This window comes from Oenanthe melanoleuca, chromosome 6 (genome assembly GCF_029582105.1).
Source record: "Oenanthe melanoleuca isolate GR-GAL-2019-014 chromosome 6, OMel1.0, whole genome shotgun sequence".
NCBI lineage: Eukaryota > Metazoa > Chordata > Aves > Passeriformes > Muscicapidae > Oenanthe > Oenanthe melanoleuca.
In genome coordinates, this window is record NC_079340.1 from 20491056 (window position 1) to 20552003 (window position 60948).

The 60948-nt window shown below is 36.3% G+C and overlaps 1 protein-coding gene across 1 annotated transcript; it reads left to right on the forward strand.

The window, feature by feature from the left end:
• The first annotated feature begins 8710 nt into the window (after positions 1-8710).
• On the forward strand, positions 8711-52395 carry LOC130254867 (heparan sulfate glucosamine 3-O-sulfotransferase 1-like). The gene is made up of 2 exons (XM_056494914.1): positions 8711-9359; positions 49934-52395. The coding sequence occupies exon 2, from the start codon at positions 50053-50055 to the stop codon at positions 50980-50982; it is 930 nt and encodes a 309-aa protein (XP_056350889.1). The 5' UTR covers positions 8711-9359; positions 49934-50052; the 3' UTR covers positions 50983-52395.
• Positions 52396-60948: the final 8553 nt, after the last annotated feature.

A 60948-nucleotide genomic window follows, 5' to 3' on the forward strand; every position in this document is an offset into this window, starting at 1 on the left:
AGCTGGGTTTTGAAGTACAAACTACTCTGAAAAATCAGGTCTACATTTTGCATAGGTTGGACATGTCAAAATTGAAGGCATATATTTAAATCTTTGCAATTATCTCCTCATGTAGAGTTAATAAGCAATTAAGCCTGTCTGGAAAAAAAAAAAAAAAACAACAAAAAAACTGAGGCAAAGAGATCCATTATTTTCTGTGTTAACCTGCATGGTAGCCTTTGCCTATGAAATATTATTAGTGGAGGGTTTATTTTCTCCTATGCCTTTAGTGTGTTCAGAACACTATGTGGTACCTAAAAACCTGGGAATGCAATTATTCTTTATGGTTTTTGGAGGGGAGTCTAATTAAGCAGGTCTCCATTGTTACAGGCACAGCTGTGAAAGAATTGACTGTGACATGAGTTATGTATTCCAAACTGAAGGTCTGGTTGCTCTACAGAGGATTGTGTTTATTATTTGAGAGTAGAATCAACAACAAAGCATATAATTAATGTCAGAAGAATACAGATACCATTATTTTCTCGTTTCAAGTGATTTCTTTTTTTGACAAGTACAGTAAGTTGTTCTTTTAAGGTTAACCTGTTCTTTTAAAGATTAAAATTATCACTGAGTAAACTTCTTGGGTGGTTTAAAGTTCAAGAGACATGGATTCTATTTAGTTAAAATATTCCATAGTGCTCTGAAGTGTTCAAATGACCCAATTACTGTATAAACTTGCCAAGGAAAAAATCAAACTGAAATATCAAAAACTACATAAAAAACTCTTGCAAAGAGACCAAATATCAAAACCTAATTGAAGTCAAGGGCCACACTTCTTTAAGAACTGTATTTCCTCTATATAAAATGTGTATACTTCCTTGTTCACCTTCAGAGTCCAATGGTTTCAATGAAAAAGTCTCCTTTGACTTCTACAAATGCAGACAGAGATGTGATATACATGTGAACAAATGAAAATGTTTTGAATGGGAAAGCAGGACTTCAAGAGTTCAGAACTCTTAACTTTGAAGTCTGCAGTGTGTTTAAGGAGATGTGGCAGATTCAGTCCCCAGGTTACATAAAATGGACTAAGCCTATGAAGTTTGAGAGCTGAACAAAATGTAAGTACCTCACTTAGAAGTACTGCAAGTATTATTTTTTCATAATTTTATGTTTAGAACCTTCTACATTGATTTAGATTTATTTAATCCATAATGATTACAGCTACATGTGAAAATGAAGGTCAAAATTATTTTCTACATTAAATAATTGGCTATTTAGGGAAATTTCTTTATTTTAACCATGAGCATTTTATTTTAAATGGTTTTCCCCTGAAACTTATCTGCTACAGAGACATTTTTTTCAGCCAAGGACGTCATTTAAGGCCATGAAGCAAAACCAGTGATTTTTAAAAAATCTAATTAAAGAACTACTAACCCATCCATATGGATAAAGGAACTTTACATGGTCTGAACTTTACAAATATGGAGAAGTAAGAGAAAACACATAAAAGATGGAGTGAATAAGATAAAAGTATGATTCTATGATTTTTCTTAATGTAATAATTTCTCAGTCTCTGTTTCATATGGCTGATTGGGTAAGACTGCACCCTTAAAAACTGTAGATTTACCCAGTTCTTTGTATTAGTCTCTTCTGTATCTTTTACTGTCTAAAGTTATAGTCAGTTTTTATCCTGATAAGAAGATACCAACCATTCCATAATGTTTGGATAAATAAAATCCCCATGAGATGTTTCTTGTGCACCTACAGGAAGATAGCTGAATTTAAAGCAACTTTCAGAAAAACAAACACACTAAATTGGTAAGGAACTTCTTATTTCTTAATAGACTACTATGTTCTCATTTTTCTGTCTATCAAAAAGACACAAAATCATCTGCCAAAAAAACTAACCTGGCATTATGACTATCATCTTTTCACAGTCCTTATGAAGTGCAAAGTACAGTCCTTCAGCTCTGATCCCATAAGTTTATGGGTTAACCTTTGCTGTTCCCTGTATTCAGAGCTTCTCCACAAGGTCATACATTTGGAGTTATGTGCTTGTTTCTGATCCTACACACCCATATGTCAAGAAAATTTTACATTGATCCATGGAGTCTGATTCCCCATTGCAGTGTTTGCATTTGCCTCTGGTTTTAGGAGCCCTGAGAAAGGGTCCATCTCCTTTCCTTCAAAGTTTCCTGTGGTGTCACACAGTGCTTACACTGATGGCACTGTGATATCCAGGCAAAGGTGGCCCTGTAAATTATTTTGATGTGGGTGTATTTCTTCATATTTGCTGTAATGCCCTTTTAGCAGAAAAATCTTCTGGAATAACAGTAGCAGGGATAGTAACTTTTTAACCGTGCTGCCTGAACTCTTCAGAGCAGATCTAAGAACAAACTAAAAATTTGAAATGGACTAATGACTAATCTAAGTGATTATTACTGCTATTGTCAAAGAACTGAAACAGAAAAAATTCTATCATGGATGGATTTAATGAGCCAGCTCAGGTTATTCACTATTACCACAGCAATCAGGCTGACTGTATATAAAACACATTTCCATGAATATTTTTGAGCCTCAAGAATAATCAGTTATGCATCAATGTAGACTAACCATCCCATATATCTTGCATTACAGACTAAACAGATGGTTTTAAATCCCTCCCTTTGAAATCATTATGGCTCTGGAGTTCAGCAGTGTAGAAGATGATAACAAATCCCAGGAATGAGAGGGATGAAACTCTGTAGCTGTTGCTTCAAAATACAGGAGTTTAATATATGATGAATGACTGTTTATGGTTTGTATAATGCCATCTGTGTGAATAGCAATTTGTGCCATAAAAACTAACAGGTTTATAACTATCCTGATTTTCCAACACAATACTGAATACTCAGTAGTCAGGGTTAGTTTTCTTCTTGCCTTTACAACATTTGTAGAATCACTGTAAAAAAATTATTGTCAAGAATGAACTAAAAGGAAACAAATTCATTGAGGAATTGTGTTGACACATTGCATTACAGGAGAGCTGTCTATACAGAGTGAAAAACAGACTACCCTGAAGTCAATTGGAATTTTGCTACTGGATTCCACATTGCCAAAATTTCACTGACAGTGAGAGTTCAGCTATTTTTAGAGTTTGGCTATTTTTATCTTTAATTGATGCACTATTCATCTGTTTTCCTACCCTTTCCCATTTATTTTCTCCTCTTCCTACTCTCCCTCTCTCCTTATGTCTCTTTGGTCCCTGTCCTATATCTGCTGCATCTGCTAGGCAGTTAAATTTTAAAATAGCTTTTCCCTTTGAAGTGCTAATACCAGCACTGCTATTTCTACAGCAAGTAACTTCACTGACTGTTGTGGTTTGCTTTTACTCCTTGTTTTGTGTGTTTGTAAGTGCATATGTGGATATAATGTGATTTTAAGAGTGAAGAAGTGGGGAAAAAATGGATAGAAAGACAAAGGTCTTCCAATTAGGTTTTATAAATGAAAGTTAAATCCCAGCTGCTCCACATCAGGCTGTGATATTGTCAGCTCTCATGAGGGAAGCAGATTGAACTTGGTGAGTAATTAGATAGGAGACCTCCCAGGAAAGCCCAGGGTGCTGTATGTGGTGCACAGAAGATTCAGGAGCTGTGATGGCTCCTCTTCAGAAAGGGCAAATCATTGCTTGTGCTGTTCTTCTTTCATTGAATCCATGAGTGGCTATGAAACATGACAGGTCTGTGCAGAAATTCTGTTCCAGAAAATAATACTTTCAGTACTTTAATACTGCCAGAAGGTAGGAGGATATTCTGAAAGGACCACTTTGTACACACACTCATTTACAGCCTTTAACCATCTGGCCAAGGATAGGAAAGTAGATGAACTGTAGACCAGAGAAAGAGTCCTGGACCTGTGATCAGTTCCAGCATGAGTAGTATTCCATTTTTGTGTACTGAGCACTTGAGCAATCACTGTTGTCTTCTGCAAGATGTCTCTTTTTGCTGTTGCATATGATATGTATGAGTGTATTTATTTTAAACTGTCCTTATGTGACCATTTTACAGTGTGCTGTGCATTTATTTAGCAAAGTGAAAAAATGCATTCCATTCTTGGATGTTAACCTTAAGGATTTTGTGAGTCCTGACTGATACTTGAGATTTAGAAAGCTCAGAGGTGGATGGATATTTTAAATATTTTTGCTTCATTAATTAGTGTGTTGCATCTTCCACAAAAGTTTTTTCATTGACTTACAGGTATAGGAAAAAAGCCACCAATTATTAATGAAGTCAGCAGTTGTGTGTGTACTGAGAAAATTAATGACTTGCACTATCTGGATTACTCTCAGAGTTTTCTTTGGGAAAGATAATTTTGTTTATGGTCTGTATAAGTCAGGAATGTACTTTGAGGAGTTTAACAGTGGGTCAAAGCTTGATGGCTTTTGTCAAGCTAGGTCCTCTTGTATGGTTGTTTCTTTGAGAGGTTTCTGTTTGTTTACAAGAAACTACAGAATCCTATTTCCTTGAACAAGGCACTGGAGTATTTCTTCACTCCTTGCTTCAAGCCACTTTCAGCCCAAAAAAACTCTCTTCTTTTCTAAGCTTCTTTCAGGGCACCTGGGGGCAAAGTCAAAAGATAACTGCCTACATTCCCTTTACTTTTTTCCTGGACTTGCTGGAGAGGGCATGCAGGTGTGTTGGGGAGGTTACAGAGGGAGGTTACAGGCATCTAAATCTTTATGTGAAAGTTGAGAATTAAAATCTCTTTCTCCTGTGTAGGAATGTATTTTTGATTAGCAGGTCCTTGGGTGTTTGAAAGATAGCTAGATACAGCAGCTCCAGCTTCCAAAAAGTAAATGATCCTTAGGGAATTTAAGGGAAGGCACACCTCTGAAAATATGGAGTGGGAATTCTGTAAATCAATTAATAATGATATGTATATTTCTAGCTGAGATTTATATCTTTAATAACAACATGTATATTTATATCTGAGATCTATCACTCTGTCACACAGCTTTGTTACTGTGCCCAAAGGCTGCTCAAAATTTGGAGATTTGTTGATTATTCCCCCATTAGATGAGGGAGCTGTTAATAAAGATTGATCTTTAATCAGTGCAGTCCTATTTCTAAGAAGCAACATTTAAAAAATCTTCTTTCTTTGAGCATAGCAGAAATTGTACATATTGAAAAAGCTTTTTATTTTTCAGAGATCAACCGGTGTCAGTTTGGCCCAGCAGCCCAAAATCTGTCTAGGTTTACTTCTTTGTACCTGTTCTTTGTCATTAACTGGACATGAGCTTCTGTGTATTTCCTCTTTCTCCATATTTATGCACATCCCACATGCATAGCCTACATACATTGTGTCACTTTTATTTGTATCCTTCTTAAAAACCAGCAAAACCACTCCAGCTACTTCATTCAGATTCTGACCTGGCTTTTTCAAGCTTTTGTTTTGTACAGAGATGTGTAATTGTGTTTGGGGTTTAGAGACTAAAGTCATTTCAGTTACTTGTTTCAGCAAAAGAGCATAATGACTTCTTACATCTGTCTTAAATGAAGAGGGACAGTTGTACCCAAGAGATGCAATGAGGTTTACCTGACCCATAATTTTACAGCATTATAAACCACATTTCAGCTGAAACATCAGGGCTAGCAAAATAATAATGGTCTTGGTTCAGTATTGTGGTGTAGTGAGTTTTCCTTCCAGTGATCTCATGTCTGTTCCTCCAGAAGCAGGAAATGCACTGAGGCTCTGAAGGGCAAACCTGCAACCTGCTCTGCTCTTTAGCAAAAAGCACAGGATGCTCAGAGTCTGCATACTGCAGACACCAGCCTTGTCTGCAACTTGCCCTAGCTTTGTATAGATCATTTTGGGCTGTTTTCAGGGTGAGAGAACTACAAAAGCAACTGCACTTTAGTTACACTCTGCTCTGAGTCTGCAGAAGGTACAACTCAGCTGGACTAGCAATTTGGAGTAATATGTCTTTTTGGATCGTCTTTTTTCTTGCTGTGATTTTTCAGACACCCTTCCTATTTTCTCTCCTCCTTCAGTTCACTGCCTCTGGTGACACAATTTAAGGTAACACAATTGACATATGAGGGAGGGTATTTAAAACTGAGGGCAGTTTTAAAAATCAGAAATAATGTATATAGCAAAGTGTTTCAGTTTCAAAAATTATCTACACTTGTTTGGAATGCCTCAGTAACGCTTCAGGAATGACAGAATTTCCCCCCTTTTGGAAAATAAGTCTGTCATCTTTCAACATCATTGATGTCCTATCAGTATTTTGTGTTTAATTCTTTACTGTTAATAAGGATTTCTAACAATTTTTCTGGCTTCAGTAAGAAACAGTCATGTAATGAAAATTAAGATGTCAGAAATTACAATACTCAATTATCAGATAAACATGAGAGAAGATGCACTTCTCTGGAATATTTCAGAGGTTGTTACTGTATTGAATAATATAAATTACTTATGTCAAGCCCTGAGCTTTTATATTATATAGTCCCATAAGTTTTATACAGATTGAAATACACTTTTGTCTAGATAATCTGACTTTTATAAAGCTGAAAAGAAAAGTTCTTTGGAGAATGAGGTAAGTTAAGTCAAACTCACTCTTAATTAACACTAGTGCTTTGAATACCAAAAGGTAGACCTGCACAGATTTGTCAGATTTTTAATTCACTGAAAATTAATTGGAAATCAAGGCAAAATACACTCTTTATGCCTTGAGTTTCAGTCTGTGCCTCAGACTGAAAAAAATAATCATAATTCATCTGAAACCACAGTTTCCATGTAGTAGCCAGAATTAGTTATAAATCAAACCAACTTCATGAACCTTAACAGATGAATAACTGTGGCCAAGTTTTGAATATTAAGCCTTCAATCAAGAAAATGTCATATGGCCTTCAGGCCAGGAAGATTTCATATAGATGTACTATTATCATTGCTTTTAGTTTCACTAAATCAAGATTGATTCTATTGTGCAGTATTCTTCCTTCAATATAATTTATTTTCTAGAAATAAACCTAGACACATGTGTATTTATATTTAATATAAGCTACTGTAAAGAGGGATTTCACATCAAATGCAGTGAGCCCTCAGAGAAAATCCAGTGAATGCAATCCTAGCTCTGATTAATTAACTAGCAGAACTTCTTTTATTTTTGTCTGATTGAGATATCATCCCAAGTCTTAGACAGAGATACACCAAGACCAAATGTCTAGATGTGGCAGCACTGAAACTTGATTCACAACATTAAAAAATTATTATTTGAAATATTTTTAATGAATCTGTGTCCATATAACTTCACATGTTTTGGTAGTGGAACTATGCAGCTATCTTTACAAGTCAAGAAAGAAACTGAGGCAAAGCCAAACTTTTTTTTAAATGGGGGTGAAGAGACCATTCTGGGCATTACTAGTAAGAGTTTGCTGGAATGTCCTGTGTAAATGTGTCGTGTAAACAAATTTTTCCCACAAAACTTCTCTATTTTTTCATTCATTTTCTTCCTCCTTATACAGCTTTAAACCTCTTTGCCTATGATTACCTACCTTAGGGCTTGTGAGGATCTCTCAATTTGAGGATCTGTCTATGTAAAGCTTGTGAACTGTGTCTGGTACTTGGAAATCTCTATACATAGCTGTGTCAGCTTGAAGATTCTTTGCTAATCTAAAATCCACAAAGGTGATTTCTGCTCCTGGCACATGATCAATAAGGAAATGTTAAACCATGATAATAACCTATTCAAATATATTCCCTTGGAGTATGACAATAGGTAGGTAAATCTGGTTTTATAGATGTAGTGAGGCTGCAATAAGTAGGTGATAAATCATCTGTTCTACAGAAATTTCATCACCTGACTAGGGACCTACCTGACTAAGAAGGTAAGGAGACGTCTTGTTTGGTGTTGCAAAGTACATCTTGCATTAAGTATTGGAGGGGGGTGGTGGGCTTAGAGGACTTCTACCTGCATCTGGAGCGGAAAATAAGGGCAGAGAAATGCAAAGCGTTTCCGCGTTTAACAGCTGTTCTGAAACCCTTAAAGGCACTGTGGTCTTTTGCCCCTTCTGTGAATTAGCTCAAAGTCCAGCGTACCGCTGGTTTACCAAATGGTGTTTGGAGAAACCGGAGCTGCCCTGGGCAGAGAGGGCAGCACAGCTCTGTGCCGGGGCACTGGGGAAGGAGCCGCAAGCCCACATGGACACCGGTGGAAAAACCCGGCTCCAGCAACTGGTGCGTGGCCGAGCAGCCGTTTTCACCAAGGCTGAGGAGGGGGTTTGGACACATTAGAGCAAATGAGCTTAGTCCTGCTGAGGCCGCACGGATGCTGGATGCTCGGCAGCTCGGGGCTCCGGGGCCCCGCTGCACAGCCGAGAGACACCGGGGGCTGCCGCTCCCGTCCTGGCGGTGCTGCAGCCCGCTCCGTGCCGCGGAGCCTGCCCAGCTTCCCGCGGCTCCCTCGCTGCTCCCAGCCCGGCTCCTAGCGCGGTGCTGCCGCCGGGACCTGTCCGGGGTGACCCAGCCCTGCCTCCGGCCGGGCAGCGCCCGGGCTCTGGGGCGGCATCCCCGGCTGCGAGCATCCCTCCATCCCTGCCCGGAGCTCCGGGAGCAGGGACCGTCCCGTGCCGCTCCGCTCCCCAGCCCTGCCTGCCTCCTCCCTGGTCACTGGGGCTGGTGAATTAATCACGCTGTGGCTGCTGTCGGTGCGTTTACGTGCAGCGGGCTGTGCCGGCGGCTCCCGGCGGCGGGCGGGGGAGCGGGGCTCTCCATGGCTCCGGAGGAGGTAAATGGGATCGGGGCGCTCCCCGCTCCACAGCCAGGGCAGGGGCAGGGCGGAGGGGCTCGGAGGGACAGGGCAGCTCCAACCTGCGGCCGGGGACAGCGAGGCGAGGCTGCCGCCGGAGGTGTGCGAGGTGCGCTCGCTTCGCGTCCCCCAGGCTCCCCCAAATCCTGCCCGTGGTTTAAAAATCGCTCTCTTGGCGTAAGTGCGAAGGGGCCAGGCTGACTCCACCGGCGCTGACGCTGTCAAAACCGCTGTGGCTCCAGCAGTAACAGCAGCGAGCCCCCTCCCTGCCTCCCGCCCTCCTCCCTCCCTCCCTCCGCCGGGCCACCCGCTCCTCGTGAGAAGCCAAAAGCTGCTTTTCCATCAGCTTCATCTTCCCCGCTTCCGCGACACTGAGGAAGACTTGCTAATTAATTTACATACGAGGGAATGATGTCTGAAGGAAGGAAAAAATACCCCGTTGCACCTGCTCCGCCGAGACTTGTCATCTGAATCTGGAGGAGAGCTATAAATCATGTAAAGTGCTCGCGGTGGAGTCGGCTTCTTCTGAGAGCTGTAGGATTATGTATCCAAATGCTGAATTTATATTTCCCACTAGGAAAAGACTGAAACTCAGGTCAGATATAAACTACATCATTTCATTTAAAAGAAAACTGTAGTTATTTATTGTAATTCTAGAGGGGATTTTTCTTTTCTCCTTGATTAAATAGAAAGTACTATTTAGAGCATGTAGTAATGATTTACACATTGCAGCCTGAAATCTCTTGCAGAGTTAGACGTGGTGGAGTGTAAGGATGGTGCTTTAGAATCACATATGTCCTCTTATTTTTGTCTCACATGAAAAGACTGAGAAAAAACAGGCTGTTTTACCTTCTGTTTTTAGTGTGTACAAACCCATATTTTCTGAGATACAGGACGGGGAGAACTTGGACAAGGGATAGCACAACTTCCATTGAAAATGTTGACTTTCTCAACTACAGCAACTAAAATCTGTGTGATGTCTGCTTTGATTATTTCCACCTTTGAAAAAAAGCTTAAAGAAATGTCATAAGCTACTTCCAAGAATTTCACTTACTGCCTCTAAGGCAATACTGTAATAGTTCTTGACACTTGCCTGCTAAATGAGCTGAACTGGGGAGACCTACTGTTCAGTAAGATGTTTGTGTTATTCATGTGCCAGGTATTTAATCATCAAATACAAAATGACAGCTTTAGTCTGATGAAATAATGGTTTCATATTGTAGAAATTATTAATATTTTAGTTTTGTGAAATTTCATTCATTTCACTAGGTTTGTTGCTGGTAAAACTAGACTGAGGTTCTGTCATTTCAAATGGAACTAATTTAGATTGGTGTTAATTGCTTTAGTAGCCTACCGTGTTTTTGGCAAAACTGTAAGTGGCAAATATTATTAAGTTCTTTTATTCCACTTATGTAAAAATGCTGCTTTTTGATTAAAAAGATGTTATGTGTTATACATGGTTTCTGTACATTGCATCAGAATGAGGGAATTAAGGAGTTTGTGTGCTTTGACAGCACGTGTGATTTGCAAGTTTCATAAGTTGTGAGCTTATTGTAAAAGTGTGTGTGTGTGTGTGTGTGTGTGTGTGGCAAAGGACTGCTATGCTAGTAGAAGAAACTAATAATAACACAGAAATCTGTGAGGTAAGCAAGAACATATGAGCCAGGCTAACCACTCAATATGCTTGCTTTGAAAGCAAGCCTGGATGCAGTAGTTTTCATATCGCTGTTCTACAGCAACAAAATAAGGGAGACAAAAATAAGCACAAGCCAGAAATAAAAAGACAAAAACTTTAAAGGAGACTAGTCAGGTGGGGAAAAACATTTGGAAATCAAGTCTTTCTGTCAAATCCTCGACTGTGGGTCATTGTTAAATGAAATCATACACACAGCATTTTTATAGCATTTGGTCTATACTATACTATACTACCTTGGTCTAGACTATAACCAACCAATTAATAGAGATTCAGTTGCTGAGAATTTGGTTTGTCACCAAGTAAGAGATGATAGACAGTCAATAAAAGTGGAGTTCAAACAATAACTTGGAACAGGAGAAAAGTTTGTTTTGTTTTCCAAATCTTCTGTCTCTAACTGGAAATGCTGTCATGGACACCAGTCCACAAAGTGGCCAAATTTATTAACTGGTGAACATTTATTGTTTTGAGATACTGTTATAATAGAGATACTATTTTCTGTGTAACTGGCATTCTTCTGGCCTTTGCTTTGGCTTTGTAAGTCATTAATGAAACATGGGAGTTCTGATTTGGGGTTTGAACAATACATGTCACTGCAGAAATTTCAGTCCAGTGTACATTTTTGTTCAAGTGTTGGACTGACTTATATTGGAAAAGCATTTTCTTCTTTTCTAGAACAAAATGAAAAAAAATCATTTTTCAGCCAGAGGGAGATGGGGAAATATGTTCACACTCACCAGACTTTCTTGGCCCTACAATAACGACTTGTGTTTGATACGAGGGATTGTGGGGCTGGTGAATGACAGACACGCCCACCTTTTCAACATTTGCAACAGGCTGAGCACACTGTTTGGGTGAAGAAACCACAGTGCTGCTTGTTATTGATGGACTTTGAAAGGAGCTGAATGGAGAAGAGCTGGCTGTCTGCAACATTGCTCAGTGTTCACTTACTGCCATACAAAAACTACGTGACAACTGGCCAGTAGCTGTAGTCATGTGAATATGCCCTCTCTGTTTTCTGTAGCTGTTTCTGCTTTGCTCACTGCCATGGAAAACTTCTGAATGGGTTGTTCAATGATTAACAGAAAAGTACCATGTTATGAAGGGTGGGGATAGTTGTCTGTCTTAACAGAAAGGTTAAATTACATGATTCTAAATAGTGACAGTGTTTGAGATGTATTTGCTTTGAGTACAATCAGATTCCCTCTTTGACTGTTTATATAGTAAGCAGGAATCCATTAAACTGGCAAGGAGGACAAATATTTAATGAAGACCCAAAGAGGCAATATCATTTCAGTGTGTTTGCAGTGCACTGCTCTGTTTAGCTGCTGCTTAAATCTTCTGATCTCAAGGAGATCTTCTAGTCATCTGCTTTGATGCAATGTTCTATAAAACCATTTAAGCTAGAGGGGAAGGAGTTTAAGTCTTAAGATTGTTTTATCTTAAGGTTAAAAAATTGCAAGAAGTCCTCTCATAGCCCTAGTTGAACTAGGGAATAGTGTGAGCAAAAAGTCTGGGAAGGAGGGGAGCAGAACAGGGAGTAGTTGAATCACCATAGTAATTGAGGGCTGAAGAAAAGACCTTCCTGAGCTAGAAGCAATCTTAATTTCAGTCATAAATTCATTACAGTCTATCTTTTAAGTACATTGCCCTGTTGGTCTTTCTAGAAAGAGGTTTCAAAACCTCTCTCTTAATGCTTAGAGCTTTCTTTGAACTTTCAGCCTAAATATATTCTTTGATTCCTAATTTTTAATCTCTCAATATTGTTGTTTAAAACCAACTCCTTCCTCAGTGTGTAGCCCTCAATAAATTATAAACATCGATCATGTGTCTTCCTCAGCTTTTATGTGCTAGGATCAAAAAGCAGAGCAAGCACCTTTTAGTCCACCTAGCAAAACAGAATAAATAGGAAGATACAGAAGCTAGTAGCTTGATTTTCCTGAATTCTGAACCTTATACCTGAAGGGCTTGCTCAAAGTCTTGAGTAAGAGTGCTTATGCTCCACTTGGTCTTCTGAAAATACCTTGTCAGACAATGGTGAATATCAAGTTTGTTTTGCAGATAGGCCAGGTTGGTTTCATCTGTTAAAAGTGAACATGGGTATGTGATTTATCTTCTTGTGTTCCTCTCGAATGATAAGAGACCATCACAGAAATAATCACAGAAATTGTGCTATTTGTAATCATGTGGCTTTGAAGAGTTGCTAAAGGTTTTGCCATTTCTAATATGCCTGTGCAAGTGCTCCTCCAATTTCTTCTGTAAGTTAACAAGAACCCCCCCTGTATCAAGAAGGCTTCCAATAACCAGTTTTTATCCAGGCACCTCTGCTTTTCACTATGTTTAGAGACGTGTAATAAGATGAGTGTGAAGACTGATTTCAAAGTCCATTCAATATGTTACCATTAATCACCTTTATGTCAACTTTATTTTTGTGTTATGCTTATAATTCCAACTCAGTAAATAATTGCTGGATGATGCCATATCAGATTCTTTACTGAAATCTGGAGAGAGTGGATTCTGAATTTCCTCTCCCAAAATATTTGCTTTTAAAGGGACTGGCTTCTCCCTCCCACCAAGCATTTATAAATGCTGATTAAGATCCCTCCTGAGCCTTCTCCAGGATAAAGTAACTCAGCTCTTCCTGCCTTTCTTTGTATGACAGATGCTCCAAGACCCACATCTTCTCTGCGTCCTGGATGTACATACTAGATGTACACCAGTCTGTCCATGTCCTCTCTGTACTGGGGAGCCCAGAACAGCAGCCAATATTCACTGGTGCTGAGAGGAGGATCAGCTCTCTCAACCTGCTGGCACTGTTTCTCCTGACAGAAATGTTGACTTTCATTGATACATGGGCACTTTGCTGACTCATGTTCAACTTCTTGACCACCAGGACCTTCCCCATCCTTTAGGGCCCAGTTCTTTCCACCTGGTTGATCCCAAAACTTTTACCAGTGCACACAGCTACTTCTCTCTGGGTGAAGAATGTATATTTCCTTTTGCTGAGTTTCGTTTCTCCAGCCTGTCAAGGTCCCACTTAATGGCAGCACAACTACTCCTTATTTCATATGCTCTGACTCACTGAGGGTGCCCTCAGTCCCATTATTCTGGTCTTTAAGGAAAATGGCCCCAATTCCAACAGGAGTGCACAATTAGTTATGTTCAGCTGAATTTTGTGGCACTGATCACAATCCTCCAAGCCCAGCAATTCCACTTTCTGTTTCACCTCACTTTCATGCTTCATTAATAATAATGTAATTGTTAGTAATAATAGTTAGTAGCATCAGTAATAATTTTACTGCTGCTGTGTGACCAGGAAAATTAAAAGATAAAAATGTCTCTGCACCATCTTTCCTTGCTCTGTTTAATGGCACTGGCACGTGTGTATACACACGTGCACCAAGTGACAGTTGTCTTTTTGTCTATGTCTGAGTGCATGACTGTAAATTACTCACACCATATGTTTGACACGGGGAAGATACTATATTTCACATGTCATACAGGCACTGCATTCTTTTTTTGCAATAAGTTTATTTCCCCACCTCATTTTATAGGGTGAATGAACCTCTGGACTTGTTATAGTCAAGGAGAATTTGAAATACATAATCTTTAAATTGATTGCAAAACAGAGGTGAATTAATTTCTCTGTAGCTGAAGTTTTTGAAGTCAAATTGTCTTTTCTTCAGATAAAGCAATTGTGTACCTTATGTTAAAAAATGCAAGGACTTGTTTTATGCTTCCTTCAAATAGCAAAAAAAAATTTTTATAAAAATTGCTTCTGCATTCCATCTTTTCTCTTGCTATTCACACTCATCTGCTTTGCCAGCAGCAGTGAGAAAAGACACTGCACTGCCCTCATTGCAAGCAATGCTTATGATTTCTAGGGTGAGACTCAGTGCTCCGTGTTTAAGCTCAAATTATTTGAGTTTGGTCTAGGGATAAAGCTGCTTTGCTGCAGGAAAATTCATTCAATATTGCTTGAAAGGCAGTTTTCTGTTTGTTTAGCAAGTTACTGATACTTTTGCTTTTAACTAAAAAACATATTTTGTTTACGTGAGTGCACATGGAAGAGTGATGAAGAACTTCTTAATCAAATGGCTTTCCATTTTCAGATGGCACTTAAAATGCAGAAAATGATGATTCTTTTTTTTTCTCCACCTTGAAATGAGGATATAGTAATTGTACCCTCAACTTAACACCTTGACACTGATTTTGAGAAGCAATCTTCGTGGTTTGATTCTGAATTCACATTCTGTAGTAACTCCATCAGAAAAATGGGAGAATTTTGCTTCTCTGTGTGATGCTAAGGCCTCTCAGGATGCCTCCAGAATTTGGAGAGAAATGACTCTTGGCATCTAAGCTGCAGTGAACAGGTGGGAATTCAAAAATTGGGAATGGGCACCTGTGCAAGTATGCAGCTCTAGCCTTTACTTTTAGTTCCAAAATCTATATAAATGCATATATGCTCTTCATCTGAATTTCAGAAGAATGATTACTTTGTTTTTTCTTCTTTTTGTTGTTTTCTTAAATTTCCTGTTAACACTGTACACCTGTTTAACTTGGAAAGGCAGAAATTATAAAAGGTGCAGATATAGTTATTAAGTAAAATGTTACCCATCACCTGCAGAACAACAGAGAAAATTATTTAATATTTTTTTTACTCCTACAATTCTCCAGATTGCTATCCAACCATTTTGTATCATTTAAGTTTCTTCAAGTAAAGCTGTTTAGGAAAGTACAAAAGGTGTTGAATTTAACTTTTTGTAAACTGCCAGCAGTTGACTTTTTTCCCAAGAACTCGACAACAGAAAAATATGTTCTGATATTGTATTTATTTATAATGGAATCTTAGTGGATATATGGGAAAAAAATTAAATGAGATATTAGGGATGTAGGTTATTTTGATAAATGGCAAATGGTTAGTAGGGATACTGGGTTTTAGACATGAATTAACCACGTAATTCAAATACAAGCTTCTGGATGGAGATAAACTGGACTACTTCTGTCCTTGTCATAATTTAGCATTTATATAGTGTTTACAAGGCTTAAAACTCTTTATAGATACTAATGATCTTCATTACACCTTCTGAAGGCAGGTAGGTGTTCTGCAAATTAATGGTATAGGACCAATATATTTTAGACCTAGAAATGTGCTAAAAGTTTGAGTTTTGGTAGAAATGTGTTTGAAGTTTATAAAGGGCAGACTATATCCCTCAGAGTCCAGAATCAGCTCTTACAAGATATGCTTTCATTTTCAAGGAACAAAGGTACAGGGTTTCATTCAGAATGCTTGAATAACATCATGCCTCTTTGATAACAAAGTCTAGTCAGACACAGTTTTTCCTGAGTAAAAGTGTTGGATACTATAAATAACATTTTTTAAAGGTTCACACATAATAGATCTTTAATTTACAAAAATTCTATAAGATTTAGTTTCCATTTTCTGTAAAAAGGTATTTACACATGGAAAGAGGGAGCTTGTCTCTCCTGTCTCCACCCTCCTTGGTTGACAGACTTTCCCTCCAGCAAGCAGTTGACAGCAATCAGTTTGTGGATTATTTCTGGAAGGAAAAAGTTTACAGCTTTTCTCCAACAGTAAGATTAAAAATAAAGTAGCTGTCATCTATTTCCATGGCTTAACTAGTTAAAATCATAGCCACAAAAATGCCATATTACTCAACTAAGCTGTTCACTGCATTTTGTACAGTAAGCAGACCTTATTAAAGAAAGGCAGCCAAGCCTTGCAAACAGTAGTTTGTAAAAAAAAAAATAAAATAAAATAAATTAAATTTTTACTGGAACTTCAGAGTTTGTTATTTTGTTTCTAGATACACTAATTCTTTAAGATGATCTTTACAAAGATATTACAATGAAACATTTAATTTTGTGATCTTGTCATATATGAAGGACATGTAGGTAATTCTCAGGATGAAAGAAGTTTGTATCTTATAACAATCAGATTCTTGAGCATCTTCCAGACTTGGCTCACATTAATTTTCACAGCACTGTGTTTTTCATTGCACCATTTCTAAAGGTAAATACCATCAGGTTGAAGATGGAAAATAATTTGCAATTGCCAGCTTTGACACTTTCTAGTACTAGATTTTTGAGATATAATATGAAAATAAACATTTAAGGTGTTTCTTTATCTTGCTTGCCACAGTTAGAAATCTTTAGACCTAATCCCCACACATTAGGCTGTTTCAGTCTCACAAGTCATGACTCTGTTTCCTTTGCACCAGAAGCTACCTTTAGTTCATTCTGTAATAGTTCAGTTTGCTTAAATGGTCTTTTATTGGGATTTTAAAATCTGCTTAATTTACAGAACTTCATTTTATGGCTTTGATTTTGTTTTGTACTCTACAATGTGAAATCTTCCAGTAGTTTTGACAACCTTTGTATCACTGATTTCCTGGCCATTAGTAGAGATTAGATGCTGTCCTGTAGTAGAGTAATGAAATACCCTTACCATGAGTAGACTTTTTTGTGCTTTTAGGGTTTTCTAAATTCAAGCTCTGATATGTGCACTGGAGAATGAAGAAGAACAAAAGACTCTTCATTTTCATACTCTGCTGCATTCTTATCTTAGCTCCAAGTTTCTGGACCCTGAAGATTCAATCCTGTACTGCAAACACTCCTGAGAGCTTAGGCCTCTTTAGAAATTGGAGAGCTGAACACTTGTGTTGTTTTCACTCTTATTTTAATCCTCCCTCTGCAAAATTCTGGAGTTTAATTCTGAAGTTTAAGACAGTTGTTTAAATGGTTAATTACTGGCTTTTAAAGCTTGCACTTTATCTTCTGTTTCCTGAGAGTATAAATAGTGCCAGTGATAGAAAACCAAAGTTTCAAAATTAATTTTATCTTGAAAAGAGAACTGTTATGATAATTATGCACAGAGCTTTAGAAAATGGAAATAATATAAATTTCCACTAAATAGTCATTACTCAAAGTTAGATAATCTGCTATTCTGAAAAGAACACTGTATCACTCTTCCTTTGAATCCTTGTGTGGTCACACACAGAACATTGTGCTGTAATACTCCAAGGAATTGTTCTGCTTTGCTTCTCTAGTGAAGCATTTTCCTTTAATCAAATGGAAGCCAGTAGAAATACACAAGCATTGAACAGGGCTCTCTGCTGCCTGCTGGGAGATATTTAAATTTGTGCTGGCTTGCACTAGAAAGAAATGCTGTTAAAGCATTTTGTCTTGTGTCTGTAAAAACTCTAATATTAAGTGTGTAAAATTAAAAAAAAACCAGCCAGATAATATCATATGTACTGGTTAAGGCAATTAGCTATTCAACCAATTGTGGTATAACAACATAGATTTTTTAACATGTTTATGCCTGTACAAGCTGATCACATTATTTTATACTACAAATAAAAAGTATGGACTACTCTTTTGTTTCTGCTTCACTTTTTGTGATGCAGGGGTATTCTCATTTATTAAATGGAAATAATAACTTATAAATATATATGGAAATAAATAATTAGATAGGTCTTAAATTGCAACAATTGATTTTTGAAATTGAAATTGTTTTCAATTGAAAAACAATTGAAGGTATTGTTTCAGTCAAGATGATTTTCATTTATCTATAAATGATTCCTTGCTAAGAAGGATCAGAAAAAGAAGAATGTTAAAATTACAGAGTAATTTTTAAAAATTATGAATTAAAAAATATCAGTTGTCTCTGCATATGGTGTATAATATGTGCATTAATATTTTGAAACACTCTCTGTCTGTTCAGCCATGTGCTGTTGATCCTGGTCCCACAAAATGTGTTAATTGTACAGTTATTAATAGCAATAGTTACTTTATAATTTTTCTTTTGTTGATGTTTTTTCTTGCTGATAATAAGATTACATTTATTTTTTCAATCTTTTTATAATCTTAATTTTTTTAAACAGATGGAGCAGCCAAGCATATACTGTGAGTTGTTATACAGGAAGCTTAAGGTAAGGTTCAGGGTTGAGTTTTGGGTTTGTAGTTATTGAATGAGACACAAGGATGTGCCTCATGTGCAGTGGTTTAAATGTCTTGTAGTGTGTAATTGAGGTGAATTTGTTCTTAGCACTTTAAAATGTACTTATGAAGGCATGAAGGTATTTTAGGTATCTGCATAGGTTGGTAAGAAACTTTTGGAGTGAATGGACCTGTCCACCCACTATTTCAGCATAATGCTACCTGAGAAAGTGTTGATTATATTTACTAGAATTACTGTATTCCTACTCCTAATTAACTTTAAGAGAACCACAGGTTTCAGGAATCTGATTTGTAAGGCAGAACTTACCATGCTGGCAGCAGGAAATCTGTCTAAGTAGTGGAGTTTGTTTCACCTAACTTAATGGTGTTCTTTGGTTTTGTTTTGTTTTGTTTTGTGTTTTGTTTTTTTTACCAAAGTGCAAGGGGAAAACTTCTTTCCCCTTCTACAAATTATCTAAGGAATTTTACTTCTTAAGTGAAATAATTTATTGTACTGAAGCTGTACTGGAGCTTTAGGATTCCTCAAAATACAAATTCTGCCTTCCAGTTAGTTAGATAAGTATCCAAGTATGAAATAATTTCATCTTGACCTTTTAATAACTTATTTGAATTTTGCTTCTGAGTAAATACATACTTAGCTTTAATACATTCCTCTTTAATCTGGAATGGCTCTGAAAAGTGAATATTACCATCTAATTGTTAAGGTAATAAGGAAAACATTTTCCCTATTTGAAGTTTTATACATTAGTTTATTCATATTTAATGTCAAGAAAATGAATTTAGGAAGTCTGAGTAAAATGGGAGGGGCCATAAAAGGTTTTGCTCCAAGGTAACTAGATGATCCTTTCAAAGTTAAACTGAACTAATCATTTTTACTTAAATCTTACTAATTCTATACATATATAGCACTTCTCTCTCCGTTCGGTGTATTTCACTGAATGGCCATTATATTTCTTAAAAAAATATCTGTACACATAGTTCAATATTTTAATTTGGCATAATATTCCCTAGTTTTGTGGTATTGATGTGACTTCAGATCCTAGCTGGCAAAGTAAGGTGTACTCTGTGTGATTGCCTGAGAGTAGCTACTTCATGTGCTCAAGTCATAGATCCACATTATCTCCCAGTGAAAATCCAGGCAAGTTAAAAAGACTGTTGTACCTTCTTGCCAAATAGATTTGATCTGCTGCATGTGAAAATTCTAGAGAAGCTAGTAGAGAGTAAATATAACATAATAAAAAAATTCATATACTAGTCTTTCTTGGGGGGAGCAAAGAATATGAAACACATTGAACAGTAGGTGGAAAGAGAGATGCTCCTGTTTTGCTGCAGTCTAGGTAAGAGGTATGCCTGGGATTAATCTAGTGATAAATTACTTTCTATCCTACACTCATAATCTGTGTTTATTGGACTTGTTATTGGGTAGTAATCCAATTTCTCCATATGACACCAGTGTAAAAGGGAGCTGTCTTTGCCTGCAGAGACCAGTGCCATCTATTTTCCTGCTCATCTCTTTCACAGAGCAGAAAGTGATTGTACACTGCACTGCATTTCTAAGTACAGCTTTCTTTGCCCTTCCTTGGATTCTTCATCTGGCACAGAAAACTGAAGAACTGGGTCTGTTTTGATCTACTGGGCTTGACTTTATAGATGGGGCTCAGATTGGCTGTCTGGAAAAGCTGAGCTTTCTGCTGTGAATAATCAACAGTTGGCCAGCAGCTGTATGTGGGAAGGGCTCAACTGCAGAGCCTTGCTGTGAAAAGCCAGTGTTTTATCATCCATATAATTGGTGTCTGAAATCCATCTGCAGCCATGTGTTAACAGATCACTCAGGGTAGAAATTAACAATCTCTAGCAGTGATAGCCAATTCCTGGAGAAAACCATGGATGCTACAGGAATGTGATAATGCTGAAGTGTTGATGCAGAACCAGGAAGGACAGAGCCTTAAGCCAAGGTTTTATTCTCAGAACCCTGGCCAAATGGGAGTTTAAATAGATGTTGTCTACCTACCCTGGCTGTCTTGTTTTGAGAACAGTGTAGTCTGAAGAAAAGAAGTTGAAAAATGTCCACAGTGCAGAGGAGAAATTCTATCTCTGGCATTATGAGATATAAGATACCTGAAATTAACCTTTGAAGTTAATTTTGCATGCTTATTATACTCAGTTCTTTAACTTTAGGAAGTAGAGGGTCTTCACTGTGGCAAATGCTTATCTTCATTTGTGATCCTCTGATATGAATTCTGTGTTCAGTCATTTCTGAGGCTGCAGTTAAGAAATAACATTTGTTCAGTTTGAATTTCATGCTCTTTGCTTTTGTAAGTAACAGTTCACTTCTATCCCTCTCTTTCTCCTTTTGCTTTGATTTTTTTCTCCCCAAGCATTGTGAATGTTCTTTCAAGGAAGACAATCTGTAAGCCTTAAATATCACCCTACCATTATAATTCTTAAATTGAAACCTTTGGTTTCATGTTTTTCTATATAATCTTGGTGTATATGCTGTCTTTCCCCTCTATCTGTCAGAAAGATTAATGTGAGAGTATTAACATAGCACAGCACAGGATTGTGTGAGCTAGTTCTTGTCACACTGGAAAGGACATCTATTCCTTTATTATATAGTGTGTTTGAATTTGACATGAGAGTAGGGTCCCACTGGAGGATAAATTTATCTCTTTGGAAAGCTAACAAAGGAACAATTTCATGTAACAGAAGCATCACAGAAGAGTGGTCATAGTTTTCATTGCTTACACCTTCAGAGTAAAAAGTAGAAATGGATCCAGTCATTTAGTGCAATTCTTGGATACTACAGTCACAGTAGTTGAGAGTAGTTGGATAAGTGGACAGACAAGAAAATAGGGAAAGCACGTTTAGTATTTAATTTATTTTTTAAGTATTCACTGAAGAAGCATGGGGTCACTATTTTTCACACTTCAGCCGGATTACAGAATAATTTAAACTCTATAACAATGCTAACAAGATGGGTAGCTGCTGTCTTTCATTTAAGAAGCATCAGAACAAAGGTATGTCACTCAGCAAAATAGCAATACATGTAGCTGAGGGGTTTTGCTGAAATAAATCTTAGAAGAAATGAGAAAATGGCACAAAAGTGAAAAATGAAACAAATGACCTTCTGTAAATGAGTACTTGAAGGGAGAATTCAGACACTTGTGCAAGCTTTTAGATGCCATGGTAGCTGAAGGAGAATAGCAAGGAGCAGAAGACTTGCTTGCTTGTGATTTGTTGTGCTTAGAAAAGCAGAAATTTAACTCTGTTCATAAGCAAGATTGCACCAGACACCAAGTTCCATCATCTGTTTCTTTTCTTAATCAGAAAAAACTTGGACAACTCTGTAATTTTATGTAGCTGTCTAGGTCAGCTATAGTTGAGCTGATTCCACCTTTAGCAAGAACCAACTATTTTCATGCTAAAATAAAATAAGAATGGAAAAGACAGGTCCTTCATGCTTTGAATCATTCCATCTCTGATCTGTGTAATTGGCCCAAGAGATTGCTAGAGAACTTCAGTTTTCTCATTTATTTTCCCTAGAGGACTTTAGTCTTCTAGCTGGGGGAGCAGTTATTAAATCTGCACAGGGCACTCTAACTCACTTTTGAAAGACTTGCCCTGTTCCCACTGAAATGTCTCAGAAGCCAGAGGAGGTGTTGGATGAGGAGAAGTCTGAGCACAGTTTTTGCCCCTGACTTGTTGCAAAGTATTCTGACTCACTGTATAGCAACAAAAAAAAAGGTTTTGATTTTTATTACCTCACACTTCATAAAGCAAGTAACATTAATAGAAATTTGTTCTGCTAAGTGCACAAACCAGAACAAGCTTGTTGTTTAAGATAACTGTTTAATATAAGTCTGAGTTAAATTTTCCAGAGGACAAACTTGAAAATTTGTAGAGGCATTTTAAGATTTATGACTTGTAACTGGAGATATTCAGAATTACAGATTATTAGCTAAATTGAAAAATAATGTATATTGGGGGACTGCCAAACATTTCTGAGATGGTATTTAAGACCTTTATGTGCAGATAATTATGTGTATCAGCATCCTTTGCTTATTAGGGCAAGTAAACCTGGGGAGTTGTATCTCATGCAATAATCTCTTGTATCTCTTCAGAATCATTTGGAGCTGATGGTGCCAAGGGCTGTATTTAGGTAATGCTGCCCCATAAAGAGTGCCAGATAAAGTTGTTTGCATCATGTGATTACTCACACCTCCCTCTTCATGCCCTACAATTTTGGCACCTAATAAAGCTAAAATTAAGATTCCAGGCTGTCCAAAGTCAGTGGTGGATTCAGAGACTAATTCAGCTGTCTAAGTCAGGAACACAATCTACTTTGGTTTCACAAAGCATCCTCATTTCCTGCAAACCTGAAGAAGAACTATTTAATTAAATTATGTCCTTAGGGGACAGGGAATGTTCAGACTATCTCCATCTTTACCTGACTCCTCCCTGACATAACTTGGAAAGGAAAATAATTTTCAGTAGACCATGCTCCTTGCTGTGGTGTTTGATTGAGGTTTTTTTAACATGATCTTTTTTTTATCTCACAGATCAGCTGTTCCTGCCTCTTGTACCAGTAGAGAGAATATCTGAGTGTAAGGCTGAAAATTGTTTCATTGAAAATTGATCCCTGTGCCACCCAAAGTGGTGTTCTCTAGCTGTCATCTAAGAAGCCTAAACAGAGAATCTATGTGAATATTTAAAGTTTTTTTCTGCAGCTATTCCATATTATTGTCTAATTAAAATATATAGAAAATATATTGCATGTCACTAGCAATTTTGTCACAAGGCAAACATTAAATACTCCTTGAGACCAGCTTCCTCTGCTTGGAGATCACTTCCCCACCTGTGAAGTAGTCCTAGGGAAACTCAGTAATTCAATATAAATGCTTCACAACAGAGAGAAAACCACACACTGAGATTTTCCTATCATTTCATGTCTGTCATGGAAGTTTTCAAGCAAAGATTGTCAGGCTTCTATTGTTACATTAGAAAATATATCTCCAGTAGATTGGCTGGCAGGGTTTTATGAGGACTTTATTTTGAGAATACTGAAAACTGGAAACAAATTTTCTTTCAAAAGCTGAACCTCTAATCCTCCCAAAGTGGCAGTTAAACCACTAGTACCATTAAGAATTATATCTCTGTTCTGTTTTCCTCCTTGGGTAATAAAACCCTAAGAATTCAGTGTGTTTATCCTGTAGCATCCCCTGCCAGAGCAGCAGTTACAGAATGGGTTGGGTGGAGGGACAGGGACACCTTTCACCAGACCAGGCTGCTCAAAGCTCCATCCACTGCCAGGGGTGGCATCCACAGCTCCTCTGGGCAGCCCTGTCAGAGGAGGCATTTCTTCCAAATGTCCAATATAAATCCACCCTCTGTCAGTGAAATCCATCCCCTTGTCCTGTCACTGCAAGTCCTGGTGACAAAGAGCTCCAGCTCTCCCACAGGCCCCTTTAGGCACAGGAAGGGGCAAATGTCTCCCCAAAGTCTTCTTCAACTCTCAGCCTGGATGTACAAGTCTAGCACTTGGTGATATCAGGATGAACTTCACACTGTCTCCACAATTGCTGATGCAAATTTACTATATAACTCTTCAGGATTTTAAAATTTTCTTCAGTTTTACTGAAAGTTCTGAAAATGAGGCACTACATGTTTCAATAGCCTACATCATATTTTAGCTATGAAACTCATGGTTAGAAGGAGCTGAGATTTGGGGATTTAGACACTTAAAGAGGGATCAGAATCTGTACCTGGAGTGATCTGATAAAGGTGTTTTGGGGTTTTTTTTTAAGTATAAACAACCTTTGAATAAGGACAAGTCATGCTCAGAAGCATTTCTGGTACTATCAAGTTTTCTCTTTCAACCATGAAAGTGATAATCCATTCTCTCAAATAGAAGATTGCCTTCAGATTTTAAAAGCATTCTTTTAGGTGAAAATGTATTTTCATTTTTGTTCTCTTATCGATCTGTGGTGACTGTTTTAGGAGAGGTTTTTCCTGTATTGATAAATTTTGCTAAGAAATCCCTTGCTAATCATTTCACTTACTAAGTTTTAAAGCTTTGTTGTTTGGGGCATTAAATGTAAATTGAAATGAAGTTTTGTTGAGGCTTCTTGGTTTTGATCCATTTATCAGAAACTTAACTGCAAAGTCAAATGAGGTTTTAGAGATAGATATACCTAGAGGTAGATTTCTAGAGGAAATTTCTTTAACCCAAATTTGAATTGCTGCATTTCTAAAATGCTTTTGTTGATATGTGATTATTGCAATAGTTTTTTCAAAGAGAGAAGAAAATTTCCACTGCTGTGGAAACACTGTTTCTAGCAAAGAAAAAAAGTCCATGAAAAGGAAAAAATCATTAGTTCAGTTTTCCCTGTATCTTATCATCTGGCTTAATTATCATTATACCTGCAACTAGGTCTAAAGAATGCTTTAATTCTATCTCATCTATCATTTTAAAAATATCAAATTTAAAGTCTCTCCTGGAGTCATCATTTTTTCTTTTAAATTCTAGGATTTGTTTTCAGGAAAACTGAAGAAAAATACATGTATAAACTCATATTACAGATTTATCTTCCTTCTTATTAACACTGTGTAAAATTTTGTCATATTGCCTTCTGTTTCAAATATTTTATAAAAAATGTTTTTTTATAATTTATCCTCATTTTAGTTCACCCTCTGTTCCTCAGATTATCTTTTTGGGACACTGGATACAGCTTCAGGCAACACCTTTTGCCATTTGATTATTGGTAGCAGAGCAATGAAACTGAGAATGGATTTCTAAAAATGAAAATCAGGAAGGACAGTGTAGGGCACAGATATAAGGTACTACAGAGCCCCTGGTAGATGCTGCTGTTTCTGTGCTTGAGCACTGACACAGCACACTGAGATTTATCAGATTGAGTCCCACAGACACACTGTGGGCAAACAGAGACAAGTAAACTCTTGTCAGGAGTGATGGTGTAATTGTGACAGACAGTGATCCCTGCCACTTCTACATAAATAAATACATAAACTTCCTATAATCAACCTTTTAAACAGCCTAAATGTAATGTACTTAGGCTCTTTTTCATTGTCTGATAAATAGAAATTTTAAAATATTCTGAAATGTTGGGGTTTCTTCTTTATTCTTCAGAAAAATGACCTACATTAAAGGAGTCATGAGTGCATCAGTTTCCTGAGCTGCTTCACTAAGTGATCTGTTTTGTAACATTGCACTTAGAGAAAGCCAACCATTTATAACTTCAGGCATGTGGCTAATTTTGGATAAAAACATTGCTGCTAAGAAGATTTAATATCAATGGTGTTAAGGAGCAGAGCTTATTGTTTCAATAAACAAGGCTACCCTTTAGACACTACACAGCAATATTTATTTATATTTATATTTATATTTATATTTATATTTATATTTATATTTATATTTATATTTATATTTATATTTATTTATATATTTTTCTATTTCTATTTCTATTTCTATTTCTATTTCTATTTCTATTTATATTTATATTTATATTTATATTTATATTTATATTTACACCTTCAACTTTCAAATTAAAATTACTTGATAGAACTTGATGAATACATCAGTTTCACTACAGACTGAAGTGTTTTGCAGTGCCTCAGAGCAGGCCTAGCAAAAAGGTTTCAATGTGATTTATTTGCACATTCTTCAACCCCAATCTCCAAATTTTCTCTTTCTGAGTTTCCTTCCACTTACTGTGACTGCACAGATACTACTGTGGCACTAAAGGTAGTTATTATAGATTATAATAAATGTATAAAGTAACAATTATTAAAAATATTAACTCTTGTTATTATAAAGCAACAAGAGTCAATATTTTTAATTATTAACCTCTTCACTCATACCCATACCTCTTGTTTGTTGTTTTGAACCCCTGAATATGTGCCACAGAATAGATTATATGCTATAACTATTTTTACTGGAGTTATCCATATTATGCATTGTTGGAGCTCTAGAGTATTGTACTTTTAATGAGTCAGATGTAGAAGTTTTTCTGTTGTTCTGAGAAACTTCTGATGCTTTTACCTACTCTCATAACTTGATCTCTGATTAAATAATACCAACAATTGTTTTCTGAAATTCTTGCTGCTTTATCATTGTTTCTAAGAACATCAAAGGCTAGAATGAAATTTGTATTCTTACAACTTAATTAAAATGTTTTACTGCAGAGTGCTAAGGATAACCTTCATGATCAGAGTGTGCATATGAAACAACTCATCATTAAAGTGCAGGAAAGACCCTGCACACACAGATTCCTGTGCAGGATGCATGGAGGTGATGCTGGGGCACTTTGCAGCTCGTTGTGAGAAGACATGGCATCTTAATGTCTATCTGCCTGTGTTGCTGTGATTGTAGCTCTAACTCTTGGAGGGCTGTTTTGTTTATAAACTGTATTTACTCCAGCAGAAGATGTCAGATTTCAGCAAGCCAAGATGTAGAAGGGCAGTGTAATCCCAAGCTCTCCCCAGAGGCACTGCTGTCTGACAGCTGTACAAAAATAAGCTCTTGAATAACTGAGGTGTTTTGTATCTTTTAAAAATATATTTGTTTTTGTGCTCATTATTAATACCTTTTGTCTTTTGGATTTGGTTTTGTTTGGAGTTTTTTGAGGGAGTTGATTTGGGTTTTCTTAATGCTGCAGAAAATCTCATATTTAATCAAATAGAAGAAATGCCATGTCTTCAGGGCAGACACAGAGCCAGGTGAGACCTAAGCCCAACCTGTGTTTAACTCTATGCTAATGAATAAGAATATAATAATTTATAACTACCTGTAAAGACCTTTTCTGTTTAATTATATCAATTTCTTGAGAATGCTTTTAGTGACTATTAGCAGTGTCCAAGTTCATGTTGAGCATCTGGCTCTTCTTTGTGATTCAAGTGTCTGATATATTAATTTTTGGATTGAATCTTAGGTGGATTAGATGATCCAACCTTTCTAAAACTTCCTTTCTACTTCTTTCAGGGAAAGAAACAGTGATGCTTTGATATCTGTTTCTTCTTCCTTTTCTTTTTCTTAATTATGTTTCTGCAACCATCTGTTCTTTTTGATCTAGTTTGATGCCAGAATGTTCTTATTCAGGGCAAAACTAGCTTCACAGACAATACTGTGTCATCCCTGCATCATCATAAACAGAACTGGATTTTTGCACAGGAGTAACATTTGCACAAAGTCTCCAGCTGGAAAAAAAAAATGTTACTGGTGACTTTCTTGTGACCTTTTTTCCATTGAAGTATTTCTTAAAAGCATGCTTAGTAAAATCCTGATATTTAATAAGTAGCAGTTGATATTGAAAGAAGCTCAAAGACTTTTTATTCTTTGTTGTCCAATGCAGAATTTCATGTGTGAGGCTACTCATGCCCTGACAGCACTACCTGCTGTGGCATTTTCTGATTATTAGTGATTATTGGCAGCATTTTGCAAGTATTCCACAGCAGAAAATATTTCATTATTGGTGCAGCCAAAATCTCAGTCAAGAGCTGCATTTCAAAGAATATGTACCAATGAAGTGATAAAAAAAACCACAAAAAACCAAAACTAAACAAAACAAAAAACCAAACAAACAAAAACAAAAAACAAACAAAAACCAAACAAACAAAAAAAACAACAGCAAAAAGAAAGCAAGGAAAATTATCAGGACCAGGGGATGACTTTTCAGTACAACATTATGAAAGTGAAATTTAAAGGCTTTCTAACTCTTTGGAATACTTTATTTTAAAATGTTGGTAGTTTGTTTTTCTGATGTATTTTTCACTGTGCATCAATTTTGATTCTTTATTTAGCTCCTCTGTGAATTATCTCCAGAGAGTTTAATACCACAACCTTATTTGCTATTAAGAAACTAAAAGAAAAATGGCCAAAGGTCTGGGAAAGAATATAAATTTTTAAAATGAAATTTTATATATATATGTGTTCCTGAAGTCTTTCTTTTTTTCTACTATCTATCCAGAGGATCTTTAGGTTGTCTCTAATAAAATTGAAAAGGGCTTCAAAATAAAGTCTGTGTAGTTTTCAAAGAATTTTCTTCAAAAGCAGGTTTGCAATAACACTAGCTGATGTTTTTCCTTGCAGAAGTTTATTACAGAACTTGTGCTGAGCAGGGCAGGCTTGAAGATCACTGCAGTGTCCAGGCAGGAGAGCTGCTGTCCCCCTGCAATACCCACAGGGACATCTCTGCTCACAGTGCCAGTGATCACCCAAAAACTCCCTGCTCCAGCCTGGGGCTTCTCTGCCTGCATTGGCTCCTCACCAGGAACACTCCTTTTGGAACACAACTAAATTGCACTATTTTCTTCTCAATTACATCAAATGTCCATTTTTAGAGAAGAGGAATATAAAGCATAGGTGGACAAGAACTGATGAGTTGCAATTTGAAACTAGATATAAATAGACGTGTATTGTATTTTATTTATATAATTAAAGCATGGCTTGAAAAATGCTCAAAAATATGCTTGGATGTGATAGTGTTCCTTGTGGAGTGGGTCTTTGCTCTGTGGGAAGAGCCTTTTCAGTCACTCTGGTAGTTGTTCTAATGCTTTTGCCATCTTTAGGCTTCTCTCAGAAAAGATTCACTTTCACTGGTGTGTTCTATTTCACTACAAGATTGGTCACCAGCCCCTCCAGATTTGTCCTGCACACAAGAGACACAACAAAATAGTGAGATCTCAAGGCAACTAATATTTTAGGGATTATTTTATTTACTGTATTGCAATGTGTCTTGGAATTCAAGCCTGGGACCACTGGGTGGGGCTGTACAAATGTCAAAGGCTTCTGCCTGTGAGTGCAATAGGAGCATGCACTGAGACAGCACATGGACACAAACCAAGGAGCAGGAGTGATGTAAGGCAGCAGTGAGATGTTAGATGATAATCATTCAGCAAAGAAATAACTGGCTTTTCAAGGCCAAGGAAGCAAAGAATTTGAAACAGGGCAGTGAAGTGGCTTTGCTGATACTTTCTAGGATGTTTTGTGTGCAGAAGAGCACCAGCTTTGAAATCCTTCTGCAGGTAAAGCAATGGACAACAGACAGAGTGCAGCTACAGAAAAGGATAGATTATGAAGAAAATGAGGGGAAGGAGAAGACTATACAGATTTTTGGCCTATATTGGGATAGCTTCAAATCCTTTTAACTTTCCTTCTCTTAAAGAGTTGTGCTGTAGAACATCAGAGTTAAAGCATTCATCCTACATACAGTATGTTGTAGTTTATCAGAGTTACATGTTAATCAGACAAAGTAATTTCTGTCATCTTTCAGTTCCAGTAACTACAGGATCCAAATGATTTAAAGATTGAAGTCTTCTGAGAATACATCTGATTCTTTCCTTCTGTGTGTCAGGTTGCTGAAAATTTCACTCTGAATGGCTGCTGCAATGCTTAATTAGCAAGCAGATCATAAGTGAAACTGCTTCTTCACCAACTGTGACCAGCAGGTATTGACAAGAAAGCCATGTAAACTCTACAAATGACTGCTGGTGTGCTTAAACCAGCAGAAAAATATGTTCACTTCAATGTCCCTGGGGCATTTAGCTTTGTGTTAGACAGCAGCTTTTGCTGGAAATGTGAGCACAGGGCTTGTGAACTTGCAAAAATCTATAATGTTCCAGCTGTTTGAAAAGGTCCCCACACACTTATTGGTAGAATGTTGCCAATATTTAACTCAGTAAGTTCAAAACTTTTCTTCTAGGAGATATAAAATCAAAAAAGGGATTGTCCATTTTTCCACTTTTCAAAATTGTTTTTGATCTATTTTTGTTACTCTTTTTCTTCCAGATATTGGGACTAAAGCCTTAAAGCTGTCCTTTTTCTACAGCTGCAAGAACTTTTGCTCTCTACCACCATGAAAATTTTAATTTGTCTAGTAAAAATATTGTCATAAAGGGGGAAAAAAATACAAAGATGGAGGGAAAAAAGTAAGAAGCCTTAGATAATGTGTATTAAATTCTGGAAAGAGTTGTTGCCTTTGCAGGTGAAGTCCTGCTGGGTTTTATGTTGTTAGGGGGGAATTAATTCTTCATCCTTATTGCAACCAACAGGGATTCCCAGCTCCTGCTTGTGAATAAACTGTAATATTGAACCTTCAGTGCAAGTCAGGATGCAGACAGGTGTCCAGAGCCATCTGGCTTAACCTGACCATAAATCCTCATTTGTGAAGGTGCTAATTGCTTTATCATTAGAACTTTGGGATTCAACAGACCTAGACACCTAGGAATACTTTGCATTAGAATTTTTTAGTAAACCACAGGCTACCCACAGGGGCTGTATGTGTGTATTTATATATATATCTGTACATGAAAATGTGTGTCCTTCTGTACCAAAATAATGTGAAAGTAAGATAAATTTATTTCAAATACACTATTGGAGGATTGAAGAACTCAAGGCATTTGTACCTTGATTAGTTGTGAAATTCTCTGTAATTTACTAATTTAAGAGCACTTGTGATCAGTTATGCAGAATTTCTCTTTTTATATAATTGGAAGCCAAGGTACATTTTGTGTGCCTGGTCATGGAGATATATGTACATAGTTATTATCTGCATGAATTCAAGAGTGCCATATTGTGGATTAAAACTGGAAAGAATTAATCTTGCAGACTAGTGTCAGTAAGGACTTTTGCTATCTTGGGTAATAGCTGCAATTTTAAACAATATTTTTGTAGATTGCCTAAAGGAAGTGATGAGCTTTCCATCACTGGAAATTGTATGAGATCAGGTTATACAAACATCTGTCAAGAGTGGTTTCAGTGGAGTTGACTGAGCCTTGGGGCAGAGTGACAAAGTGACCTCCTGAGGTCCCTCCCACCTCAGTGTTCTGTATTCTGGCATTGAGATGACACACATTGCAGATCTGTATATAGAAGTTACCCACTTAGAAAAGTTTATTTCTACTATTTTATCCCACTCCCATTTCTTAAGGTTAGGGGATTTGTGTGGATAAGTAGAAAAGAAAGGAGAATGGTTCCTAATTAATTATGGAAATTTCTGCAATGTAATTGGATTATTCATTGTGAGACCTACCCTGAGACTGAATGAAAGGAAGACAAAAGCAAAGCAGCACAGATCAAGACATGGAATTTGCTAAAACAACCTTTCTTATTTAAATGATGGTATGTTTAGCAGAGTTGTTAGCATTTACTAACAGGGGATGCAAAACTAATTCAGACTGTTCTGTGCAGTTCAAAACGTGCATTTGTGGCCTTTCACTGTCTGTCTGTCTCACTGAAATCATCCTGTTGATGGAATGAGGGTACAGTTACCCTCAGGACTCTCCAAAACTACAAATGCCAACGGATGGCAAAAACCATGTTCATGCCTCTGCAGCTGTGTCTGCAATTTTTTATCAACTTCCCAATCTCAAAAACCGAAATCCTAAGGGAGGTGTTAATTAAACTGGAGTTGAAAAAGTATGCTGGATAGAAAAGCTGGGTAAGGAGGAGAGGACCCAAGTGTTACCCTTGAAGTGGTCTGGTCTAATAATGACAAATTAGATCTCAGCCAGACTAATCAAGTGTTTGATTGTTCTCCCAGAGCCCAGAGTCCTAACAGCAGCCCTTCAAACACATCTTAATGACACAGCACTTTTATTACATATTTCAGTGTTTCAGTTTTGGTGTTCAGCAGAAGGAACATCAATTAGGAAACTCCAGAATGTAAATGGTTTTGCAGCAGTGATTTCCAGTACAGTTGTAGGTGCAGTTAATATAGCTTAGATGTTATGAGAAACACAACATGGCTTTTTTATTACAAACCAAGCTAAGCTTGCTAGAATTGACTGAAATTAAATCTCTTACAGAAGTGAAGCAGTAGTTTCACTGGTAGAACAGAACTGAGGTTCCTTAAACAGTGACTAATGGCTGTCACATTTCAAGCTTAATAACAATTTCTATCTGTGCATATGCATGTCAATGTTTGCTCTTTGTTGTTCAATTGAAGGCATTTGTTTTAATTTATTTAATTGGCTTTATTTTGGGTTTAATATTACTGAGTTCTTATTTTTTTAAGTCAACATTATTTGATATTGTTATTTAATATTTCTATTAAAATGCATGTCTACTACTAAACAGCAACTCTTGAGAATGTTCTTTAAATACTGCTATATAATAATAGACTGAAAGTTTTTAGGTTTTAGAAACTGACCCATTTTTAGAAATTTTTGCAACATTTGCAGATTCAGAATACAAACAGCTACTCCATATATAGAACACTCATTAAAAATGAAGCAGCAATTTAGTACAGGAATAGTTAAGAGGTCAGTGAAAGTCCCTGCAGCCTGGGACTACAGCATTTCCTTTATTTGCCATAGTTCTTAAAATTTTTCATCAGTAAGATTAAAAACTGGTAGCATAAGCTGTTATTTACCTCAGCTGGACATGCACAGTTAATTTTCTTTTTCTGAGTAGACATATTAAAATAATAAGTGCTAATAATGTAAGCACATGTGCAAATACCCACTTCCAAAGAAGACAGTGGGAGAATATATTTTCTCTTGCCTTGAAAAGTATTTAACACACATATTTTGAAGTACTTGTTAATTATATATGCTTCTATTCTTAGTTTTTTAGTGTAGCTATTATCAGGTGATATGTACCTGACTGTCCTTGTTAATATGGGCTGTATTTGTAGAAGTCTTTCATTTGGAAATCTTGTATATTAAAGGTTGTTCATTTAGTAGGGATGCATTTTAATATTAATTTAGAAGGGATGCATTAAAATTTAGTGGAAACTTCTAAAAAAGTTGCTCTATGTTTCCATGTCTACAGAGTCTTGAAATGTGTGTCAGAGTCTAATTTTTACACAAAATGACTGGTTTGAGCCTTTCTAGTTGGTGTTTTTGTTCTCCTTGCTCATTTGTCACAGTTAATCAAGTATTTAAGAATGTGTGAGTAATTCCAACCAATTTTGGAAGGGAGCTATTTACATGAACCTTAAGGCTTACCCTTGCTGAAGTTCAAATACCAGATATAACAATCTAGTTTAAATATCCCAGGATTGATGGTGAAGATCTGCCAGCTGAAGGAAATGTTGCTAAAATTGCAGCATGATAATGGAAATATATTTATATATATTTCCTGATTTTCTTTGATTACAAAATAATGTAAGCAAACACTTTTAGACTGAAATATGGCTTTTTTTCCCCCCAAGGAATTCTAATGTGTGCCTAAATTCAAGAACATGAACTAAGAGCTTTATTGGTTATCTCTGTTCAGTCATGTCTTGAATAGAGAGAAAAATGAAAATACAATTCTTAAATTTAGCTGAGATACTGACAACTGATCGTCAAGAAATAATTGCTCAGTGTCAGAGAGATTGCATAGCCTTAACCACATAATAAAATGTCAGGTGTAAAGACATTATTGGTTTATTAACATTTAACCCTTCTTATGAACTGCTCCAAAGCCATTAAACTGAGTACAAATAATTCCCACTGGCAGGTGGGGTTTATATTTTATACTTATTGTAGAGGAGGTTTATTGCAAAAATATCAGCAGGTCTCAACTGATACTTTCATCCAGGCAGTTCCAAAGCAGTGTCTTGGCATATTGAACTGAGTGGTTGGTTTCAGTCTTGGACTTCAGTAACAAAATAAGGTCCTCTAGAATGCAAAAATTTCATAATATGAATAAGTTCATTTGGTTATATATTAAATGGCTCTCTTCATCTGCTTTTTCTACATCTCTTAGAGGTTCATCTAGTCTGTTCTAAAAATCAGATTTTGCTAAGTCTTCTTACAAGGAGGTACCAACAAATTGGTATTTAAGAAATTAAGGCAGGCCTTTTACTCCATTATCCAAGAATAACAGAAACATAAAGCCCAAAAATACAACATTAAACCACAACAGTGTAGACTATAAAAGAGCTTACGAAGCAACTTGTCAAAGACATAAGACCAGCATTGTCTCAAATGCATTAGAACAGGAAAATTTGCAGCTTAAAGTAAATTATTTAGAATAGGAGAAATGAAACCCAACTGCAAAGAAGTATCTCAGTGATACTGAGTGATAAAGTGACAAGTGAAATTCACTGTTAATAAATATAAAGTTGTTCTCAAAGGGTAAAAAAATATAAATTTGTGCACAAGAATGGACTTCAAACTGACAATTATTTTTTAAGAACTTCACAGTGAGATTATCTATTCACAGTGTATTCACTTTTAGCTATGAAAATAATAGCAGCAAAAGAAAAAGAAAATTTAATATTACACATTTTTCGGAAGAAATAGAATAAATTAGAGAACATCATGGTTACAAGCAGTGTCACAATGCTGCACCTGCATCTTGAATAGGTAAGGGGAAGAATGGGCAGGATGAGTAAGGGATGATTAAATAAATCATTTAAACAAAGAACAGGTAGAACTACAAGCTTTCAGCCTGGGAAGAAGAAAATTGAAGGAGGCTGTGACAAGTTTATTAGCTCATGAGTGGTGAGTAAGTAGGCAATGAGTGATTGTTCACTGGCTCTTTGCTGCAAGGACTTTGGGCATTAGGTGAAACTAGCAGGTGGTGTGCTCAAGGTGAACCAAAGGAAGAGTTTTTCACTTTCACATAGTTACACCATGGAACTCCTTGACACAAGCTGTGTTAACAATGATACAAAAAGTAGTAAGATTTACAGAATTACTGATATTGTCCATTAGGACAATAAATAAGGACTAAAAAGCTCATAATTCTGTTCCAGAGAGCCACTGTAGCTCAGACTCACTGGTGCCTAGGAAAGTGTGCTTGGAAAAATCTCTGCGTGTTTGCCTGGGGTTTGTCCCTGATGGGACACTGCTAGAGAGGGGATACAAGACAAGTAAATGCTTGTTCAATCGAGTGTGGCCTTTCTTAGACAAAGCTTAACAAATGTTTCAGTTAAAAACACTGCTGAGATTTAAGCATTCTTCAATTTGCTTGTATCTTCAAAGATGGAGAGCTGGCTTTGTCTCTTCTATGTTTTAATTTTATTTAGTCTGAAATTAACATCTCCATTGAAAATGAATGGGATAGGATTTCTAGATGTTTGTTGTTTGTCACATGAAATTATGTTTCTTTCATGGCTAATTATATTTTAATTTGCTCAGTGCACGTATTAATATCTCTTTTTCTTCATTTAATCACATATCAACTCTTGCCTTGTATTTAATTCCTGTACTTTCTTTTTAATGCATTTTGAATGAAAGTTGTGCTGAGGAGTTCAGTATTTATTGGCAAATAATTGTTATTAATTACTTGGATTTTGGGGGAGATAAGGGTGACTTTAAGACAGGGAGGGTTCAAGCATACTGGAGAACAGGACTGGGTGTCAAAATGCTGTTGCTATCTCCATGAAAAGGTTTGCATAAAATAGGCTGCAGTTAAAGAGAAATTAGTATAAATAGGAAAGAAGAGAAATATTTACCATACAAATCCCAGGTGTGGAGTTTTTGGCTAGGTAAGAGTTCTGCCCTGAAAAATTTCAAGTGATTTGATGGATTAGAAACTGTCCAAGAGTTAATGCCATCTCCAAGCAAAAAAGCAGGAAGAATGTAAGGATTATTTATATGGACCATAATCTTGTTATTCTCTGTGTTAGTAAGGGGTGATCTGAGTAAAGAGGCCTAGAATTTGGTGTCTTGATTGAATATGAAGCAACAGAAAATTTAGAGATCAGTGAGAATGGCCAGAGTCTAGAACACACGACTCACAACCTAAAATTAAATGAACTGTGATTGTTATCACACGTCCTTTTAAGTTTAATTATTTAATCTGTCACTTTGTGCCCTGGCATCTATGAAACATAGAAACATCTGAGTTCCTAACTTTTTCTGTTAACTTGCTTCATTTTTTGTATTTGCAGCTTTTTCCCCTCTGGAATGTGACTCCAATCTGGCATGCTGCTCTGGTTTCCCTTGTCTTCTGTGGATCCAAATTTTCTTGTACTTTCAACATCTATGTCAGACTGTTAGCTGTCATTGTATATTTCCTAGTCTTTGCTAAATTAGTGAAAGGCAAAAGTTAGTCAGAAATGGAGATTTTTTTCTCTCTCCCTCCTGTCACAGAACTCAATAAGCAAACACATCCTACTGTATTTTAAATAGTTTAGACTTTATTTATATGAAATTTCTTTAAAAAGTATCTTCAGCAAGTTGCTACATATTTCTGTATGGCATACCTCCTAGTTATGAAGCTAGAGATGCAGTTTTCTCAAGCTGTTTCACTTGAAACTCTTATAAAATCTACTTTTATAGTAGATTTTTTACATGGGATTTAATACTCTATTTTGAAATAGAACTTAAAATGTCCTTTTTCTTTGTTGGTGGTTACTTTCTTTTTGTTTGTGTTCTATAGATCTGCAGTAACATTTAGTGACAATGACACTCTTAGATTAATTGTGCATTGTTCAGAGCATATAACTTTGTCAGTTTTAATTTGGTTGCCTTTTTGTTTCTCTGAAATACGTTTAGTGAACTTGTGAGGGAAGGGTTATCTTAGTTCATTTATCTAATGCAGCAGCCAAAATACAGACTCTGCATTTTTTACTATCTCCTTGTATTGGCAAATTATTTATGCTTGCAATCTTTTGTTGACAGCCACCTCTGAACTCCCTCTTCCCTTTGAGAGCCATTGACCAGAATGGAACTGTTCTAGTCACTCTGAGCCATTAGTTTACCAAAATGCATTAAAACTGTGCTGACATTTTCTCTTACTGCTTTTGCATAATAATAACCTGCTGCCCTTTGTCCACTACTGTGCATCCAGCTGAAGTTTTCACTGAGATTTTTGAGTGCTTCATAAAGAATCCTAAGGGCAGGGCTTTCCAGTAGGTCTAAGGGATCCAGGTGTTCATCTTGAATTTGAAATTCAAATTTCAAATGCATCAGTAACTGAAGCTCCTTGGACCCTGAAACTCTGGTTTCTCTTCCTAAGGAGATTTCTGGATGCTGAGGATTTCTTGTGCATTCCTACACTTTGCTTTCTGAGCTGTTTTTTAAATCTACATTAAGTCTTTGTTTTTTTCACCCTGAAACTAACAATGAAGTAATTTGTCAGAAGGCCAAATAAACTTTGTCAACCTGTTTTTCACCCCCTGCTATTTAGCTTGCACGACCAATGGAATCCAAAAGCAGTACAAAAATTTTGCTCAGCAAAGTAGGATGTGTATTTGTTAATATGAGAGGGAGGCATAATTTAAACAAATCTATTTAATTTAGGATATCATGGCTCCTTTCCATTTTCTGACTAATTTCAGTGTGATTTCTCTCAATTTACATCAATGACTGTGATATTTTTAGTATTGTTCATAGGTTTAAAATATCTTTCAATATGTGGGCTGATATTGTTTTGTAGTTTTTCAGCTCTATGATTTAAAATCTCTCCAGAACACCTGGATGTATTTCTAAACATGCATAGTGATTAAGTGTTTCCTTTATTGTTCAGCTGTAGCAATGCAACTCAGCATTTCAAACTTAAGGAATTCATTTTATGGTTTCCTCCATTCTTCTATCACCTGAACATTCAAGGGGTTTGAATTTGCCTTTGTAATATCATTATAAGGTGAGAAATACAATTCTGAAAAGCACAAGAAGAGGAAGAGAGACAAGTCTTTCAAAAATTTCATAACCTTGCTACTAAGTAAAAAATACTATGATTGACTTCTGTGGGACCAGAATGAGACCAGCATAAATGGTTCTAAAAATTTCACTCTCGAGGCTTGTCTTCAAGGGGAAATTACTGTGAGAAATCTGAGGTGTAAATTACAAAACACATTAGCTGCTGAATATTAACTCCCCATGTGAGCAAACAGAGTTTGAGGAAGTTGCTCTATTTGGAAAGCATGCAAACAGCTGAAAATTCAAACTCCATCTCACTCTGTTATGGCATAACTGCACAAGGTATCCTTGATCCAATCCACACAGGAAAACTTGAACTCCAATTAATTCAATTTCCACTTGAATCTAGAACCACAATACCATCTTTAACCACTTGTGCCTCCCTTTGTACCTGCACTATAGTAGAATCTAAATTTTCTTAATGTTTGGTATGTTGTAACTAGCTAAGTTCTCCTGAACTTGAACATTTGATCCTGGATGTATTTCCAGTGCACCCACATTTATCTGTTTGCAATTCAGTTTTATAATCTACATTTATCAGCATTGGCTGCATTGCTCATAAACCCACATAATTTAAATTCCTTAATCTGCCTGTAGTATTTTCTATTACTGTCTGTTCTATATTTCTGTGTGCTATATATATGTGTGTGTGTGTGTGTATTCTATATTTCTCTGTGGGCTATATATGTGTGTGTGTGTATTCTATATTTCTCTGTGGGCTGTATATGTGTGTGTGTGTGTGTTTGCACAAGCATAGAACATAACTGTGCTCACTAAAATTATTAATAACCTGGTTTCTTAATTTTTTGTTTTCCATCACTTCCCTTGCTTTCTCCAGTCCTTTGCTCTTTCACTACTGGCTTTTGTGGTGCATTTAGTAGAAGTTGGTTATGTGTTATAATTTAAACTACTTGACATTCAATTTCTCTTGTATACTTATACATACACAGCAGATCATGATGTTTTATGAAATAGGTTGGACTTCATTATTTATTTCTCCTGGTACTTTTATATTTAACTGAAATATTTCCAGACTCTGAATGACAGTTATATCAGCTACATATTCTAAATATCAGAGGCAATACTTCATTTTATTACTTTTTTGACATGCTATGCCCTAATTTCTTATATAATTTTGTAAGTGATTCTTTCACATTCAGTAATTGAATCCCTTATTTCTCACACACTGACAAATATTGTTTGAGCCCAGGATTTGATTCTAATCTCAAAAATCTTCTCTGAACTGTTTATTATCTCTAAACTCAAACTTTTTCTGTTGACTGTAATTCCTCCTAAGGTACCAGTAGTTGTAATAATTTTCCAAGTGCATCCATATTACCTCCCTGGAGACAAAATTTCCAGGAGAAATTTAACCTTCTCTTAATATTAATGTTCTTTTTGCTTAAAATTGATAGATGCCATTAAGAATAAGAGGGTCATGAATGTGAAAATATTTTAGCTAAGAAATATCAAACTACAAATCTAAGATGAAAATTCAGCATTAAAAATGTGAAATCATATATACAATTTATAGTTTATATAAGAAATACTGTCCTCCCTTGAGAGGAAAACCTATTATCATTGCTTTAAAACAGAACTGGCATCAATAACATGCAGCTTACACTGCATACTTGCACTACCATTTTTAGTATGCTAAAAACAGAAATAAATATTCCATATTTTATAGTTACAAATTAAATTTCAAATCCAGATTTATTTTCCCTTGTGAGCACATATTTTAAGGTAAGAGGAATGAACACTCATAATCAGAATGCAAGAAAAAAAAAAAGCCTTTATTGTCACAAAATTAAACATGATGTTGCTTTAAATAGAAGTACACATTTCTCACAAACTGGGCTCAGGGGAAATAGTATTATGACTGTATTTTCAAACCACTACACGTGGCAATATATAGATACTGAGATACTAAACTGAGAGATACTCAGGTACTAAACCCTGAGAGCAGGAGGAGGGATAGGTTGTGTAGTTAAATTGGAGATTCCAACAGAGATCCTCTTTCCCTAACTAAATTTCATAATAATCTTTCTGAACTACTGTGTGAATGTGAGGCTTTTTCAAAGTGCTAAAGTTCTTATGAAGTGGTACAAGGTTTGGACACATCATCAGCTGCAAGGAGGGAGGCTGCAAATGTCTGCTAGAGAATCTTTACACACACTGGCATATGCTTCTTCCATATTGCTGAGTTGGAAAATTGTGCTATCAGTGGCTAAAAACAGGCAACCTTCAGTGGAGGTCTCAACACAAAAAAAGCCTCAGTGCTCAAAATCTTTAAAAATTGCACCACAATTTATGTAGCAAATTAAGATTCTCTAGTCCCAGCTTCAGGATTATCCAACTCCATTTTATTAAAAGAGTAAACTACTCTCTGTGGTAAATGGCAGCAGCATATTGTTCTGATTTTATGTGGTTTTAGGCAGTCTGATTTGAAAGTGTTGGTTTGGTGCTTTACTTTCTGCTTTTTATCTATGAATCCCACTGGACCTGTAAATTAACTGGTATTCACATGTTGACATTTGTTCTTCAAAATGTTTAAAGTAACTGCTAAGGCACTGATGAAGGATGCTGCAGAAAAACTGCTAATGATACCCTGCTAACAGTGCAAAAACTCTGAATGCATTCACAAGAAGAGAACAAATGTAGTCAGAAGTAAAATGTTCAGAGAGATAATGATTTTCTTGAAGATTACACCATGCACAGGGATTTCTAAGGGTGTTCATGGGGCAAGGAAACAAGGATCAGGATGGACAACATGTGTGTTTTATGTTTAAAACCTCCACATACTAACACCTACATCTTTGCTTTATATAACAGTGTTTTACTGGTAAAGGAGAACTGTGAAAAGAGAAATTAGTACAGATCATCAAATTTTCTTTTCTTAAATTTCCTGAGAAAAATATTAAGTGGACTAGAACAGTATGGAATATGTGGATCATAAGCTATATATTAAGAAAGAATTAATTGCAGCTAGAACATGGATCTAGGATCACAGAATTGATCACCTCCTCCCACAGGAAAAGTAGTTTTTTTACCAGTTTGGAATTAAATTAACAAAATGTTATGCTTTGAGGTTCTTTTTCTTTTATTTGAGAAGGAAGGAGACTGAGAGAGAAAATGTGAGATAATGGAGGTGCCTTTCTCCTCTATGCTCTGTTGAAGTAATGGCACTGGGGAAATGTCCAGTTGTGGCACAGAGAGACCAGTCTGCTGCCACACTGTGTCTGCTTGAGCAGCTGAGATCAGGGGATTTAGGATCAATTAAAGGACATGTGTTGTACAGCCTACCCAGTCTTAAGAGAATGGCTTTGAACATTCTAACTCTTTATTGATCCAATTAATATCCAGTTAATTATGAGAATATATCAGAGCCCTTCTCTACCTCTGCCTCCTTCTCTGGGTGTTCCTAGGACCTTATCAGCTCTCTGAATACTTTATGCTCAGTCACATTGCTTTTCTCTGACCATTTTCTTGATCTTGTCTCCTTCAGGGCCTGTGCCAGTATCCAAAATCTCAAAATTAAATTTTCAATATTAAATCCATCATTAATTTCTTATTTCAGCTTCTTTATATCCTCTCAAATCTTCTGTTCTGTAGTCACTTTTTAAAATAAAAAAAGTTGCTCCTGAGCTGTTATTTTTCTTAATTTTGTTAAGTCATCCTTTACAAAGCCAAAAGATTTCCACTCTGATGGGTCTTTCAGCTGTTTTTTTTTATTATTCTGGGTGAATTCTGTGCTCAATTTACCACTGTGCTTTATAGTGTAACCCTGAGCCAAGAAGCTGGATCCTTCTCTTACTTTTTGCATTTGCTGTTAGAAGGTTTCCAGCCTGGTGGTTGTTGGATAGCAGGATTGGTTACCAAGGGAAGGATCAGTTTGTTTCATGCCTGGTATGATGGGGATATACAACATCTATATGGGACCCAATAGAGCAATTCTCATCAGACAGCAGCAGAGAATTCCTTCCCAGGGACTAATGCCAGAGCCTTGGAAAACCTATTCAAAAGGATGCAAACAAAGGGAGAGATACTGACCCTGGCTCATCAGACTCATCTGGGATGTCTCACTGTTGGGCAGATGTCAGAGAATCCTCCCTGCCTGCAGGACTTTGCTGCCTGGCTTCTGCCCCTGGCCAGGTCCCCACATGTCACTCCTGCCTGTCTTAGGGTGATCCCTGAGCAGCTGCCACAGCTGGATGAGCTTTGCCCAGACTGCTCCTCCCTGCACTGGGCAGTGCTGAAAAAAAAGGTGTAATACTGACAAGTGCTGCCCAGAAAAAAGAAGAATTGTCCCTTTTCTGAAGTCCTGAAGTTGTAATCTCTTAAAACCAGCATGGGTTGGTGGTTTTTCTTTGACTTTTGGTTGGGGTTTTTTGGCAGGGGTAGGGTTTGGTGGAGGGGTTTGTGTATATGATTTTTATGGGGTTCTTTTTTTTTAAATACCAGAAATCTGTGCTCTTTGCAAGAGCATAAAAGATTTTAGGGTCAGTTATTTGGCATGGATGTCCCGTAGGAATTTACAGAGTTAACCTGTCCTCATCCCTCTTGAATCCTTCTCTGGCCATCTCTGACCCTCAGAGGAATTTTTTCTCCTTTAAAGAACAGATCTCTCATAAATCCTGGCCATAAAATTCTAATTTTATTTCCTAAACATCTGTGAGTATTGAGGTGTTCTTTGTGACAACGACTGTGGGAAAATTAATAGTATTTAATTAATTATACCAGAGATAGAGAGGCTGAAGTTTAACCTTTTTACTGAACTGTAGAAGTATACACAAAAGCTGCTTATCAGCCACACATCATTACATCTTGCACCTTTATAATTACATGACTACTGATTCTTTGGCTGAAGAACTGGCACAGCATCTTTGTTACTTCAATTTCTATTAATTCAAATGCTCAATTAATAATTAGAAGTGTAAGTTTAATTCAAGGAAATGGTAATGCAATCCCATTTCAAATATGCCAATGTGATAAGTAAAATTTGCCTTCTCATCTGTGCTAATCTGACCACTCTTTGCATCTCAATAGGAACAGAATTTTTATTTATGTCTATTTAGAAGTATCTTTAGAATGTGATTCTGGCTTTATGGGCTAAACTTATTAAAGATCTTTATGAAATTGTAATTCAGTGACTTTTTTGTGGATGGTTTGAGTGTGATATTTTTCAAAGATACCATAAAATATAAGTGTGTAAACTACAGCTGTAGAAGGTTTATTTAGCTCAGAAATTTATTAGTGTGTTTATACTGTATATATTACTGTACTGCTACATATTTGCAGTCATATTAACATCAGGCAATTTTCTATCTTGAGTTATCAGAAAAGGGAATTAGGAAATGTAATGCTAGCCTTAGGGAAGCAAACTTTTTTCAAAATTCCTATCTGCTAATATCACCTGCCAGTGATTTAATGGTGTTTATAGTTTATGCTAACATTTCTTAGCTTTCCTTTTTTTTCCATTATGGTCTGTGTAGCTGGTAGAAGCCTGCAGCCAATTGCTGTTACTTTGCAGCTCCTACCTTTACTCACCAAATAGCTAGTTCCTTTTTTATTCCTCTTTTTTATTCCTGAAAGGTAGTAACTGTTGGTTGTTATAAAAGTTGGAAAAGGCTCACACAAATAAATTCAGTGCTGTGATTAGGACTTTAAAATGTTAATGTCTTTGCCTTTCTTTGTGCTAACATATATTTTGTGCTGATGCTTTAAACTTTTTCATTACCCAAAGAGCTGTTAGGACACCAAGGCAGCATTTCTGGACAGTCTGTAGATTTATAGGTTTTAGATGCTCCTTATTTAGGAATTCTTAGTGCATCTCCCTGACAAAATTATGTCCATAGTTTGAGTAAAATGGAAGTGAACAAAATTCTTGGGTGTCTACAAGACTCTTAAGGCTCTTTATCAGAATATGAACTGCTGCAGTGTTTATTTGACTTTGGGTCTGTGGTCCTTTTCATACTTAGTCCTCTGCTCCTTGTATGAACAGAGACCACAGAGCTCATCTTGCAGCTCTGCTACAAAACTCCAGTGTCTCCCTCTTACCCTGCCTTGCTCTCTCCAGCTGGCAGTAGACATTTTCCATGTTCCAGGGGGGAGGTATGGAGGCATGGTGGGGTTCCTGGAAACTGACTGACCTCTCCTACCCAATTCTGATAAAGCCCAGTAACCACAGTGCAAATGTTAGTTAGTCACTACATATAGTCTGGGAATGGAGCATAGCACAAAAGTGTAGCAGAAAAGTTTTGTGCTCTATAAAGGGTTATCTGTCTGGGATAACTGTCCTTTCCCACATTGTCTTTAGTCTCATGGAATAGGTAACTTGGGATTCTTCTGATTCAAATCTCATATCTAGGGCACAGCTCTAAAATTATTCAGTTGCACCTGATTGATCTTATTCTAACATAAACCTAAAGTAATTATTCTGCTTGTAATAAAATAAAGACTCACAATTGTTTTTACACAGGAAACTTTTCCAGAACCTTTAATATTTTTCACATTCAGAAATGTGCTGTCATTGTCTCCTGAACTCTGCTAAGGCACATCTCACATGTGTGGATAGAAATAGCTGAACTGTATTTCCTTCCAATAAATATTAAAGAGGATACTTCTCTGTTCAACCATTGGGCATGTGCCAAGTATTTTCAAACATCCATTATTTCACAAGTTATATTATAATCAAAATTAAGGTACTGTGAAGAGGACTTTTGATGATAGTGTTACTTCTAATACATAGAATTATTATGCTTAGAATTAATAGAATTAATCATTGCATTATGGGATTTGAATACATTGATGCAGGATTCTATTAAGCAATGTGTCCTATATGCACTGGATAATTCATTTGCCTGTTTTTAAAAAATGTATAAGCCATACTGAGTGCAGATTTGCATTTATTATGCTAGGTAACTAATTCTAGTTTAACTGAAGGTTACTCACCATCCTAATTTCAGGTATTCCAAAACTTTTAGAATTATATTGTTGTTGTTTAGAATTATTACATAAGCCAGTCTGTATAGGGATACTTTACATGGGTCTAATGACATCACAGTATGACCTTCAAAAAACTTCTGAATCTGTTCACCTTGTATGGCCTTCAGTTGTGAATATATGTGAATATATGGAATTGGTTTTTTATATTGTCAAAATTAAAGATATTCCTAATTACAGAGATATAATTGAGCTGTTACATGTTTGGGTGCCAGTGAGCCTTAACATGTTTGCATTGTACTCTCTCAGTGATTGATCCTTGTGTTCCATGTGTTCTTTGTGTGTTCTTTGTGTGGGATGTTTTCATATCTAATAGGAATTACCAGGAAAAGCAATACCCTTTCTTGAATGTTATTATATTTTTAAAAATCAAGGCAAAAATTGGTGTTTTGTTATGCTTGCTCTGACCACCTCCCCTTGCAGTTTTCAGTCACCAGCAGGAGTATTTCTGCACAAATGACTTGAAACAACAAAATCCTGAGTTTGTATTTCATATTTAATTTTTTTTTTCCCAAGGAGCAAGTGGAAAGAAGCAGCTTTATTAAAAAAAAAAAAAAACAACCAAACCTGAGTTTTATACTGAAACATTGAGGAATCCCTTTGCTTTTCAGTTCAGCATGTAATTTAAAATCCAGCCATAAGTTATGATAAGGGTTGTGAGAGGCTGCTAAAAAGTGGCACGATGTTGGAATTGGAAAGGGAATTGGATGGAGAATTAGAAGCCCCGGGGATTTTATTCTTGGTTGGACTATAAACCTGCTGTGTGACCTTGAGCAGATCAGATTAACCTGACTTTCCAAAGCATTTGCACTCCTGAGCTGGATCTGTGCATTGGCCAGTTGCAATTTCCTGGGAGGTGAGAGTGGTGCCTTAATGAGGTGCAGGCAGTTCATTAACACAGAGTGCTGCAGAACTCTCCAATGGAAAGCTTCACAGGCACTGTAATACAGGAAGTGTTATTAGGGATTAATAATGTTATAAATTAGTAATAATAATATATTTAGGTTTACCCTACACTTTTGTACTTTATCCCAAAGCAAGATAAATCATAAGACACTTAGAAGTTTTTTCAGAGTGGAGTGCAGCAGTTAAGGGTCTTTAGTATATTTCTGTAATATTAAAATGATTTTTCAGCCAGCATAGCAGTTCTCAAGTCTAGTCTAAGGTTTTAAAAAAGTAAAACAAACAGCAGCCCAAGGTGTTATTTACTTAATTAGTCCTTTCTGCAGCATGAATTTATTTCTGAACTGCATTTATTCTTAATAAGTTTCATATCTGCTGATGCTCCTTATGTTGCTAAACAGCACCAACACTACCAAATAACAGGGAAAAATGGTAATAAGGCATTGTAATTCTGATCAGGGGGTTAGTTTCATAAGAATACTTTCAGATTCTTCATTGGTGCAGTGCACCAATATAAAATATATTGTTTTCATTATAAAAAGCAGTTAATATCTTCTAAAAATGTAACTGCGTAAAGGCATAAAAGCAACAACAAAAAAAATATTCAAATAACATTCTAATTATATGTGATAAATCTTCTTTAAAACCTTTACATTTATGTAGCAATTATAACCTAACCACCAGATCTAACATCTTAGAGCTTCACTGAAATCAATCAAATATCTTAGGCCAAATCTGAAATGTTACTCTGATAGAATTGCTCCCAAAGGCAATTTTGATCTGTTTAGGAACCAGTTTTGCAGCACATTTTGAATTTGATTTTTTTCTGTAGTATTTCCTGGGTGAGGTTCTTTCCTAGCAATGATTCTAAGAAATTTGTAAAACTATTAATTAATTTGAAAACTGGTTAAAATGGTTAATAATTATGTTTAATTATTTTCAAACAATACCTCATCCAGAGAATATGCAGAATCCCTTCTGCTACCTGCTGTCTGAATGTGTTTTACAGAGAACTGCTGATTTCAGATGTAAATTAAGCAGACTCTCACTCACATCAGAAGTGAACCTGACAATATTTTGGAACACCAATCTTTCCTTGGTGATAAGTATGACTTCTTATTCAGCTTACAGTCTTCTTTGAGTTTCAGTATTTGCACCTGATTTTTGGGTGTGTGCAACTGGAAAACTCAATTATGGATGAAATAAAGTTACTGTGTTGGAATTTTTAAAACAAAATAAAAAACAGAACTTGAGAATCTTTTCACCAGATTTAGGAGCAGCACATGTCTGTCTATACTACTGCAGAGTCCCAGAATCAAATACTTATTTCTTTTTAACTCCTGTTTATTTCAGAGAAATCCCTGATTTTTCCCTCTTCCTTTCTATTTTTTCAATTTAAGCTATTAACCTAGTTAGTCTCAAGAACACTAATTTTCAAGAAATCTAAAAATAGTTTTCTTTCAAGTTAAATACAATTGCCTAAAATACCTGTCAAGAATCAGCTCATGAAACTGTTTCCAAATGGGATAGGTCCAGAATTTAAATCAGATAATGAGCTGTATGTCTCCACCTTGGTATTTATAAGTAATCCCTTGCTTGGCAGACATTCAGACAGGTCTTCCCTTAGTTCAAAGTACTTGTAATCTAATGTATAGATGTCTAAGTGCATTTATAATGTACAACATGCTGTATCATCATGAAATAAGTAAATTTAGAGAAACAGTAAGATTTTTATAAAAGCAATTTCTCAGTCTTCCTGAAAGAATTTTAATTTACCAATGAAGATGAATAGAATGCAAACTAACACTGGGATTTCAGAACAGGTTAAAAGAATGATTAACTGCTCCCAAATCACAGGTCTGGAAAGATGCCATACTGTCATATGTTGCTGAAAACTTCTGAAAACCTCTTATGCATAACTATGCCTTTCCTCAGATTGAACTGTTCAGGAACCTTGCAAATAGTGAAAAATTTGGCTTGAAATTATTAAAGCAGAGTTCCTTCTTTGAAAGCTGGCATTCCAGGAATCATCTGGGGTGTGATGCTTCAAGATTTGTGCTGTGCGTCCCAAGGAGCTTTCCAAAACCAACATTAGCTGCCATTATTGTAAAATCCATTTTAATCCCTCAGCAGCACTAAACAGCATGGTAACCATTTCCCAAATTTGCCATCTAAAGAAATAGTAACTATAAATTATTTTGGTATAAACATCCTGTTCTTCCCTCCTGTGATTGCCATAGAAATCTCACATTCTTTGCTCTTGGGAACTTCAAATAGAACTTCTGTGTAAAGTTCCTAGTAAAAAAATTGTGATCTTTAAAATGAAACCTCCTTTCAAGTTCTTAAAGAGCAGCACTCCAGTCTGTCATTACAAAGCCAACTTGTACTTAGACATTTCCAATATTTAATAATTGTATACTCACTGCTCCTCACTGTGCTCTTTTTGAAGAAGCAGTTGCCCTTTAAGTCTTGCTTGGATGTAACAGGGAATGTTCTCTGCAGATTTCCTCACTAAAGGTCATAGTTTATTTTTAAATGACAATTTTAGGGTTAATATTTGCTATATAACTGTGAGTTTAGTGCTCATGGAGGCTGACTGGAGTAATTCCCTAGATTTCCAAGAAGCTGGAGAAGGTTTCAATAAAATAGATTTAAGGAATCTGCTGCATTGCCTGTTATTATCAAAAATTTTAAATCTTTAAGTCTATAAAGTAAGACTCAAAGTAAACAATTTCTAAATAGAAATATTGAATGCTCCTCAGTGTTGTGACAAATGAGAATTGGCTTTTTTTGTGTTTTCTAAGGTCATTTCTAAGAGATGAAATACTGTGACCAATATGTTCAGAAAAAGAAAGAGACAGTGAACACTGGAGAAGGAGCTAAGGTTGTAACATTTCTGAGACTATTTTAAAATATGAACCATAATTCAAAATTATTCTGAAAGTGGTTATTGTTTTTCAAATGACTGCTGCTTCACTGTACAAAAAACCTTGTTTCTGCATGCTACAATGAAAACAAAACAAGGATGTAGATATATCCCACTTAAAAAATCTCACAATTCTATAATTGCTCAGAAATGAAGTGAAACTCAAGTGTCCTCTCAATGGGAATTTGTCCTGTAGGATTTTCAGAGTTAAAAACAGGCAATCCAAGCTCAGTGGTTCAAGTGCAGGTGTTGCATTGATCTGAATTTTTTATAACTGCTATTGTGATGGCAAATCCATAAGAAACCTGTTTCAAATATTATGTACAAGAGTTACCCAGGAGATTTCAAATGTTACTAACACAGTCACATAGATATTTTCTTTCACTTAATGTCTGCACATGCACCTACCTGCAAGCCTGAAGTTTCTGAAAGTTTGAAGATATTGAACATTTGCCACTTCTTAAAATATCCATTTGCAATGTGGTTTCAAAGAATCTATTCAGCCTCCCTGAAGAAATCTCTCAGTGACCAGAAAGTATCTGGGTATCTCTTATACAGAGCTTTGGAGAAACTGCAGAAAATCATCTGAAGATCTGATTTTGCCAAGACTTCTCCAACACATGTGACTGTGCATCACAACACTTGGATAGATGCAGAGAATCCATCCACCCTGCTTCATTTATTTTTTCAAATATTCTTTGGAGTTACTGTTATCATATGGTATCCAGTATTTATAACAAGTATGTGGTATATAGGGAAGATAATTAGGAAAATCAAAGCGAGCAACAAATGGTCAGGATTTAAAATCAGGTAAAAAATTCTAATCTGCTTAGAGGAAATGAAAGTTGTTGAAAGGTTAGTAGCCATCACTGGTCACTCCTGGTAAATAGAAAAAGCCCCAACACATGGGACTTTTCTGTCCTTCTGAAACAAAGTTAGGGGAAACAAATAGCTTCCCTATAAATTTCCTCTTAGGATCACAGATTAGCTTTGTGAACTGAATTGTGAGTTGAGTTTTTTAACTGATTATGAGTTTAGAAACATTGACTTGTCTTTTATTTTGCAGATGCTTCAGAAGCTTGCTGTGTGCTTACCACGGGTTCTGCCAGCCATCTCAAGAGGGGACTCACCTATTCTTTCATTAATTGAGCAAAACATTATCTTGAAATAATTATTCCTCTCCACATGGCCTTCCTACTCGTGTCAGCTTATCTCCTGCTGGCTCATGCTCGGGGTGCTCCTGTGGAGAATGGGACACTGCTGGAAACACTGAGGTCACAGGTGGGATTGTTCAGCAATAAAAGTGAGCACTATTCAGCACAGGTGAGACCTCCTGGTACGAGCAGACAAATACCTCAGACCATCATCATAGGAGTTCGTAAAGGAGGGACCAGGGCTTTGCTGGAGATGTTGGATATTCACCCTAACATTGTGGTGGCTGCTACAGAAGTCCACTTCTTTGACTGGGATGAAAATTATGTGAAAGGAATAGACTGGTATAGAAATCTGATGCCATTTTCTTATGGAAATCAAATTACAATTGAGAAAACACCAGGCTATTTTACATCACCACAGGCTCCAGGAAGAATTCATGACATGAATAGCTCCATTAAACTGCTGCTCATTCTAAGAGATCCCACTGAGAGAGTTATATCTGACTATACCCAAGTGTATTACAACAGAGTAGAAAGTCACAAGCCTGTTCAGCTCTTTGAAGATATTGTTATTAAGAATGGAGTGCTTAATACCAAATACAAAGCTATTCAGAGAAGTCTATATGATGTCCATATGGAAAAGTGGCTTAAGCATTTCAGTTTGGATCAGATTCACATAGTGGATGGCAATACTTTGATCAAGGACCCTCTTCCTGAATTACAGAAAGTTGAAAGATTTCTAAACCTTCCTTCCCGAATTATGTCTTCTAATTTTTATTTTAACCAAACCAAGGGATTCTACTGCATCAGAAGTGATGGGAGGGAGAGATGTTTACATGAATCCAAAGGGCGTCCCCATCCCCTTGTTAACAGCACTGTTTTAGAGCAACTGTATTCTTACTTCAGAGAGCACAATGCAAAATTTTACAGGATGGTTAATCATTCTTTTGACTGGCATTAACACATCTGGAGTCAGTGCTTCTTAAAAAGGCCCTGAGACAAACTTTCAGACATATCTTTCTAAACTGTGGACTCATGAGAATTAACATCCTGGTTATATGTTTCATTGGAATAATGCATCCATTAACTCATTGAAACCTGCTCTTTGTGTTGGGAAAAATAAGTTATACGTATTTGTATGATTACTGGGAGTCATATTCTGATCTTTTCTCTCTCACATGCAAATACATTAACTTCAGCAGACTAAGCAAAGATGTGTCTCTACAAGATTTCTGCTGCTTTGGAAAAATGCATCTAACTGTAAAAAATGTAAATATTGGAAATAGTATTATTCTAACTGTTCTGTATTTTTTGTTGCTAGTATTTTTTATATCCCACATGATAGTGGTGTTGATTTATAGAATTTTTCATAAAATAAGTTTAAATTGTATGTTAAAATAGGGGCACACATGGTAGCCCCAATAAATAAATCATCATCTTTAATAGGCTGAAGTACTTAATGAATAATAGAGGGAACCTATTTCACCTGTAATTTTGAATAGGTGGACTAGAAGCTGTCTGTATAACGTGAGTATTTTGGGTTTGCAAAAAAAGTCTTCAAAGTAAGAATATGAACTGTTTGAATAAGGTTTAAGTGAGAGTTCTGAATGTAAAGAAATTAAAATATCCCAGGAACACTGATACTCTATACACTAAAAAAAAAATCAATGCCAAAAAATTGTTAATGATTATTGAGCAATTGTAAAAATATATGATTGAGTAAATTATGTCACTTTGCTCTTGAATGGAAAAGCTCTTAAAACTGCCATATAAACTATGTTTGTACTCTGTGACTAGTTATTCTATAGTTCTCCTGACTTTGGGTTATATATCTCCATTAGAACAACAATCCTTATTTAAAAAAAAAAAAATTATTTGCTTGTCCCCTAAGCATGGTCTAGTTTTATTTTGCCATTTCTGATGCAGACCACGGGATTGTCTCAAGACTAAAATAACCTCTTGTTACATATCATCCATATGTGCCACATATCACAGTGTTCAGTACAACATACTCAGGTTATATGTAAGAACCACAGCCATTTTTAGCTCTGCATCAGGATTTTATTCTCAATTTTTTAACAGTATTGTGCTGATTTTTCTGCTTTTTCGCACAAACATTTTATTATATATCAATACCAAAGAAGAAAATCAACTCTGAGCATCAAACCCAACTGAGCCCTGGTGAGATCCTGCATCTGTGTCTTTCTACCTAAGTCACTGCTCAGCCTAAGGAGTGAATGTTCCTACTGTGGGGTTCTTCCATTTTCCAGGCTGAAAGGTATGTACTGCAGGGCTGATTTTTAGGCTTTTAATACTTTATGAATGGGCTTCTTGGGCAGATATCAGTATTCCTTTGAAGCTGGATAGAATCAGACTCAGATTATGTGGAAATATTCTCTCAAAAAAATGTAAACTGTTAAAAATAATACAATAAATCTTATTCTTTATCTGTTCTACTTACTTGTATATGTATGTATGAGAGAAAATATACTGTATATGTGAGAACAAATTATCTTCATTAGCATATAATTAATCTCTGAAATTACCTTTCTGAAGTATATTTACTACATTCCCTAATTTCTATAGATGGTGCAAATTTTCTTTTACTTCTGCTGCTTTTCTGAGATTGTGGCTTCTTAATCATTAATATGATGTAGGTACTAAGAATACAATGCCAAATAAGAATCTGTGGAAATACAAAAATTTCAAATTAGTCAAAGAAGAGAATGTTTATGCTGGTCTTCTACCACCTCTACAAGGACACTGGATAGGCAAACTGTAATAATTACAGTGGTGCAGTCTAACAGTTTCTTCTTTGTCTTTTGTCTAGTAAAAAGCTAAATCAGAAAATTTCTGAGCTCTGAATTAACAGTGTGATTCTATACCAGAATAGCTCTTTCTGTTTTCTGGGCACAGTACTTTTCTCTGATAACAGAGCACCCAAATCCAGATTCCCAATTTTGTCTAGCATGGCTGGTTCTCTCTGACCAATGTAATCTCAGTGACAAACAAAACTCCTTCCAGTCCACTCATTTCAGAAATACATTATCAAAGGGAGCAACATAAATGCAGCTTATATCAGACAAAAATATATGATTTTCTGTTTCTTATGCATTCTGAAAATCTATTTTTTCTCTTTGTTACTTTTTTCTTACAAGAAGAAAATTTGAAAACAATGTATATTTTAACAGAAGTTTCAGGTAGATGCTAGTAATTGAAAAACTCAGACCTTTATATGCCACTTTAAATTTCATAGTCTTCCCAGAAAAAGGAAAGGAGAAAATTCTAATGTCTTTCTGTATTTATGCTTGCAGGCATCAAGTCTTTCTCTTTCTTCTCTGAAGTTTACAGCTAATCTTTAAATAAGCTGAATGCAGGAGCACCAGTTAGCAGAAGCTGTATGCATCTTTGAAAATGCAAGTCCCTGTCTGGAATTTACATTTCAAGGAGAGCTGAGCTGTATGGATTAGTGATGCATATATCTGTTTGATTTGTTATCACTCCTTATTCCTGCTCAGCATTTTAGGGAAGAACAGAGTTGATGGAATGAATTAATGATTATTTTAGAGTTTACTAGTATCATGAGAAGTATATTAAGCATTAATAAGTATATTAATATAGTCTGGGTGAGTGATTAGTTGGTTTGGTTTGGTTTTATGCAAACCAAGATTCTCATCAGAAATTTTGTTTTGGTAAATGATCAAAACACATGAATCTTAAACTCTGCAAAACAGAAGTAAGACTGTAATTTTACTTTGCAAACTTTCAATCAGTTTCTCGTTTTGTGGTCTGAAAAATGGTCTTTCATGCCATCCTGACCTTTTCCATTCTTTTTTTGTGTTTTTATCAGTTGGAGAAAAATTTTAATATTTTTTATAATCACTAGAATCTCTTGTTTAATCTGTGTGGTCAAAATCAAAAATATGATTTATCAGTTTACTTACAGAGTTAAACAAAAAAAAAAAAATATTTACCCCCTAAAACTTTGATTAATAATAAGAATTGCACAACTTTTCCCTGGAGAGAAAGGAATATTTAAATTATTAAAGTAAGTATTGTACTATTGTAGATTATTTCTTTCTGTACTTGTACATTTTGTCTTCATTTCCTTTAAAAGCTTGAATTTTGTCATAAGTATGCAGACACATTGGAAATAAAATCAACAATAATCTTCCTAGGACGTTGACCATTACCAACAGTTAATGAACAACATTTAGTTACTGGCCAAATAGTTTCCACTTTGACTATTTCAAGTTTCAATGTGACTTTATAAATAGTTTTGTATTTTCTAAAACTAATTTAAAAGCCAAAACCAACAGTGCTTAGAAAGACTCTGTAGTATCATTTTGTGATTACAGAGGACTTGTATTGTCTTGCCTTTAAGGTTAATTAACAGTGACATGAGCTCACCACAATTCCTGAAAACATTTTGGAAACCAAGACACTAACACAACTGCAATGTATAAATTAATCCTTGAAGGTGAATCTGCTACTTAGGGAAAATACAACAGGTTAAACCAGACTGATAAAAATAATAGTTTTCTGTGAAAATAGATGTGATAAAAAATGCAGAGTCTCCTGTATTAGCCCATGTAACAAGTACTGTGAGGTCTATTTTCTGATTCAATATAGTTTTACATTACTTTTACATTGTGTATTCTTTCAGTGCCATTACAAAAACCCCTCAGTAAGTGTTTTAAAAAAATACCTTCACATGAACTCTCAACCAGGGGTACAGTTTTTCTCTCAAAGGCCATTTCTTTAGTATTATATTGTTTCCTCTGAGATAAAAAGGTGGCTTGAGTCACCCTGCAATAAAAGTAGAGAGTTATCATGCCTGAATTAATATTACTTCAATTTGTTACAGTTCTCAATAAAAAACGCTTCTATATAGGGACAGACAATAGCTTAACAATCTCTGTATTTTCTCTCTCCTCATTGCCTAATACAACTGTGTTTCAATTTTTCTTATTCTGACAAATGTTAAACTAAACACATTGTCACTCTAAAGCACTGCCTTACAGATTTAAATCAAGTGTCAGTAATTAAAGGGAAGCACTGGTAATTAAGGAGCCATTGCCTTTGCTATTCAGTCTGGATAAGGTTTTCTTTTTGATCCATCATAAACTTTCCATTTGGGATGTACCAACCAAACTTGCAATAGGAAAAAATAAGACAAGGGCAAGTACAATATGACAAAACCTGAGCTGAAGGCACTCTTCTGCAAAATATTTGTTAACCCAGTATGGCACAGTTACAAATGAAAATTATGATTAGCCTGGTAAGACAATGCACAGGACTAAGATGTTCTTTCAGGAATTTAGCCAAGTCTTCTACATGTCTGAATGAGTTTTGTGCTCATCAGGCTATTAGGAATACACATGACTATACATTTTCAAAACACTGTATTTCACCTTACTGGACAGCCCTGGAGTGCTGTAGGACAGGTTGAGTATGTTATGCCTGTCCTTGGGTGGAATTCTGCAGTGACAACCTGGCAAATGGGATGGGAAGTAGCAACTGTCCTCACTGAATGCTGGGCAGTTTAAAATGCCTTCTGGAAAATCAGCAGCACTAGATGCAGGAGGTTGGTTGTTGATTTGACAAGGACTGTCAGCCTAGAAAAACGCAGTGCAGCTGTCATGAGAAGATTGAAGATACCTTTTCTATACTCTGCCATGATACAAATCTACAATTCAAGACAAGTGATGCAGATGGAACTCTGCAAACTGTGGGGGGGCAGTGCTGCCTCAAGTGAAAAAAGATTAAGGGCTCATAAACAACATATGCTGTAGTTACATGTGTGCATCATGCACAACTTACAAGATACACTGAGTCTAAAACAAAAACAGACAGAACCTACAGCTGAGCTCTAAAGTGATGCTGTTGAAGGCATACCAAGCCAGAGGTAACAGTTATATTGAGCTATCTGTAACTTATTATTTGTCATTTTAATTATGTGTTTGCCAGACAACCAGTGTTTATGTGATTGAAGTTCTTTGTCAGGTGTACATACGAAAAAAGGAATAAAACAGATGCACAGATTGTCTGGGGAAAAAACAGCCAGTGAATCATACACATAGGGCCTCCTTATGCACAGGAAGCACACCAGAGCAGGGCTCAAGCAAACCGCCTTTCATACTTCTAATAAACAAATTTTCTCTGTGTTTTAGTTTCTTTTAATTGTGTGTGTGTGTGTTTGTGAGTTTAAAATCCTTCTCTACATTTTTAAATTTAAAATGTAGAATTTTAAAATTCAAATGCATCCAATAATTTAAAAATACTTTGGCTTAAAGATATTTTGGAGGGATAGGTTAAAAAATCACCTTCTGATTTAAAAAGTACTTATTTGGTATTTAACAGAAGCATCTGGATTAATGTGTTCCACTAATGTAAAGTGGCACTGATGAGAGTCTGCTACAGCAACTGTAGTAAAATGACTCAAATTTGTGTTAAGAATCCAGCCTGAAATTTATATACCTAGAAAATCCTAGTTCAGTCTTAGGCAGCTGATAAACCAAATTAAATAGCTGTAATTCTGGAAACATAAATACTCCTATTGCCTAATACACAAACATTTGATAGTAATGCTAATATAGAAGCTACTTCTCTACTAGTTTGATTTTTCTGTAGAAATTCTAGTTGGTGAGTTAGCCAATGACAGCAATAAACTGTGAGGAGAGGAGGGGGGAGAATTCCTTTATTTGCATCACTGGCCTCATTCTGTCAACATATCACCCAGACTGCTGGATACACACAGAGATGCATCCTGGCAATGCTGGGAAGGGACCTGCATCTCCTGCTGTCTATTTCGACTTATTAGTAATAGGATGATGCTTCTGGCACATCTAAAATAAATTAATATTAGATTAATTCACTTCCAAAAAGTGTCAAGAAAACATGCCACAGATTCATTCATCACAAACTTAAGACTAATATGTTTTAAAAAAGAATACCATAGTAATTATATTTACATGTATAATTGCCTAAAGCTGAGCCAAATGACAGAATATATTCTAACACTTTGCAACACGCCTTCAATGCTGATTAAGCCACCAGTTCTTAAAATAGATATAGTATTTTCAATGCTAACAATAACAAAAAGAAATTATTTAAATAGTTTTGTTTTACTTTAGAAAATGTTGTATCAGAATTATTAAAGGGGATTTTTTATTGTTGTTGATTCAAAGTTGTGTTCAGTTACTATTTCTTTGCTCTTCACTGATGATCATTTATATATCTTTGAATATCAAGAAACAGAGCCCAGCAGTGCTCTTTTAGTGGTAATGAGCTGGGCAAGGACAACTGTCAAACCTTACATTACTGCTTTAAATGAAGAATTGCTTGAAACACCTTATAAGGCTATAGCTAACCAATTTATATATATTATAATACAATGCTGAATGTAAGAGCAGTAGAAAAGTCTGGATAAATGTTTTAGCTTTTCCACTACCTTATTGATAGGAAGATCAAAATAAACAAAACAAAGGGGAGCCTGATTCTTTGCCTTTGACCAGAAAAAAACCTGCTTGTTACAGACACAACACCTGACCTGAAGTTGCAGACCTGGGCCCTTTATTTGGATGTGCCTGCATTCTGATATTTTATTCACACTACCTGTGTCCTCAGTAGGAGCTCAGGTCCAGTTACATTCTGCTCAAGTAAACCTGTCAGAATTTCACTGGATGTGGGTGCTGCATATGAATGATGCACGGCACCTAGTCATGGTATAACCAGAAAACATTTATTAAAAGTGTATATAGCTTTCACTATCAGATTGGACTAACACTCCCCTGGGTATCCAATATTATAACTGTTCATGTGTCTGCTAACCAATAATGTAAGTGATCACATTCCTAACATTCACATCAGCTTTTTTTCCTAAAAACAAGTGCTTGAATAAGACATTTTTATTCAAACTACTGCCACCTGTTACATTTTAGAAACTGTCCTTGTTCTTCTTAACCAAGCAGTCTTTGTTCTCTCATTACCGAGCATACTTTGTTTTCTTGCCCCACGTCTCCCCTGCCCCTTTAATTCACTAAGCATTGCAAAGCAAGTGCAGTGTGTGTCTGCATAAGCATTACCTGCTTTATGTTCTGACTGATAAACCTTTGAATACAAGAAAAGAAACATGGCAAACATAACATAATCATCAAAAGCACTGGTAGTCCTATTATAGCCAAACCATCTACATGTTTAACCCAAAGTCCAAAATTGAAATTTCCCAACCAGGAGAACAGGCCAAAAGGATCCCATTCCTGGTTTTGCTGCAGTTTTCCAGACAGTTCCTTCAATTCCTGGATGCTTTTGTGAATGGATTCAGAGTGGTAACTCAGGGTCATACAGCACATTCCATCAAAATCTTCACATCCATGTCCTGGGCTAACAATAAGAAGTCTATTGCTGGTCTATTTTTCAGTGTTGTATGATGTAGAGAGTCCACATCTGTTAACAATCCTGTTAAAGCACTACTGGTAGCATTACTTTCCTTCACAAGCCAACAGCCTAGTTTATTAATTATGTTCAAGGAATGTGCAGTATCAACAGAGGCAACTAAAGAACTAAAAACTCTTTTTGCAGGATTCCAGAATTCGGCCTTAGAGTTACAGTCAGGGCCAAATGACTTAGCATCATTTCACTGTGTTATGGTGTCAAATTAGTTAGTGCTTCAAGACTGGGATGAAACATGATTAAACAACCAAAAGTACATGCACCTCCCACTGCTTTACCTGGAATATCCTGCCATTCTCTGCTGCCACATATTAAAAGTATGTTATTGGGCAGGCTTATTGCATTGGTTCCTGTTGTGCCTTGTGAGGGAGTAGTAAGATTGCACCAGGCAGAGGCACTACAGTAAATTCTAGCACCTCTTATATCAACTCCTGTGTTGTCTGTGCTTGGATCATTACACTAATTAAGAAAAAATATACAGGAACTTTTGGAGATAATAATACATCCAGTTCCTGAGGCTGCAGTGAGAGACCAGTGAAGTCACTTACTTTTCTCATGCCTGTATTAACATTGCCCAAATACCATCCCACAGGTTGGCCAGCACTAGGTTGCAGTGATCCCAAACACCACCATGACAATCTATGCTTACCTGGAGTTGTACAATCACATGCAACTGTGTTTGAAACTTGTTCCATTCATCCTTCATTAAAGGAATGCCAACCAGACATGTTTGTAAATACATGACCAGTCCTGGTGATCCATTATGAAGTGCAGATTGGTTAATTGATTTGGCTAATGTGTGCCAAAAATTGGTCTTTGGTTGTGGGACCCACAATCTTCATCCACAATTCTTGAGAATCTACTGAGGATGACAAAAAAGGTTATATATGTGGTGCTTAAACCCATTGTAACTGATTGCCAAACTAAAATTGTGATACCTTTAAGTCTTCATTCCTTCTGCAGTGAGTTGGATGTTTTTTGCAGGCAACCAATAAGGTCCTGTGGATAGAGAAACACAGCCATATCCACACCCCCATGCTAGCAAAGGCAGAGGGCCCAGTCAATGTCCACTCTGCAAATCTTTACAATAGCCAGGTGGTTGAACATCTGTTAAGGTATCATGGGAAAACCTCCATTCACTTGCTGTTTTGTTATCAAATCTGGAAATATTTTAAAAATTTAAAACAAATGTTGCTTTGTCCAATTCTTCCTGAGGTGTTCTGCTAAGGGAATTCCCCATTTTTTGTTAAAGAAGTATATTCTTTTAAAGGGCATGTGTGCATTCCACAGCAGGTTGGCCTCTTGAGGAAAGAGGTGTGCTGGTTAAGTGTCATGTACCCAAAGAGTGAAAAAAGGTTTCCATTGTTGGTGAGACATATGCCATATGAACCATTATCAGTTTTCACTACCTCAGGAGCTCCTAAGGTAGCAATAGCTCACAGCATGTGCTAAATGGCATCTCTTGCATTTCCCCTCTATGAGCAGAGAGAAAAAATGATTTGGAATGTGTGTCAATTGATACATGCACATATTTTAAGGTGCCAAAAGAAGAAATGTGTGTAACATCCATCTGCCAGACCTCATTGACACCTAATCCTCTGGGATTTGTACCTACTGTGGCAGGTAAAGGTGTTAAGCATGCACAATCAGGGCAAGAATGAACCATTTGTCTAGCTTGAGAAAAAATAAGATTAAATTGTTTACTCAAAGCTTTTGCATTCTGATGATAGAATTCATGTGACAACTTTGCCTGTGTAATTTGATTTGGAACTGTTGCCATGGTTGTTAGAGCACCTGTGACTGCTTTGCTTTCCACCAGAGGTCCAGGCAAAGATGAGTGAGACCTGAGATGCATAAGGTAAAAGCAATGAGATCAGCATCAAAAATAATCATACAGAGTAGATAACAGTATGTGGTTGTTTATAAACAGTGTAAACAAATTCTTGTTGTGCACTGGTTTTGGAAAGGAATGTTCAACACACTTTAAAATGCCAACTACATAAAAGGAACCCGATATTAAGTTGAAAGGCTCATTTTGAAACAACTGAAAAGCCTCTGCAGCAGCTGCTAATTCTACTAGTGTCATCCCTGACTGGAAAATCATACAGCTTTCCCAATCCCCTGTGGAATTTTTCCAAGCAACAACTTCTTTCTGATTATTCCAAGAGCCATCCAAGACTGTCTTTGCTCCAGGCAGGGGTTGTGACAATGTTAGAAAACATGGCTGTAGAGAAAGATCTTTTAAACATTGCAAAAGTGTACTTTTTGGCAAAGAATTAACAACGTTTCCCAAAAAGTCTGTCAGGGTAGCCTGTAAAGATAATGATTCCTGGAACATTTCCTGAAATCATCTGCAGGCAAAGGAATGTGGATATGAGAAGGATCTTCCCCACTTAGAGTTTGGTATCATTTTTGTCCTGTGGAAACAAATCTAACAATCATGTCAAGTAATGTGGTCGCTGTTTTTGAAAAT

What these genes read in the sequence shown, in the direction of transcription:
- LOC130254867 (XM_056494914.1), top strand. Translation starts at nt 50,053, where the DNA reads ATGGCCTTCCTACTCGTGTCAGCTTATCTCCTGCTGGCTCATGCTCGG.